Below are 71477 nucleotides of genomic sequence, written 5' to 3'. Positions count from 1 at the left end.
GTCGGGGGGTCAGTACTGAGTGAGTGCCACATTCTCAGAGGGTCGTTACTATGGGAGGGCTACACTGTCAGAGTCTCCTTACTGAGGGAGTGCTGCACTGTCAGAGTATCACTACTGAGGGAGTGCAGCACTGTCAGAGGGGTCACTACTGGGGTAGTGCCACACTGTCAGAGGATCATTACTGCGGTAGTGCCACACTGTCAGATTGTCAGAGCTGAGGGAGGTCTACACTGCCAAAGAGTTGGTGCTGAGGGAGTGCTACACTCCCAAAGTGTCAGTACTGAGGGAGTACCACATTGTCAGAGGGACAGTATTGAGGGAATGTTGCAATGTCAGAGGGCCAGTACTGAGGGCTTGCCACACTGTCAGAGGGTCAGTACTGAGGGAGTGGTGCACTGTCTGTCGGTCAGTACTGAGGGAGTGCTGCACTGTCGGAGGGTCAGTACTGAGGGAGTGCCACACTGTCAGAGGGTCAGTACTGAGGTAGTGCCACACTGTCAGAGAATGAGTGCTGAGGGAGATCTTTACTGCCAAAGAGTCAGTGCTGAGGGAGCTCTACACTGCCAAAGGTTCAGTACTGAGGCTGTACTGCACTGTCAGGAGGTCAGGACATAGGGAGTGCTGCAATGTCAGAGGGACAATAACGACGAACTGCAGCACTGTCAGAGGGTCAGTACTGAGGGAGTGCAGCACTGTCAGAGGGTCAGGACTGAGGGAGTACCACATTGTCAGAGGGACAGTATTGAGGGAGTGCTGCAATGTCAGAGGTTCAGTACTGAGGGAGTGGTGCACTGTCGGAGGGTCAGTACTGAGGGAGTGCCACACTGTCGGAGGGTCAGTACTGAGGGAGTGCCACACTGTCAGAGGGTCAGTACTGAGGTAGTGCCACACTGTCAGAGGATAAGTGCTGAGGGAGATCTTTACTGCCAGAGTCAGTGCTGAGGGAGATCTACACTGCCAAAGTTTCAGTACTGCGGCTGTGCTGCACTGTCAGGAGGTCAGGACATAGGGAGTGCTGCAATATCAGAGGGACAATAGCGACGAACTGCAGCACTGTCAGAGGGTCAGTACTGAGGGAGTGCAGCACTGTCAGAGGGTCAGGACTGAGGGAGTGCAGTATTGTCAGAGGATCAGTACTGAGCAGTGTCAAACTATCGGAGGGTCAGCACTGAGGGATTGCTGCAATGTCATAGGGTCAGTACTGAAGGAGTGCCACACTGTCAGAGGGGTCAGTATTGAGGGTGTGTTGCAATGTCAGAGTGTCAGTACTAAGGGAGTTCTGCACTGTCAGAGGGGTCAGTACTGAGGGAGTGCCACATTGTCAGAAGATCAGAACTGAGGGAGTGCCATACAGTCAAAGGATCAGAGCTGAGGGATGTCTACATCCTGTGTGTCAGGATGTCCAAGACTGTAGGGAGGCTGTGGAGAAGGTAGCACTGACAGGGACTACTTACAGACACAGAGATGGGCTCAAGTGCGTATACTTCAATGCAAGGAGTATCAGAAATAAGGTGGGTGAACTTAAGGCATGGATCGGTACCTGGGACTACGATGTTGTAGCCATCACGGAAACATGGATAGATGAGGGACAGGAATGGCTGTTGGAGGTTCCTGGGTACAGATGTTTCAGTAAGATTAGGGAGGGTGGTAAAAAAGGAGGGGGGGTGGCATTGCTAATTAGAAATGGTATAACGGCTGCAGAAAGGAAGTTTGAGGGGGATCTGCCTCTGGAGGTAGTATGGGCTGAAGTCAGAAATAGGAAAGGTGCAGTCACCTTGTTGGGTGTTTATTATAGGCCCCCCAATAGCAGCAGAGATGTGGAGAAACAGATTGGGAAACAGATTTTGGAAAGGTGCAGAAGCCACAGGGTCGTAGTCATGGGCGACTTCAACTTCCCAAATATTGATTGGAAGCTCTTTAGATCAAGTAGATTGGATGGGGCGGTGTTTGTGCAGTGTGTCCAGGAAGCTTTTCTAACGCAGTATGTAGATTGTCCAACCAGAGGGGAGGCCATATTGGATTTGGTACTCGGTAACGAACCGGGACAAGTGGTGGGCTTGTTAGTGGGTGAACATTTTGGTGATGGCGACCACAATTCTGTGACTTTCACCTTGGTTATGGAGAGAGATAGGTGCGCACAACAAGGAAGTTTCTACAATTGGGGGAAGGGAAATTACGATGCTGTAAGACAGGATTTGAGGAGCATACGTTGGGAGCATAGGCTGTCAGGGAAGGATGTGGTGGAAATGTGGGACTTTTTCAAGGAGCAGATACGACGTGTCCTTGATATGTATGTACCGATCAGGCAGGAAAGAAATGGTCGTGTGAGGGAGCCTTGGTTGACGAGGGAGGTTGAATGTCTAGTAAAGAGGAAGAAGGAGGCTTACATAAGGTTGAGGAAACAAGGTTCAGACAGAGCAGTGGAGGGATACAGGATAGCCAGAAGGGACCTGAAGAAAGGGATTAGGAGAGCTAAGAGAGGGCATGAAAAATCCCTGGCGGATAGGATCAAGGATAACCCCAAGGCATTCTATGCGTATGTGAGAAACCTGAGAATGACGAGAACGAGGGTAGGTCCGATCAAGGACAGTGGTGGGAGACTGTGTATTGAGTCGGAAGAGATAGGAGAGGTCTTGAACAAGTACTTCTCTTCAGTATTTACGAACGAGAGGGACTGTATTGTTGAAGAGGAGAGTGTGAAACGGACTGATAAGCTAGAAGAGATATCTGTTAGGAAGGAAGATGTGTTGGACATTTTGAACAACTTGAGGATAGACAAGTCCCCCGGGCCTGACGGGATATATCCTAGGATTATGTGGGAAGCAAGAGAGGAAATTGCAGTACCGTTGGCAATGATCTTCTCGTCTTCACTGGCAACGGGGGTGGTACCAGGGGACTGGAGAGTAGCGAATGTTGTGCCCCTGTTCAAAAAAGGGAATAGGGATAACCCCGGGAATTACAGGCCAGTTAGTCTTACTTCTGTGGTAGGCAAAGTAATGGAAAGGGTACTGAGGGATAGGATTTACGAGTATCTGGAACGGCACTGCTTGATTAGGGACAGCCAGCACTGATTTGTGAAGGGTAGGTCTTGCCTTACAAGTCTTATTGAATTCTTCGAGGAGGTGACCAAGCATGTGGATGAGGGTAGAGCAGTGGATGTAGTGTACATGGATTTTAGTAAGGCATTATATAAGGTTCCCCATGGTAGGATTATGCGGAAAGTCAGGAGGCATGGGATAGAGGGAAATTTGGCCAATTGGATAGAAAACTGGCTAACCGGTCGAAGTCAGAGAGTGGTAGTAGATGGTAAATATTCAGCATGGAGTCCAGTTACAAGTGGAGTTCCGCAGGGATCAGTTCTGGGTCCTCTGCTGTTTGTAATTTTTATTAATGACTTAGATGAGGGAGTCGAAGGGTGGGTCAGTAAATTTGCAGATGATACAAAGATAGGTGGAGTTGTGGACAGTGAGGAGGGCTGTTGTCGGCTGCAGAGGGACTTAGATATGATGCAAGCTGGGCTGAGGAGTGGCAGATGGAGTTCAACCCTGCCAAGTGTGAAGTTGTCCATTTTGGAAGAACAAATAAGAATGCGGAATACATGGTTAATGGTAGGGTTCTTGGTCAGGTGGAGGAACAGAGGGATCTTGGGGTCTATGTACATAGATCTTTGAAGGTTGCCACTCAGGTGGATAGAGTTTGTAAGAAGGCCTCTGGAGTATTATCGTTCATTAGCAGAGGGATTGAATTCAAGAGTCGTGAGGTGATGTTGCAGCTGTACAGGACTTTGGTTAGGCCACATTTGGAGTACTGTGTGCAGTTCTGGTCGCCTCACTTTAGGAAAGATGTGGAAGCTTTGGAGAGGGTGCAGAGAAGATTTACCAGGATGTTGCCTGGAATGGAGAGTAGGTCGTACGAGGATAGGTTGAGAGTTCTCGGCCTTTTCTCGTTGGAACGGCGAAGGATGAGGGGTGACTTGATAGAGGTTTATAAGATGATCAGAGGAATAGATAGAGTAGACAGTCAGAAACTTTTTCCCCGGGTACAACAGAGTGTTAGAAGGGGACATAAATTTAAGGTGAAGGGTGGAAGGTATAGGGGAGATGTCAGGGGTGGGTTCTTCACCCAGAGAGTGGTGGGGGCATGGAATGCGCTGCCCGTGGGAGTGGTAGAGTCAGATTCATTGGCGACCTTTAAGCGGCATTTGGATAGGTACATGGATGGGTGCTTAATCTAGGATAGAAGTTCGGCACAACATCGTGGGCCGAAGGGCCTGTTCTGTGCTGTATTGTTCTATGTTCTATGTTCTACACTGCCAACGATTCGGTGCTGAGGGAGTGCTTCACTCTCAGAGTTTCATTACTGAGGGAGTGCTGCACTGTCAGATTGTCAGTACTGAGGGAGTGCTGCACTGTCAGATTGTCAATACTGAGGGAGTGCCACACTGTCAGAGGGTTACGACAGATGGAGTGCTACACTGTCAGAGGGTCAGTACTGAGGGAGTGCGGCACTGTCAGAGGGTCAGTGCTGGGGTATCACCTCACTGTTGGTCAGTCAGTATTGAGGGTCTGTTGCATTGCCAGAATATCTGTACTGAGGAGCGCTACACGGTCAGAGGGTCAGTACTGAGGGAGTGCTGCACTGTCAAGCGTCAGTGCTGAGGGAGTGCTGCACTGTCAGAGGGTCATTACTGAGGGAGTGCTGCACTGTCAGAGGGTCATTACTGAGGGAATGCTGCAATGTCAGACGGTCAGTACTGAGGGAGTGTTGTAATGTCAGAGGGTCATTACTGAGGGAGTGTTGTAATGTCAGATACTGTGGACTGAGGTGGAGCCACACTGTCAGAGCGGTCAGTACTGAGGGAGTGTTGTAATTTCAGACGGTCAGTACTGAGGGAGTACCACACTGTCAGAGGGGTCAGTACTGAGGGAGTGCTGGACTGTCAGAGTGTCATTACTGAGGGAGTGCCACACTGTCAGAGGGGTCAGTACTGAGGGAATGCTGGTCTGTCAGTGGGTCAGTACTGAGTGAGTGCCACACTATCAGATGGGCTGAATGGCCTAGTTTCTGCTCTCATGTCTTGTGGCCTAAGAGGAATATCTGAAATTGTTCAGTACATTTCTGCTTCTGTGTCCTTCATACCCTGCTCAGTAATGATTCCCACGTCCAGGTTCCAGAGACTGTGTACAAACAGTCTGTCTTCATTTGGTTATTGAACCTGAAGAAGTACCACCCTCTTTTACCAGGGATCAAGCTTTTGTTTTATTCCTCAGCTTCCATGTGCTCATCCCAAATGAATCCCACTGCCCCACACTCAGCACAGTCGTGTTTTCATTAATTCCGAGCTTCCCAATGCTAATCCACATCCAGAATGACATCCCATACTCCTCCAAATCGTATCGCAGGCTCGTTGCCTGGGAGACAGGAGTGCTAAGAGAGGAAATAAAAATCTGAAAGGACTTTACAGTGATATTAACGGTGAATTGATAATAAGCGAAACACAGTGAGAATTTGTGCATGGACCCAGAGGCTATAGTGAATGATGTCAGTGCTCACTGGGACAGTGTTGATATGAAATCGTGGAAATGCTCTGTGATACAATTAAATGAATGAGCATATATATCGAGAGAGATGGTTCTGAGTGGTCTGGCCTTCTTCCAACCCAATAAATCTCCAAAGACGGTGGAAATGTATCTCAGTTTACCGAATGAGGTGATGGAGGAAGTAGCAGGTACACTTGCAAACATTTTCAAATCCCCTCTGGCCACAGGAGAGGTGTCGTCGGACTGACCATGTGGTACTGTTATTCAAGAAGGAGCATGGGATATACCAGGCAGCTACAGGCCAGTCAGGCTAATACCGTGGGTGGGACGTCTGTTGGAAGCAATTTTGGGAGATAGAATTAATCAGCATTTAAAGAGACTGGAATTCATGAAGGACAGTCAGAATGGTTGTGTTAAGGAGGGGTCAGGTCTGACCAATGGGATTGCACTTTTTAAGGAGGTGACCAGGTGTGGAAATAAGGGCAATACTTTGCTGTCGCCTGCTTGGAGGTCAGTAAGGCTTTTATCAGGATCCATACTGGAAACTGATAGTGAACATAAAAACTCAAGATCCAAGGAATTTGGCGCAGAATGCTGAGTGGCAGGAAGCAGACAGTGATGGCCCAGTTAGAAATCTCTGTCTGTTCATGTCTCACTGTTGGGGTCTTACTGATGTGGTTGAAAAAAAGATTTAGATTTGAATGGTGGAGGGTTAATCATTGGGTTGATGAATGATATGAAGATTGGTTGGGTGATAAATACTGAGGATGATAGTCTTAGGTTACAGAAGGATGGAGATGGCCTTGTCAGATGGACCGATCAGTGGCAACGGGTGAGGTGCCTGAAGACTGGAGGGTGATTAATGATGGGCCATTATTGAAGTAAGGCTGCAAGGAACAGCCATTGAACTATGGAGCTGTGAGCCTGATGGCAGTGGTGGGTAAGCTGTTGGAGGGCATTCTGTGAGACAATTTACATGCATTTGGAAAAGCAAGGATTGATTAGGGATGGTCAGCTTGGGTTTGTTTGGAAATGATGTGTCCAAGTTGATAGAGCTTTTGAGGGGATGACCAAGGAGACAGATGAGAAGGTTTCACATAGGAAACACTTAGTAAAAGGTTAGATGACATGGCATGCAAGGAGAGAGGACAGCACAGTGTCTCAGTGGTTTGATTCTAACTCCCGGTGACTGTCTGTGTGGAGTTTACACATTCTCTCTGTATCTGTGCGGGTTCCCTCCAGGTGATCCAGTTTCCTCCCACCGCCCAAAGATGCCATGGGAAATGCAGCATTACAGGGATAGAGTAGAGGATGTGAGTCTGGGTGGGATGCTGTTCAGTCAGTGTGGAGCCAATGGACGGAATGGCTTGCTTCGACACTGTAGGAATTCTAAAATTAATCCAGAGAGACAAGGAATGTTCTGGGGACCTGGGCTCCAATCTTGGACAGGGGTGGATGTGGGTCCTTCCAGTCTGAAGGGGTTTGAACACAATCTGAGGGGGGAGCTGGGCTGAGCCCTGAAGTGTTGATGATGTGAATGTTTTGTGGAGCTATTGTCTGAGGGGCTTTGGGGGTTAAACACAACAACGTGATGCTTTCTTCGGTATTGAGAGAGCACTTTCTGAAGTATTGAGGAAGCACTTTCTGAGGTATTGAGGGAGCACTTTCTGAGGTATTGAGAGACCACTTTCTGAGGAATTGAGGGAGCATTATCTGAGGTACTGACGGAGCACTTTCTGAGGTACTGAGGGAGCACTTTCTGAGGGACTGAGGGAACACATTCTGAGGTATTGAGGGAGCACCTTCTGAGGGATTGAGGGAGAACTATCTGAGGTATTGAGGGAGCACTTTCTGGGTTACTGGGGAGCACTATCTGAGGTATTGAGGGAGCACTTTCTGATGTACTGAGGGAGAAATATCTGAGGTTCTGAGGGAGCAATTTCTGAGGTATTGAGGGAGCACTATCTGAGATATTGAGGGTGAACTATCTGAGGTATTCAGGGAGCACTACCTGAGGTACTGAGGGTGAACTATCTGAGGTACTGAGAGAGCACTTTCTGAGGTATTGAGGGAGAACTACCTGAGGTAGTGAGGGTGCACTTTCTGACCTATTGAGGGAGCACTCTCTGAGGTATTGAGCGAGATCTATCTGAGGTACTGAGGGAGAACTATCTGAGGTACTGAGGGAGCACTATCTGAGGTATTGAGGGAGCACTTTCTGAGGTATTTAGGGAGCACACTCTGAGGTATTGAGGGAGAACTATCTGAGGTATTGAGGGAGAACTATCTGGGGTATTCAGGGAGAACTATCTGAGGTTCTGAGGGAGCACTTTCTGAGGTATTGAGGGAGCACTGTCTGAGGTACTGTGGGAGCAGTTTCTTAGATATTGAAGGGCGCACTTTCTGAGCTATTGAGGGAGCACTATCTGAGGTATTGAAGGAGCACTTTCTGAGGTATTGAGGGAGCACTTTCTGAGGCACTGAGGGAGCACTTTCTGAGGTATTGAGAGACCACTTTCTGAGGAATTGAGGGAGCATTATCTGAGGTACCGAGGGAGCACTTTCTGAGGTATTGAGGGAGCATATTCGGAGGTATTGAGGGAGCAAATTACTGAGATATTGAGGGAGCACTTTCTGAGGTACTGAGGGAGAACTATCTGAGGTATTGAGGGAGCACTTTCTGAGGTATTGGGGGAGCACTTTCTGAGCTTTTGAGGGAGCACTGTCTGAGGTACTGTTGGAGCAATTTCTTAGATATTGAAGGGAGCACTCTCTGAGGTATTGCGGGAGCACTATCTAAGGTATTGAGGGAGCACTTTCTGAGGTACTGAGGGAGCATTTTCTGAGGTACAGGGGGAGCACTATCTGAGGTACTGAGGGAGCAAATTTCTGAGATATTGAGGGAGCACTTTCTGAGGTACTAAGGGAGAACTTCTGAGGTATTGAGGGATCACTTTCTGAGGCACTGAGGGAGCACCTTCTGAGGTATTGAGAGACCACATTCTGAGGAATTGAGGGAGCATTATCTGAGGTACTGCGGGAAAACTATCTGAGGTATTGAACGAGGACTTTCTGAGGAATTGAGGGAGCATTATCTGAGGTACCGAGGGAGCACTTTCTGAGGTACTGAGGGAGAACTTCTGTGGTATTGAGGGAGCACTTTCTGAGGGATTGAGGGAACACATTCTGAGGTACTGAGGGAGCACTTTCTGAGGTATTGAGGGTCCACCTTCTGAGGGATTGAGGGAGAACTATCTGAGGTATTGAGGGAGCACTTTCTGATGTACTGAGGGAGAAATATCTGAGGTTCTGAGGGAGCACATTCTGAGGTATTGAGGGAGCACTATCTGAGATATTGAGGGTGAACTATCTGAGGTATTCAGGGAGCACTACCTGAGGTACTGAGGGTGAACTATCTGAGGTACTGAGAGAGCACTTTCTGAGGTATTGAGGGAGAACTACCTGAGGTATTGAGGGAGAACGATCTGAGGTACTGAGAGAGCACTTTCTGAGGTATTGAGGGAGAACTACCTGAGGTAGTGAGGGTGCACTTTCTGAGCTATTGAGGGAGCACTCTCTGAGGTATTGAGCGAGATCTATCTGAGGTACTGAGGGAGAACTATCTGAGGTACTGAGGGAGCACTATCTGAGGTATTGAGGGAGCACTTTCTGATGTATTTAGGGAGCACACTCTGAGGTATTGAGGGAGAACTATCTGAGGTATTGAGGGAGAACTATCTGGGGTATTCAGGGAGAACTATCTGAGGTTCTGAGGGAGCACTTTCTGAGGTATTGAGGGAGAACTATCTGAGGTACTGTGGGGGCACTATCTGAGGTACTGAGGGAAACATATCTGTGGTATTGAGGGAGTACTTCCTGAGGTACTGAGGGAGAGCTATCTGAGGTATTGAGGGAGCACTATCTGAGATATTGAGGGAGAACTACCTGAGGTACTGAGGGAGAACTATGTGAGGTATTGAGGGAGCACTTCCTGAGGTACTGTGGGAGATCTATCTGAGGTACTGAGGGAGCTCTTTCTGAGGTATTGAGGGAGCACCATCTGAGGTACTGAGGGAGAACTATCTGAGGTATTGAGGGAGCACTTTCTGATGTACTGAGGGAGAAATATCTGAGGTTCTGAGGGAGCACTTTCTGAGGTATTGAGGGAGCACTATCTGAGATATTGAGGGTGAACTATCTGAGGTATTCAGGGAGCACTACCTGAGGTATTGAGGGAGAACGATCTGAGGTACTGAGGGTGAACTATCTGAGGTACTGAGAGAGCACTTTCTGAGGTATTGAGGGAGAACTACCTGAGGTAGTGAGGGTGCACTTTCTGAGCTATTGAGGGAGCACTCTCTGAGGTATTGAGCGAGATCTATCTGAGGTACTGAGGGAGAACTATCTGAGGTACTGAGGGAGCACTATCTGAGGTATTGAGGGAGCACTTTCTGATGTATTTAGGGAGCACACTCTGAGGTATTGAGGGAGAACTATCTGAGGTATTGAGGGAGAACTATCTGGGGTATTCAGGGAGAACTATCTGAGGTTCTGAGGGAGCACTTTCTGAGGTATTGAGGGAGAACTATCTGAGGTACTGTGGGGGCACTATCTGAGGTACTGAGGGAAACATATCTGTGGTATTGAGGGAGTACTTCCTGAGGTACTGAGGGAGAGCTATCTGAGGTATTGAGGGAGCACTATCTGAGATATTGAGGGAGAACTACCTGAGGTACTGAGGGAGAACTATGTGAGGTATTGAGGGAGCACTTCCTGAGGTACTGTGGGAGATCTATCTGAGGTACTGAGGGAGCTCTTTCTGAGGTATTGAGGGAGCACCATCTGAGGTACTGAGGGAGAACTATCTGATGTATTGAGGGAGTACCATCTGAGGTATTGAGGGAGAACTATCTGAGGTATTGAGATAGAATTATCTGAGGTATTGACCGAGCACAATCTGAGGTATTGAGGGAGCACTTTGTGAGGTACTGAGGGACCGCTTTCTGAGGTACTGAGAGAGAACTATCTCAGGTACTGAGGGAGCACTATCTGACATATTGAGGGAGAACTATCTGGGGTATTCAGGGAGCACTATCTGAGGTACTGAGGGAGCACTATCTCGTGGTACAGAGTGCAGAGGATAGAAAGGAATAGATGCAATTCCCTGATCATTTCCTCAGGGTCCCCGAGGCACTCTGGTGTCGTAATTTGAAATGGAAGCCACTCCCCATTTCAGAAGATTCAGATCATTTTAAACAATCAGTGAAAAATAACATCAGGATGTGTCTGAAACATGGTTTGGGGGAAAACTTTCCTCAATCTATTGTCACTTGTTGCTTGGAGACGTTTTAGGAAAGCAGGCACCCAAACAGACTAATGCTGTCGATGCAAGCGGTGGGGCACAGGAAGATCCAACAAGTCCATCTGTAGCTGCTGTCTGTCTCCATGGAGCAGTCATCATGTGAGATCAGGGTTCCGTCCTCGGAGAAATCATTTCTCCAGCAATACCTCAACCATGCCAGCTCTGTGTGTGTGTGTGTGTGTGTGTGAGACAGAGAGAGAGAGAAACAGAGAGAGAGAGAGACTGCCCGTGTTTGTGTGTGTGAAAGAGTGGATGCATGTGTATCTCTGTGTGTCTGTATATGTGTGCGTGAGAGAGAAGTGCATGTTCATGTGAGAGTGTGTGGCTGTGTGTGTGTTTTAGGGTGTGTGTGTCTCTGTGTGCATGTGTGTGTGTGAGAGAGTGTGTATGTGTGTGAGAGAGAGTGTGTATGTGTGTTTGAGAGTGTGTGTGTGAGAGAGAACGTGTGTGTGTGTCTATATGTGTATGTGTCTGTGTCGAAGTGTGTATGTGTCTGTGTGTGTGTATGACAGTGTGTCTTATGTGAGAAATAGTGTGTGTGTGAGAGAGTGTGTCTGTGTGCATGTGTGTGTGAGAGTGAGTGGGTCTGTGTGTGAGAGAGAGTGCGTGTGAGAGAGAATGTGGGTGTCCGTGTGTGTGTGAGAGAGTGTGTCTATGCATATTTGAGGGAGCGTGTGTCTGCGTGTGTATGTGTGTGAGAGAGAGTGTAACTGTGTTTATGTGTGTGTGAGAGAGAGCATCTGTGTGTGTGAGAGAGTGTGTGTCCATGTGTGTGTGTGAGAGAGAGTGTGTCTATGTGTGTTTGAAGGAGCGTGTGTCTGCGTGTGTATGTGTGTGAGAGAGAGTGTAACTGTGTTTATGTGTGTGTGAGAGAGAGCATCTGTGTGTGTGAGAGAGTGTGTGTCCATGTGTGTGTGTGAGAGAGAGTGTGTCTATGTGTGTTTGAAGGAGCGTGTGTCTGCGTGTCTGTGTGTATGCATGTGAGAGAGAATGTCTGTGTGTGAGAGAGACAGAGTGTGTGTGTGAGAGAGAGTGTGAGTGTGTCAGAGACAGAGAGTGTTTGTGTGTGTGAGAGAGAGTGTCTGTGTGCGTGAGAGTGAGTGGGTGTGTGAGAGAATAAGCGTGTGTGTGTGAGTGTGTGTGTAAATGAGAGAGACTGTGTGTATGTGTGTGTGAGAGAGAGTGTGTCTGTGTGTGTTTGAGGGATCGTGTGTCTGTATGTCTGTATGTCTGTCTGTGTGTATGTGTGTGAGAGAGAATGTCTGTGTGTGTGAGAGACAGAGAGTGTGTGTGAGAGAGAGTGTTTGTGTGCGTGAGAGTGAGTGGGTGTGTGAGAGAATGAGAGTGTGTGTGAGAGTGTGTGTGTAAATGAGAGAGAGAGTGTGTCTGTGTGAGAGAGAGTGTGTCTGCGTGTATGTGTGAGAGAGTGTGCCCGTGTGTGTATTTGAGGGAGTGTATATCTGTGCATGTATGTGTGTGAGAGAGATAGTGTGTGCTTGTGTGTGTTTGTGTGTGAGAGAGTTGTGCCTGTGTGTGTGTGTGTGTGTGTGTGTGTGTGTGTGTGTGTGAGTGTGTCTGTGTTTTTGTTTGAAGGAGTGTGTGTTTGTGTGTGTGAGAGAGCCTGTGTGTGGCAGGGGCTTTGTGTGTGTGTGTGTGTAAACTAGCCAATCTTTTTGGGTGCTCATGAATATAAAATCCAGCTGCTGTTTCAGGTGAGGTGGTCCTCGTGTCTACAATGACACAAAGGCTGCAAGAGTGAATTAACTGGGTGAAAGAGAGTGCTGTTCATTCCAGTGGGGATTCATGCAGTAAACCTTCTCCACACACTAACATCCCTCTGGCAATGTAGTGACTAGTCCTGCACACAGAGCTCCATGTACAAACCAATGTAATGTCACCATAGTCTTGCCAGAGCATGGGACAGGTCCTCATTACAGAGCGGGGTCTGGTGGGGATTTAATCAGAGGGTCACTATGACCCAGCTGAGGGGAGAGGTTGGGAAGGAGAGTCCTTCAGGGTAACCCCAGCTGGTGTGGGAATTGGACACACGCTATTGGTTTTACTCTGCATTATAAACCAACTGTCCAGCCAACTGAGCTAAGTGACTTCTCTCCAGGGGCATGCCCTGTATAACCCAATCATAGCCAGCCTGCACCTCAATAGGAGCAAGGAGCAAGGCCATTCGGCCCCCACCCTAACCCAGAAGGCAGAGCACGGGAAGCTGATGAAGGAAACAAGCCCCTCCCTTGTGGCCTTCTGAAATGGAGCTGGAGGACAGGGCAGACCTGGCCTGTTGTTTGCTTCCCCGAGTCTGGCCTGCTCCACCTTACAGTGAGAGACTGAGGGGAATCTCGAGGAGATTTCACTTCTCACTGAGAGGCTGCAACTCTAATCCAAATGAGGCTGATTCCTTCCGATACTCACGGAAGGGCGCAGCACTCTACAGATCAGGGCCTTGTGGAGTCATAACCTCCAGGGTGGGGGCCAAGAGCTGGGCGGTAGTGTTAAGAACATAAGACCATCTGAAATAGGAACATGAGGAGACCATCCTGCCCTTTGAACCTGTTCTGTTATTCAATAGGATCGTGAATGATTTAGCATTTGATTTGGGAGCTGAAACCCGGACAGTACAGAGACAGAGAATCAAATTATTCTGCTATACGGAATCATCAGACAGGAGCTGGAACCAAAGAGAGTGAACACACACAGACACAGACACACAGACACACACACACACACACACACACACACACTGTGGGATTCAGGCTGTCTGTGGGAATTTTACCACAAGATGCGAGCTCTTCACTGAGGAGAGACAACGGCGCAAGATGCTAGAGAGGGGGAGGCTGCACAGTCTGATCCCACCGATCAGAGAAACGGCTTGCACCTTAATAGAACAGGGATCGGCATTCTGGCAGGCAGGTTTTCTGCTGCAACACCGCTACATTTAAACTAAGTAGCGGGGGGGAGGGGACAAGCTGGATGTTTAAAAAGGAAATTGAAGGGGTAGTTAGAACAAGAGAAGTCAAGAAAGACAACTGTATCAAGGAGGCAGAAAACTGGAAAAGGCATCATGCTGTAAAGTTGAGTGAAATAAGGGTTGAGGGGAAGGGTGAGAGCAGTAACAAATTAAAAATTCTATATATGAATGCACGAAGCATTAGACACAAGGTGGATGAGCTTGAGGCTCTTTTGGAAATTGGCAGATACGATATTGTGGGGATAACTGAGACGTGGCTTCATGGGGACAGGGCCTGGGAAATGAATATTCAAGGCTACACGTGCTATCGTAAGGATAGACTGACGGGCAGAGGGGGTGGGGTGGCCTTGTTGGTAAGGGAGGATATTCAGTCCCTTGCGCGGGCGGACCTAGAGTCAGGGGATGTAGAGTCAGTGTGGATAGAGCTTCGAAACACTAAGGGTAAAAAGACCCTCATGGGAGTCATCTACAGTCCCCCAAACAGTAGTCTGGATGTTGGAGGTAAGTTGAATCAGGAGCTGAATTTGGCTTGTCGCAAAGATGTTACTACAGTTGTTATGGGGGATTTTAACATGCAGGTAGACTGGGAGAATCAGGATGGTTTCGGGCCTCAAGAAAGAGACTTTGTGGAGTGCCTCAGAGATGGATTTTTAGAGCAGCTGGTGCTGGAGCCGACCAGGGATAAGGCGATTCTGGATCTGGTATTGTGTAACGAACCAGAATTGGTCAGTGACCTCGAAGTGAAGGAGCCATTGGGAAGTAGTGACCATAATACAATAAGCTTCAATCTGCAATTTGAGAGGGAGTGGGTACAATCTGAAGTGACAATATTTCAGTTGAATAAAGGGAAATATGGAGCTCTGAGGGAGCAACTGGCCAAAGTTCAATGGTTCAATACCTTAACAGGGAAGACCGTGGAGGAACAATGGCGGATATTTCTGTGTATGATGCAGAAGATGCAGGATCAGTTCATTCCTAAAAGCAAGAAAGATCCCAGGAGGAGACATGGGCGGCCGTGGCTGACGAGGGAAGTAAAGAAACATATAAGGTTAAAAGAGAAAAAGTATAACTTAGCGAAGATAAGCGGGAAAACGGAGGACTGGGAAGCTTTTAAAGAACAACAGAGGATTAGTAAGAAGGAAATACGCAGAGAAAAAATGAGGTACGAAGGTAAACTGGCCAAGAATATAAAGGAGGATAGTAAAAGCTTTTTTAGGTATGTCCAAGGCAAAAAAATGGTTAGAACAAAAATTGGGCCCTTGAAGACAGAAGCAGGGGAATATATTACAGGGAACGAAGAAATGGCAGAGGAATTAAATGGGTACTTCAGATCTGTGTTCACTGGGGAAGACACAAGCAATCTCCCTGAGGTAACAGTGGCTGAAGGACCTGAACTTAAGGGAATTTATATTTGCCAGGATTTGGTGTTGGAGAGACTGTTAGGTCTGAAGGTTGATAAGTCTCCGGGACCTGATGGCCTGCATCCCAGGGTACTGAAGGAGGTGGCTCGGGAAATCGTGGATGCGCTGGTGATTATTTTCCAGAGATCAATAGAATCGGGGTCGGTTCCTGAGGATTGGAGGGCGGCTAATGTTGTGCCACTTTTTAAGAAGGGTGGGCGGGAGAAAGCAGGAAATTATAGACCAGTTAGTCTGACCTCAGTGGTGGGAAAGATGCTGGAGTCTATTATAAAGGATGAAATTACGGCACATCTGGATAATAGTAACAGGATAGGACAGAGTCAGCATGGATTTATGAAGGGGAAATCATGCTTGACTAATCTTCTTGAATTTTTTAAGGATGTAACTCGGAAGATGGACGAGGGAGATCCAGTGGATGTAGTGTACCTGGACTTTCAGAAAGCTTTTGATAAAGTCCCACACAAGAGGTTAGTGAGTAAAATTAGGGCGCACGGGATTGGGGGCAAAGTACTAGATTGGATAGAGAATTGGTTGGCTAATAGGAAACAAATGGTAGTGATTAACGGCTCCATTTCGGAATGGCAGGCAGTGACCAGTGGGGTACCGCAGGGATCCGTGCTGGGACCGCAGCTTTTTACAATATATGTAAATGATATAGAAGATGGTATCAGCAATAACATTAGCAAATTTGCTGATGACACAAAGCTAGGTGGTAGGGAGAAATGTGATGAGGATGTTAGGGGATTACAGGGTGACCTGGACAAGTTAGGTGAGTGGTCAGATGCATGGCAGATGCAGTTTAATGTGGATAAATGTCTGGTTATCCACTTTGGTGGCAAGAACAGGAAGGCAGATTACTACCTCAATGGTATCAAATTAGGTAAAGGGGCTGTTCAGAGAGATCTGGGTGTTCTTGTCCACCAGTCAATGAAGGCAAGCATGCAGGTACAGCAGGTCGTGAAGAAGGCTAATAGCATGCTGGCCTTCATAACAAGAGGGATTGAGTATAGAAGCAAAGAGGTGCTTCTGCAGCTGTACAGGGCCCTGGTGAGACCACACCTGGAGTACTGTGTACAGTTCTGGTCTCCAAATTTGAGGAAAGACATTCTGGCTATTGAGGGAGTGCAGCGTAGGTTCACGAGGTCAATTCCTGGAATGGCAGGATTGCCTTACACGGAAAGACTGAAGCGACTGGGCTTGTATACCCTTGAGTTAAGAAGACTGAGAGGGGATCTGATTGAAACGTATAGGATTATGAAAGGACTGGACACTCTGGCAGGAGGGAACATACTTCCGTTGATGGGGGAGTGCCGAACCAGAGGACACAACTTAAAAATACGGGGTAGACCATTTAGGACAGAGATGAGGAGAAACTACTTCACCCAGAGAGTGGTGGCTGTGTGGAATGCTCTGCCCCAGAGGGCAGTGGAGGCCCAGTCTCTGGATTCATTTAAGAAAGAATTGGATAGAGCTCTTAAAGATAGTGGAGTCAAGGGTTATGGAGATAAGGCTGGAACAGGATACTGATTAGGAATGATCAGCCATGATCATATTGAATGGCGGTGCAGGCTCGAAGGGCAGAATGGCCTACTCCTGCATCTATTGTCTATTGTCTATTATCTCACTGCTTCCCACTCCCATGAGAGCTCTTATGTATATTTCTGTGTTCCCAGCTGTCTCTCCCACATTTTCACTTCAATCCCTATCTCACAACATCCTTCATATCTCTGCCCTGTTGACATTTCCCTGCAGATTCCCTCCCTCCAACACTCTGCCCCTTTGTCACCCCATCATGTTTTTCAGGAATGTTTAATCATTCAATCTTCCCCAAAACCAACACCTTGCTCATCTCTCTCTGCATCTTTCTCTCAGCTCTGTGGGATCTTGACGTTCTTGTCTGTAAATCATTCTCGTTGCATTACAGCCGCCCCCTCCCCCCCTCCCCCCCCCCCCACTCCACTCTCTCAGCTCTACGCTGCTGCTGCAACTCCTCTCTCTTTCTCTACCCTATATCTCTCCCTGGGATTTCTCTCTTGCTGTCTATCTGACCTTCTCTCCCTGTCTTTGCCTCCCCTTTTTCCCCTTGTATCTGTCTGACATTGTATTTCTTTTCCAGGGGTTTTACTCTCTCTCTCTCGCCTTTTCTCTCTCTGCCTCTCTCCTACTCTTTTTCAGTTCTTCTCACTTTCTCTCCCACCCTCTGCCTGCCCATCTTCCTCTTATTCTCTCCCTCCCTCTCACTGTCTGTCTACCCATCTCTCTTTCTCTCTTGTAGTTTCTCTCCCTCTGTCTCCCTAGACCCCTGTCCCAGTGACTGGGGAAGGGACATGGGAAGAGTTTGTCTCTGTGTCGCTGGATGCTGTACAGTTAATGCGGGGGATCAACCTTTTCCTGGTCTCCCCCGAATGTTACCCCGACTGTGGGGAGGGGATTAGTGTAAGGGACATAAAAGTACTTTTCTCATTGAGTCTGAAATGAAGAAAAAGAGAAAGGGAGGGTGACAAAAAGAGAAAGAGAGAGATGGAGAGAGTGGGGATGGAGAAAGTGGGGAAAGAGAGAGAGATGGGCAGTGAGAAACAGGGAGAGGAAGAAGGACACATATGGAGGGAGAAGGACAGTGTGTGTGGATGGGGAATGGTTGCAGAGTGGGATCTTTCTGTGCATGACAGCAGCCAGTCAAAAGCCAGTCTCTGCACCATGTCCTCCAGCCCAGGAGCTGTGGGTCTACATGGGAAGGGGGAGATTGGGAGACAGGGAGGGAGTGGGACAGCCAGAGATGGGGGACTGTTTGATGGGGTTTTAGGGTTGGTGGAGAAAGGAGGGGCTGCTGTGAGAGACAGAGAGATTGAGGGAGGGACAGCATGAGACGCAAAGTCTGAGACAGGATGGAGAAGAGGTATTCAAAGTTTCTGAGAAGATTTGTAGCTCAGGTGCTCATTGTTGTTGTTGTGTTCGCCGAGCTGGAAATTTGTGTTGCAGACGTTTCGTCCCCTGTCTAGGTGACATCCTCAGCGCTTGGGAGCCTCCTGTGAAGCGCTTCTGTGTTGGTCCCTCCGGCATTTACAGTGGCCTGTCTCTGCCGCTTCTGGTTGTCAGTTCCAGCTGTCCGTTGCAATGGCCGGTATATTGGGTCCGGGTTGGTGTGTTTAACAAACACATCGACCTGGATCCAATATACCGGCCACTGCAGTGGACAGCTGGAACTGACAACCAGAAGCGGCAGATACAAATCACTATAAATGCCGGAGGGACCAACACAGAAGCGCTTCACAGGAGCCCCCCAAGCACCGAGGATGTCACCGAGACAGGGGACGAAACGTCTGCAACACAAATTCCCAGCTCGGCGAACAGAACCACAACATGGAGAAGAGGTCTCCACAGAAAGGATAGTCAGTGAGGCCATTCAGGGGACAATGGAATATAAAAGCAGAGATGTACTACTAAGACTTTATAAAGCTCTGGTTAGGCCCCATTTGGAGTACTGTGTCCAGTTTTGGTCCCCACACCTCAGGAAGGACATACTGGCACTGGAACGTGTCCAGCGGAGATTCACACGGATGATCCCTGGAATGACAGGTCTAGCATATGAGGAACGGCTGAGGATACTGGGATTGTATTCGTTGGAGTTTAGAAGATTAAGGAGAGATCTAATAGAGACATATAAAATAATACATGGCTTTGAAAAGGTGGATGCTAGGAAATTGTTTCTGTTAGGCGAGGAGACGAGGACCCGTGGACACAGCCTTAGAATTAGAGGGGGTCATTTCAGAACAGAAATGTGGAGACATTTCTTCAGCCAGAGAGTGGTGGGCCTGTGGAATTCATTGCCACGGAGTGCAGTGGAAGCCAGGACGCTAAATGTCTTCAAGGCCGAGATTGATAGGTTATTGTTGTCTAGAGGAATTAAGGGCTATGGGGAGAATGCTGGTAAGTGGAGCTGAAATGCTCATCAGCCATGACTGAATGGCGGAGTGGACTCGATGGGCCGAATGGCCTTACTTCCACTCCTATGTCTTATGGTCTTATGGTCCTATGGTCTTAATCCTGAGGATCCTGAACAGGACCAGGATCATTTAATGGGGGAGGGGGTGGGGGGGGGGAGAATGGGCAGGAAGGACTCCATCTGTGATACAAGCCTTCTATAATTCTGGGACTGGGATCTTGCTGTGCATTAAAACAACCACAGGCCAGTCAGTCAACCCAGAATCATTTACCTGCGTGAGAAAGGAAGGGCTGCAAATGCTGGAGAGTCAGAGTTACAAAGTGTGGAGCTGGGGAAGCACAGCGGGTCAGCCAGGAGAGTCGATGGTTCAGGCCTGACCTGCTGGGCTTTTCCAGCTCCACACTTTTCCACTCATTTCCCTCTGCCCCAGGGAGTGCGGCTCACAGCAATGTTGGGGGCAGTGAAATATTTGAGGTGGGCACATCTGGTGTGGCAATTATTTGGGAGGGAAGATATTTGGGGAAGGGGATAAATTTGGGAGGACAGTGAAAATGAGGGGCACAGCATTTTTGAGGGGGTACAAAATTGGGTGAGATCTTTCAGGTCTGAAATAGCGAAAAACAGAAAGGGAGGGTGAGAAAAAGAGACAGAGATGGAGAGAATGCGGATGGGGAAGGGGAATGGGAGAAAGATGGGCAGAGAGAGACAGGGAGAGGGAGAGAGTGAGAGAAAGAGTGTGTGTATGAGAGAGAAAGACAGAAGGACAGAGAGAGGGAGAGAAGGGGAAGTCAGACTAAGACTGAGGAGTTAAAACATGGACAGACTGAAGAGGTGACACTTGTTATTCTAGTTGGTTCCAACTCTCTCTCTCAATGGATTTTCACATTCCCTCTCTCCCATGCCCCTGGGTTTTGCTTCAGCCTCTCTCTGTCTCTGGTTCTGCTTCTGGGTCTGCGAAAATGTTTTCTCTCGCCCTCGCTGTCTCTGGATGGTCAGATGGTCTCTGTCTCTTGCCATGCTGGTCTCCTCAGAAGGCCTCCAGAGATTCAGGCAATCAATCTGCAGATATACCCTGTTTTTGTTCATTTCTGGATTGTTTTCAGGAACTTTCTGTCGTTCTGGCCAATTAGGAGAATCAGTTAATAGTTTTAAGCATTGCCAATCATTTGGATGGCTTGTTGCTGTTCATTTCTTTGTGTAGCAGGAGCTGGTGCCTTCCTGTCTGGGCCCTCATTTGTTTGGTAGATACGTCTGTCCAGAATAACTGTTGCCTTTTACATCATGCCGTGTTTGCACTGTGCCTGGTGTGCGGGTTTTGTGATTTGGGAGATTTCCTTGGCCAATACACCTTGGCTGTCTTTCTGTGTTTTAGCCAGGAGATTGTGACATCTCCCCCAACTCATCCACTTGAATGGAAAGAAAGAAGCTTATGCAATAAATTACAAACCTAATTTTAAAAGCTGGTTATGCTTGTTGTCAGAGTAGCCAGCCGTCTGTGCAAAAGCCATTGTGTACGCTTTCCAAACCGATGGTCTTATAGCTTCACTTGGAGGTCCCCACTGATGATGCTACCCAGCCAGGTAACGAAACGTCTGGATATCAAACCTATCACCGAGCAAACCTACTCCCTAAGTCTTATTGCTGATAAGTGATATCATAAAATCTTGACAGAACAGAATCAGACCGTTCGGCCCATTGAGTCCATAATGACCCTCTTAAGAGAATCCAACTCAGACCCACTCCCCCAATGATATCCCTGAAACCTTGCATTTCCGATGGCTACTCCAGCTAGCCCGAATATCCCTTGACACAATTGGAAAGTTAATATGGCCAATCTGTTGTAATGGCAACTATGAGCAGGAAATCAACACTGGCCCAGCCAGGAACACTCAAACACTGGAAATGAATGAAAATAAGTTGATCACCCGGGGCGTTCCATCTACCTTCCAGCCCCTGAGTGTGTGTCCAGGCATTATTCACCATGATCGTACCCATCTGTTACAGCCTGCAATCCTAACCACCGGTATCCCGAGATATATCAAGGTGAGTGCGGTTAGGACCACAACCGATGTGAGAGGAGCCAAATTCTTGGATAACAGGCTTTAGGAATGTCATGGTATGACCTGTTCCTTCCCATTTAGGTAAGTATGGTCCCTGGCAATGTTCCCTCTATCTCCACAGGAAGTGGGAGGTAATCATGGTAGCCCTTCCAAATACCTTTTTTATACAACTCCGATAATTTGGACTTCATCCTAACTTTGGTCACTTGGGTTAAGTGGAATCCCTCATACCAAGCCCAGGTGTCCCACCGAGAGTGTCCTTACAGCTGTTATTAACCCAGCCCTTGGCGAGCTGCTGTCACTGACAGTGAGAGACCTTGGTGTGGGTGTTCTCCTGGAACAAATATTTATGCTGTTTGTCACTAACCCGGGATGGGACATTCCCTTGGCTGGCCTGTCTGAGCTCCTCTCTCAGCTGTTTCATCATCCCGTTACCATAGATTCTGCACAGGGTGTGGTTTTACTGCTCACCATAATTTCTGATTGGGACGTGGATGATCTGGTTAATCGTGTTGGCGTGACCCTCCAGTTTGGTCAAGAAGTGATGGTTCGCCTGATTCTCCACGAGTTGTCCCATGGTCTCCTCTGGGCTTTCTGTATTCAGTCTTTTTCAGGCTCATGAGAGAGTTGTTGGGTCAGGATCCTGAGTTTATTCTCCAAATTAGCCAAGTCAACGTACTGACCGGTAACACTCCCGCCCTGGGGATGGACTCGTATACTGTGGCTCAATCATTAAGGAGTTCCCTTTTCATTTGTCTGTTAATTACTTTTCTGGGTTCTGTGTTTTCCCTCAAATTTCCCTGTCCATTGTCCCATTATCCTGTGGGTCAGTTGGGACCGTGATTATTTTAATGGGGAAGGACACCAGTCTGATTACTGTATCCCTGATACATTCATTATGATTAGTGCCAGTTTGTGATAAACGTTCATGAACAAGGAATTCCCTGTGAGTTTAATCACTAGTATATTGTGAGAGCCTGGTATGTGTGGGACCAGCTGGGGGAGGAGCCTTCCCTCCTGGTCACAGCCCGTTTTTAATGTTGTTTCTGCGGAATTCTCCCTGGTGGGCTTCCTGGGATATTGCTGTCCGAAAATGACCCCTAGTCCAGGCAGGGTGCTTGGTATCCTACTACCATGCACCCATTCTCATGAAACCCTACCAATCACTTCTGATCCCTGAGCTCCTTTAACACAATGTGGAAATCCCTAAAGTCTATTTCGTATTCAGCAAGTAATTAGCAGAGAGCCCAAGCCTCATTACGGGCGCGATTGAGAGGTCGAATCCCAGTAGTCCCTCCACCTTTCTGAGAGATGGGAGACAAAGGGTCGGGCCCAGTTTCTCATCGCTAAGAGAGGTGCAGCTCATATCCCCCAAAATCCAGACAAATTGGGCACAGAGTCTCCGGGTGAAGCTGACAGTGGGAGGGGAGGAGCATTCCCCTGGTTGTTGTTCTGCAGTTATGTAGCGCCTCTGCAGGATATGCCTTATCCTGTCCTCGAGCAGTGAGGATCGCTGCCTTCATCTCATCATGGATGCCCCTCCCTAGCTGTTGTCCCTCAGGGAGGGCTGAATGGCATGCTGGACTAAGGCAGATGGCGATTCATTTGGTTTGCTCCTCAGCGTCCACTCTGTGTATGACAGACTGTCAGTCAGTATCTGTGCCAGAGACGGGATATTGTTGGTGCTGCCCACCAGCTGGGTGCCTGGAATGGCTGTTGTGTACGGAGTGAGACCATAAGCTGCTTTACACTGGGTAACCACAGGATTCATGGAGTCTGAGTTCGGCTGTGGCTCAGGGCTGGGGGCAAAAGGTGCAGTTACCTGGGAGACAGGCAGTGGGAGTCCTCATCTGTGAGCGGGTGTGGATGTGTCAGTGTGGAGCCTGTCATTATCTCCCTGGGGAGGTAGAACCCCAAAGGCACACATTATCCCATTCTGGGAGGAGTCCTGGTTCCCTAGGGATTGTATGTGCTCCTGACACCTCCTCCTAGGGCCTGATGTGTGTTGCTCCGTGTTGCAGGTGTACAGGACCCATACAGTTGCTTGGAGCTCATACACTGTCCTTCCAGATTGTCAATGTAACCTGAGGCTGCTTCCCCATCCTCAGAGACCCTCCTTTCACTGGATTGGGCTCTTCCCAATTGGAACTGGAGTAGTCCCATGTGGGTGAGATTTTCCTGCAACCTTCTGTCCTGCTCATTGTGTCGGAGACCTAGCTCGGTCACAGCCTGTAGGTTTCCCTGGGGTGACCGGATCCCAGCTGCCTTATCCCAGCCCGGGGTCCTCCAGGCTATCGGCAGTGGAGAGAGCTTTCCAGCTTCCTTCCCCAGTTCTCTATGGGCATCTCACTGCAGCTCCTGTGCCAGGAGTCCTTCAATGCAAGGCCAGGCTGGCTTCCTGTGAAATTCTGCAGGACTGTTTCAGATTTGTACCAGCTCGTATTCCTATTGCTTTGGCTGCTTCGGTATTATGGGACACCTGGGTATTTTCATAGAGTCATAGATTTCTACAACATGGAGACAGGCTCTTTGGCCCAAACTGGCCCATCCACACTAACCCCATTTCCCTGCACTTGGCCCATATCCTTCCACTACGTTCCTCTCCATGTATTTGTCCAAGTGCCTTTTAAATGTTCTTAAAAGTATCCTCCTCGACCACTTGCACTGGTAGTTCATTCCGTATGTGGACCACCCTCTGGGGAAAAGCATTGTCCCTCAGGTTCCCTTTTAATCGTTCCCCTTTCACCTTAAACTGATGCCCTTTCATCCTTGATTCCCTAAGCCTTGGATAAAGACTGAGTGCATGCACCCTATTCATGCCTCCCATGATCTTATACACCACTATAAGGACACCCCCTCAGTCTCTTACGCACGAAAGAAAATGTCCTTGCTTGTCCAACCTCTGTCTATAACCGTCTAGTTGAGTTCTGGCAACATCCTTGTAAGTTTCTTCTGCACTCTTTCCAGTTTAATAACATCCTTCCTATAGCAAGGTGGGTAAAACTGAACACAATATTCCAAGTGTGGCCTCACCAACATCCTGCACAACTACAACAGAACTTCCCAACTTCGATATTCCATGCCCTGACTGATGAATGGCCCAGTGTGCCAAAAGCCTTCTTCACTGCCCTGTCTCCCTGAGTTCAGAGAGCCGTGCTCCTAGAATCCAAGCTCCCTCTGTCCCACTACACTCCTTCAGGCCCTACCATTCCCCATGAAACCCCAGTCTTGATGTGACTTTCCAAAATGCGAGATCTCGCCCTTGTCTGTATTAAACTCTATTTGTCATTTCTCAGCCCAATTCCCCAGCTGATCAAGGCCCTGTTGCAATTGCTGAGAACCTTCCTCACTTATTTTAGTGTAATCTGAAAACTTTCTAATCATGCCTTAAACATCCCCATCCAAATTATTGATATAGATGACAAACAGTAATGGGCCTAGCACTGACCAGCTCAGTGGCACAATGGCACAGTGGTTAGCACTCAGGCCTCACAACACTGTCAATCTGGGTTCAATTCCAACCTCACAGGATGGTCTGTGTGGGTTAGATCCTGTTAGGGTTAGAATTCCTACAGTATGGAAACAGGCCATTTGGCCCAACAAGTCCACACCGACCTGCTGAAGAGTAACTCACCCAGATCATTCTCCTTACCCAATCTTTACCCTGGACGAATGCACCGAGCACTATGGACAACTTAGCCTGGCCAATTCATCTGACCTGTACATTTTTGGATTGTGGGAGGAAACCGGAGCACCCAGAGGAAACCCACGTAGACACAGGGAGAATGTGCAAACTCCACACAGACAGTCACTTGAGGCTGGTGTCGAACCCGGGTCCCTGGCGCTGTGAGGCAGCAGTGCCAACCACTGAGACACCATGCCAACCCAAGTGAGTTTGTATGTTCTTCCCATGTCTGCGTGGGTTTTCTCTGGGTGCTCCGGTTTACTCCCACAATCCAAAGATGTGCAGGTCAGGTAAACTGGCAATGCTCAGTTGCCTATAGTGTTCATGGATGTGTAAGTAAGTTGCATTAGTCAGGGGTTAATGTAGAGTAACAGGGTATGGGAATAGGTTTGGGTGGAATAATCTTCAGAGGGCCAGTGGTCTTGTTGGGCCGAAGGGCCTGTTTCCACAGAGGAGGGAATCTATGATTCTATGACCGCTGAGGCACACCACTAGTCACAGGCCTCCAGTCTGACTGTTACCCTCTGCTTCCTACCATCAAGCCAATTGAGTACTCAGTTTGCCAACGCCCCCTGGATTCCATGCGATCTAACCTTCCAGAGCAAGGTACCATGTGGAATCTTATCAAAGGCCATCCTGAAGTCTGTAGAGTCTACATGTACTGGCCTGCCCTCGCCAAACTTCCTGATTACTTCATCAAAGAACGCTGACAAATTTGTGAGGCCTAGTCTCCCACACACAAGGCTATGCTGACTACTCCCAATTAAATGTTGTATTTCCAAATGCAGAGCATCTTCTCAAGTAATTTACTTACCATGGATGTTGGGTTTACTGTTCTATAGTTCCCAGGTTTTCCTTTGCAGCCCTTCTCGAATAAAGGCACAACAGTTGCTGCCCTCCAAAATGTGGGACCTCACCCTTAGGGAATGTCGATGCAAAAAGATCAGCCAGGGAACCCCACAATTTTTTCTCTCGCCTCTTGCTGTGTTGTTGGATATATTTGGTCAGGAGATTTGTCCACGTTCATACATTCTAATACATATAAATACACAAAGGACAGGATTAATTATTAATACCTGCATCCCTCTGACCTGACCTGCGAGAGATGGGTCAGGAGGGGGAGATTACTTTGTCGGGTGGGGGTAAGTCAGGGAGGGGGAGATTGCCGTGTTGAGTAGGGATCAGTCAGGAAGGGAGAGATTGCAGTGTTGGGTAGTGATCAGTCAGGGAGGGGGAGATTGCAGTGTTGGGTAGGGATCAGTCAGGGAGGGGGAGATTACAGTGTTGGGGAGGGAACAGTCAGGGAGGGGCATATTGCAGTGTTGAGTAGGGATCAGTCAGAGAGCGGGAGATTGCAGTGTTGGGTAGGGATCAGTCAGAGAGCGGTTGAGTGCAGTGTTGGGTAGGGATCAATCAGGGAGGGGGAGATTACAGTTTTGGGTAGGGATCAGTCAGGGAGGGGGCGATTGGAGTGTTGGGTAGGGATTAGTCAGGGAGGGGGAGGTTGCAGTGTTGGGTAGGGATCAGTCAGGGAGGGGGAGATTACTTTGTTGGGTGGAGATCAGTCAGGGAGGGGGAGATTGCAGTGTTGGGTGGGGATCAGTCAGGGAGGGGGAGATTGCAGTGTTGGGTAGGGATCAGTCAGGGAGGGGGAGATTGCAGTGTTGGGTAGGGATCAGTCAGGGAGGGGGAGATTACAGTGTTGGGTAGGGATCAGTCAGCGAGGGGCATATTGCAGTGTTGGGTTGGGGTCAGTCAGGGAGGGGGAGATTACAGTGTTGGGGAGGGAACAGTCAGGGAGGGGGAGATTGCAGTGTTGAGTAGGGATCAGTCAGGGAGGGGGAGATTGCAGTGTTGGGTAGGGATCAGTCAGGGAGGGGGAGATTACAGTGTTGGGTGGGGATCAGTCAGGGAGGGGGAGATTGCAGTGTTGGGTAGGGATCAGTCAGGGAAGGGGAGATTGCAGTGTTGGGTGGGGATCAGTCAGGGAGGGGGAGATTGCAGTGTTGGGTAGGGATCAGTCAGGGAGGGGGAGATTGCAGTGTTGGGTGGGGATCAGTCAGGGAGGGGGAGATTGCAGTGTTGGGTAGGGATCAGTCAGGGAGGGGGAGATTGCAGTGTTGGGTAGGGATCAGTCAGGGAGGGGGAGATTACAGTGTTGGGTAGGGATCAGTCAGCGAGGGGCATATTGCAGTGTTGGGTTGGGGTCAGTCAGGGAGGGGGAGATTACAGTGTTGGGGAGGGAACAGTCAGGGAGGGGGAGATTGCAGTGTTGAGTAGGGATCAGTCAGGGAGCGGGAGATTGCAGTGTTGGGTAGGGATCAGTCAGGGAGGGGTTGAGTGCAGTGTTGTGTAGGGATCAGTCAGGGAGGGGTAGGTTGTAGTGTTGGGTAGGGATCAATCAAGGAGGGGGAGATTACAGAGTTGGGTAGGGATCAGTCAGGGAGGGGGCGATTGGAGTGTTGGGTAGGGAATAGTCAGGGAGGGGGAGGTTGCAGTGTTGTGTACGGATCACTCAGGGAGGGGGAGATTACAGTGTTGTGTACGGTTAGAGGGAAATCAGCAGGGCAAAAAGGGGACATGAGATTGCTTTAACAATTAGGGTTAAGGAGAATCCAAAGATCTTTTACAAATGCATAAAGGCCAAAGGGTCACTGGGGAGACAATAGGGCCCTCAAAGATCAAGACAGCCTGCACGTGGAGCTGCAGGAGATTGAGAAAATACCTAACAAGTATTTCCTGTCGAGAAGGAAATGGAAGATATAGAATAGAATGATGGTTTGAGAAATAGCATTGGAGAGTAGATGATGTCATCTTGCAAAATGTTCATATTACAGAGGAAGAGGTGTTGGATCTCTTGAAATGGTTAAAGATGGATAAATCACCAGGACCTTGTCAGGTATAATCTCGATCTCTGTGGGAAGCTAGAGAAGTGATTGCTGGGCCCAGTGCTGAAATATTTGTATCATCGATAGACACAGGTGAGGTGCCAGGAGACTGCAGGTTAAGCTAACTTGGTGCCACTGTTTAAGAAGGGTGGTAAGGACAAGCCAGGGAACTACAGACTGGTTCGCCTGACGTCAGTCGTGGGCACGTGGAAAGACGGATACATGAGGGACAGGAATTACATGTGTTTAGAAAGGCAGTGTCTAATTGGGGATAGTCAGCATTGCATTGTGCGTGGGAAATCATGTCTCAAGATATTGAGTTTTTTGAAGAACTAACAAAAGGATTGATGAGGGCAGCGCGGTGGATGTGAGTGATATGGACTTCAGTAAGGTGTTCGAAATGTTTCCACATGGTAGATTGGAGAGCAAGGATAGATCTCATGGAATACAGGGAAAACCAGCCATTTGGATTCAGAACTGGCACGAAGGTAGAAGACAGAGGGTGGTTGTGGAGGGTGTTTTTTTCAGCCTGGAGACCTGTGACCAGTGGAGTGCCACAAGGATCGGTGCTGTGTCCACTACTTTCCATTAATGATATAAATGATTTGAATGTGAACACAGCAGGTATAGTTAGTAAGTTTGCAGATGACACCAAAATTGCAGGTTTAGTGGGCAGCGAAGAATGTTACTTCACATTACAACGGGATGGTGAACTGATGGGCCAATGGGCTGAGGGGTGGGAGATGGAGCTTCATTTAGATAAATGGGAGGTGCTGCATTTTGGAAAAGCAACTCTTGCAGGACTGATACACTTAATGTAAATGTCCCAGGGAGTGTTTCTGAACAAAGAGACCTTGGAGTGCAGGTTCATTGTTCCTTGAAAGGAGAATTGTAGGTCGATAGGATAGTGAAGAAGGTGTTTGGTATGGTTGTGTTTACTGATCAGTGCATTGAGTAGAGGAGTTGGGAGGTCATGTTGTAGCTATACAGGACATTGGATAAGTCACTTTTGGAATATTGTGTGCAATTCTTGTCTCCTCCATATCGGAAGGATGTTGTATAAATTGAAAGGGTTCAGAAAGATTTACAAAGATGCTGATAGGATTGGAGGATGTGAGCTACAGGGAGAGGTGAAATGGGCTGGGCCTGTTTTCGCGAGAATGTCTGAGGCTGAGGGGCACCCATATGGAGGTTTATAAAACCATGAGACGAATCGATAGGTATAACAGACATGTTCTTTTCCCTGGGGTGGGGTAGTCCAGAACTGGAGGGCCCAGGTTGAGGGTGAGACGGGAAAGATATAAAAGGAACGTAAGGGACAACGTTTTGATGTGGAGGGTGTTGTGTGTATGGAATGACCTGCCAGATGAAGTGGTGGAGGCTGGTACAATTACTGCATTTAAAAGGCATTTGGATGGGTATATGAACAGGAAGGGTTGAGAGAGATTTGGGCCAAGTGCTGGCAAATGTGATGAGATTATGTTAGGATATGTGGGTGGTGTAGATGAGTTGGACCAAAGGCCCTGTTTCTGTGCTGTCCATCTCTCTGACTGTAAATGTTTTGTACTGTCCATTACCAGCCATACACTTCACTGTTTCCCCTGTTTACCTTGGTCAGTTCTCCTCTCAAACACATGTCAATGACTTTGGTTGTGATTGTTGGCTGTGCTTTATGGTCACTTTAAAAATCCATCATCTCGCTGAATTCCACTACACTACAATTTCCCAGAGGATATCTCAGTGGGACATTACTCCTTCCCTCAGCGTCATCACCCAACGGTCGATCTGAGATGTTTTTTTTATTTCAAAAATATACTTTATTCATAAAAAGATTTGATGGTCTGTACATTTGATCATGCCATACATATGTCCACATTTCCGAACACAGATTCGTATTTATCAATGTCATGAACAATCCTGTGCATTTTTCAATCTTGTACATATATTTGGCTGAGCCATCAGCAGAGCCCAAAAAAAAAACAAAACGTCCGCATGGGCCCCCTGTTCTTCTTTAGGCAGGCCGATCTTACATGGTGGTCTTTCCCCACCGCGCCTTGGCGGCAGCTGCCCCAAGCTTCAGCGCGTCCCTCAACACGTAGTCTTGGACCTTGGAATGTGCCAGTCTGCAACACTCGGTCGGGGTCAACTCCTTCAGCTGGAAGATCAACAGGTTTCGGACCGCCCAGAGAGCGTCCTTCACCGAGTTGATGATCTTCCAGGCGCAGTTAATGTTCGTCTTGGTGTGAGTCCCGGGGAACAGGCCGTAGAGCACGGAGTCCCGCGTCATGGCGCTGCTCGGGACAAACCTCGAAAAGCACCACTGCATTCCTCTCCAGACTTCCTCTGCATAGGCACATTCCAGAAGGAGGTGTGTGACAGTCTCGTCCCCCCCGCAGCCACTTCGAGGGCAGCGTGCGGTGCGGCAGAGAGTCCGGGCGTGCATAAAGGATCTCACAGGCAGAGCCCTTCTCACCACCAGCCAAGCCACGTCTTGGTGCTTGTTGGAAAGTTCTGGCGATGAGGCATTCTGCCAAATGGCTTTGACAGTCTGCTCAGGGAACCGCTCGACAGGATCCGCCCTCTCCTTTTCCCGAAGGGTCTCAAGGACGCTATGTGCTGACCACTTCCTGATGGACTTGTGGTCAAAGGTGTTTTTCCTCATAAATTTCTCCACGAAGGACAGGTGATACGGAACGGTTCAACTACTCGGAGCGTACCGTGGCAGCGAGGCCAGGCCCATCCTTCGCAACACCGGGGACAGGTAGAACCTCAGTACGTAGTGACACTTGGTGTTTGCGTACCGGGGATCCACGCACAGCTTGATGCAGCCACACACAAAGGTGGCCATCAGGGTGAGGGTGGCATTGGGTGTGTTTTTTCCCCCATTGCACCGGTCTTTGTACATAGAGTCTCTTCGGACCCGGTCCATCTTTGATCTCCAAATGAATTGGAAGATGGCCCGGGTGACTGCGGCGGCACAGGTCCTGGGGATAGGCCAGACCTGTGCCACATATAGCAATACTGAGAGTACCTCACACCTGATGACCAGGTTTTTTCCCACAATGGAGAGCGACCGTTGCCCCCATCTGCCTAGTTTCTGTCTCATCTTCCTGATCCGCTCCTCCCAGGTCTTGGTGCACGCCCCAGCCCCCCCGAACCAAATACCCAGCACCTTCAGGTGGTCAGTCCTGACGGTGAAGGGGATAGAGGATTGGTCGGCCCAGTTCCCGAAGTGCATGGCCTCGCTCTTGCCTCGGTTTACCTTGGCCCCCGAGGCCCGTTCGAACTGGTCACAGATGCACACGAGTCTGTGCACGGACAGCGGATCCGAGCAGAAAACAGCGACGTCATCCATGTACAGGGAGGCCTTAACCTGCAGGCCCCCGCTGCCAGGAATAGTCACCCCACTCAGGCTCACATCCTTCCTGATGGACTCGGCAAATGGCTCTATGCAACACACAAACAAGGCGGGTGAGAGGGGGCATCCCTGCCTGACTCCAGATCTTACAGGGAAGCTATCTGATTCCCACCCATTGATTGAGACTGCACTGACAATGTTGGTGTAGAGCAGTCTGATCCAATTTCCGATTCCCTCCCCAAAGCCCATTTTGGAGAGGACATCCCTCATATATGTATGCGATATCCTGTCAAAGGCTTTCTCCTGGTCCAGGCTGATGAGGCAGGTGTCCACCCCCCTGTCCTGCACGTAGGCGATCGTATCCCTGAGGAGTGCGAGACTCTCAGAGATCTTCCTGCCCGGTACAGTACAGGTTTGGTCCGGGTGGATCACCGATCCCAGAGCAGACCTGACCCGGTTGGCGATGACCTTTGACAAGATTTTGTAGTCTGCATTTAACAGTGAGATCGGTCTCCAATTTCTAATTTCCTCCCTCTCCCCCTTCCGCTTGTAGACGAGGGTGATGATGTCTTTCCTCATGGATTCACTCATGGTACCTGCCCGGATCATACTGACATACACCTCCAGCAGGTCCTGGCCGATCAAGTCCCAAAGAGCGGAATAAACCTCGACCGGTAAGCCGTCGCTTCCGGGAGTTTTATTCTTTTCGAAGGACTCGAGGGCCTTGGTCAGTTCATCCAGAGATAGCGGCTGGTCCAGCCTCTCTCGTGTTCCGTCGTCTAGGACCTCCGTGATAGAGGACAGGAACGACTGGGAGGCCGCGCTGTCGGTTGGCTTCGAGTCATACAGGCTGGCGTAGAAGGATTTGCTGATCCTCATGACGTCAGCCTGAGATGACGTTACCGAGCCATCTTCTTTCTTCAGGCTGCTGAGCACGGAGCTCTCTTTGTGCACCTTCTGGAAGAAGAAACGTGAGCACGTCTCGTCCTGCTCCACCGAGCGGACCCTGGACCGGAAGATTATCCTGGAGGCCTCCGAGGCAAAGAGCGAGGCTTGCTGGCCCTTCACCTCCTTGAGGTCCTCCGTGACATCAACCCCCATCGTCTGCAGCAGGAGCAGGTTCTGCATACTTTCCTGGAGCTGGGACAGTTTTCCCCGCCTCTCTCTCGCCTCCTGGACATCTTTGAGGATAAAGAACCTCTTGATGTTCCCTTTTACCGTTTCCCACCAGTCCGCTGGAGATTCAAAGAGGGGCTTCACGGTTCTCCAACCTGCGTAATCCCTCTTGAGCTCTTCGATGTTTCCCGGGGTCAACAACTTAGTGTTCAGTTTCCACGTTCCCTTGCCCGCCCGCTGTTCGTCCTGTAGGTGACAGTCGGCCAGCAGGAGGCAGTGGTCAGAGAAGAACACCGGCTTGACGTCGGTGGATCTGACCGAGAACGGTCGATCTGAGATAGTCACCTCCCTGGCCGTTTGCACGACGTGTTATTCAAAGAAACACTGATAGAAACATCCAAAGAGGAGTTCGGAGAACATCCCTTTTGCCGATGTGACTGTCCCAGATTATATAAAGACTGAAGTCTCCCAAAATGGTCACAGTGCCTTTGTATTACACAGGAATACATTGGAATGTGGAACAGGGCTGAGCAATGAAATGCTGTTGGGCAGCCTCTAAACTGTTCTCCTGCTTGTGTTTTTGCCACGTGTTACCCAGAATCTGCATTCAGTCTGATTCAGCTGCATCATCTGAGGCCAAAGGCTTTCTCTGTAATGCCTTTGTTACCCATTACTGTCAGGGTTACCCATCCTGCACTCCCTGTCACCCCTCAAGGAGGTGGACAATAGAATATTCATGTTCCACCTTTTGTTCACCCTGTCACCACTAAACCTCATTTATCTCTGTGCCACAGTCCATCCACCTTATTGCAGAGACGTTGTCCATTCCAAAAAAGAACATTACGATTGACTCTTTCCACAATATCTTGTCACAGTCCAATTCACTGATGTACAGTTTCAGTTAAACTCTGTCTCTTTCTGTTCGTCTTCATCTACATTGCCATTTCTGTTTGGATTTGGAAAGCTCCTTTCACCTGAACCCTGGCCCTGCATCCTCTCTGTCAGTTTAAAGTCCTGTCCATAAGCTTACCGACATGATTGACCAGGACACTGATCCCAGCAGTGTTTCTTTTAGATTGGATTAGATTACTTACAGTGTGGAAACAGGCCCTTCGGCCCAACAAGTCCACACCGCCCCGCCGAAGCGTAACCCACCCATACATCTACATCTACATCTACACCTACACCTACATCTACACCTACACCTACATCTACACCTACACCTACATCTACACCTACACCTACATCTACACCTACACCTACACCTACATCTACATCTACATCTACACCTACATCTACATCTACACCTACACCTACACCTACACCTACACCTACACCTACACCTACATCTACATCTACATCTACATCTACATCTACATCTACATCTACATCTACATCTACATCTACATCTACATCTACATCTACATCTACCCCTTACCTAACACTATGGGCAACTTAGCATGGCCAATTCACCTGGCCTGCGGGAGGAAACCGGAGCACCCGGAGGAAACCCACGCAGACACGGGGAGAACGTGCAAACTCCACACAGTCAGTCGCCTGAGGCGGGAATTGAACCCAGGCCTCAGGCGCTGTGAGGCAGCAGCGCTAACCACTGTGCCACCGTGCCGTGTTGTGTTTAATTCACTCATGGGATGTTGCTGTCTCTGGCTGGCCAGCATCGCATGTCGACCCCGAGCTGCTCTTGAGCTGAGTGCCTTGCTGGATCATTTCAGGGGGCAGTTGAGAGTCAACCCCATTGCTCTGGGTCGGGATTCATATGTCGGCCAGACCCGCTGTCTATAATAGATTTCCTTCCTAAAAGGATATTAAGCAGTCAGATGGGTTATACTGGACACTGGCATTAACATCTGGATGAACAGTCGGGTGAGAATAGCACGAGGCCATCACCTGTCCCACTCGTAGCTCACCTGTCACTGAGTACTGATCCCCGTGCACCATGAATCCCAACCCTTTCATCATGACCATTGTGTGATCCTGATACCTTCCTGCACTCTGGTGATATCACTCAGTATCTCTCCATGTGGTATCCCTCACTGTGTGGGTCGAATTGCTGCATCTGTCAGTGTCTCTCACACTTGCAGCTACTCCAGATCCTGAGCCAGTGGAATTCCCCATTCCAGAGAGACACAGCAGCACAGGCCAGGGATGGAGACTGGGATTTTCCAGATCCCGCACTGCATCAGTCTAACTTCCCATTCTGTCTGTTTCCCTGTCTCCTGTAGGTCATCAGGCTGTTCCTGTCTCAGCCGAATTCCTAACTCCTGTCTCGTCCATAACCACATCAAAGACGGTTGGTCAGCCAGACAGAGATGGAGAGGGAGGTCTGGAGCCTTCAGTGAATCCTGCAGTCAGTAAGATCACTCACAGGTAAACAGCTCAGGGAGGAGTTCGTGACCTTCTGTATTCAGACCCGGAAGACAGGACATGGACACATAGCTGGGTAAGGAACAGCTATATTCTAGGCTTCATTCACATCATCTTGTGAGGGACCTGCTTTCACCTCTGCTGGACTGGTCCTCACTGAGACATCTCTCTCTGACTCTCTGTCGCTTTTTCTCGATCCCCTCTCTCATTCCCTCACTCTCTATCTCTCACCCTCTCACTCTCATTCTCTCTCTCAGCCCCTCTCTCAACTTCTCTTTCTATCTCTCTTCCCCTCACTCACTCTCTCTCACCCACTCACTCATTCTCCACCTCATCCCTCTCTCTCACCTGACTCTCTCTCTCCCCCCCTCGCGTGCCTCTCACTCACGTCCCTCTCTCTCGAGCTCACCTTGTATCTCTCCCTATCTCGCTCTCCCCCTCTTTCTATCTTTCTCTCTCTCTCTTGTCCCCTTATCGCCTTCTCTCTCTCGATCTCAGACTCTCTCTCATTTCCGTCCCCTCACTCACTCACTCACACTTGCACCTCTCTCTGTCTCTCGCTCACCCACTCTCTTGCCCATCTCTCTTGCTCGCACCTCGCTCTCCCCATCTCTCACCCTTCACTCTCTCTCTCCACTCTCTCTCATTTCCTCCCCATCTCTACCCCCTCTTTGCCCCCTTTCTCCCCCCCACTCTCTCTCCCCAATCACTCTCCCCCACGCTCTCACCCCTCTCTCTCCCCCTCCCCTCACTCTCCCCTATTGACCCACTCTCTCGAACCCCCTCTCTCAGCCCCCTTCTCTCGACCCCCTCACTGTCCCCCCTCTCTCGACACACCTCTCACAACCGCTCCCTTCGAAAGCCCTCAGTCGACTACCCCCTCTCGACCCCCTCTCTCGACACCTGCATTCGACCCCTTTCTGTCCCGTTCTCTCTCTCTAATCCATCTCTCTCTAACCCCTCACTCTCCCCTATTTTTCCCCTTCTCTTTCCCCTCCTTTTCCCCCTTCTCTTTCCCCTTCTCTCTCCCCTATCTCTCCCCTATCTCTCCCGGTACCTCTCCCCTATCTCTCCCGGTACCTCTCCCCGATCTCTCCCCAATCTCTCCCCCAATCTCTCCCCCCTTATCTCGCCCCTTATATTTCCCTCTCTCTCTGCCCCTCTCTCTTCCCTCGCTCTTTCTTCCCCCTCTCTTTCTTTCCCCCACCTCTCTCTCCCCCACCTCTCTCTCACTTACCTCTCTATCTCCCTCACCTCTCTCTCTCACCACCTCTCTCTCCCCTCTCTCTCCCCTCTCTCTCCCACTCCCTCTTTCCCATCACTCTCTCTCCCTCACTCTCTCCCACTCCCCCTGTCCCCCTCTCTTGCCCCCCCTCTCTCGCCCCCTTCTCTCTCCACCCTCTCTCTTTATCCTTCTCAATACTCCCCTCTCTCTACCCCTGTCTCTCTACCCCCCGTCTCTCTCTCCTCTCTCTCTCCACTCTCTCCCCTCTCCATCTTCCCTCTCACCTCTCTCCGTCTCTTCTATCTCCATCTCCCCCCTCTCTTCCCCACTCTCTCCCCCGCTCTCTGTCTTCCCCCTCTGTCTTCCTCCCCTTTCTGCCACCCCTCTCTCCCCACGCTTTGTCTCTCGCTCCCCCCTCGCTCTCTCCCTCTCTCTTTTCCCATCTCTTGCCTCCTCTCTTGCCTCACTCGCACCTTTCTCTTTCTCCCTCTCTCTCTCCCCCTCTCTCTCCCCCACTCTCTCCCCACTCCTTGTCTCTCCCCCTCCCTCTCTCCCCCTCCCTCTCTCCCCTTCCTGTCCCCCCTCGCTCGCCCCCTCTTTTGACCCCCTCACTCTGTAACCTCACTCCCCCTCCCCCTCCCCCACTCACTCCTTCCCTCTCTCTCTCCCCCACTCTTTACCCCCCTCTCCCCCTCTCCCCACACTCCCCCCACTCAATCCCCCCACTCACTCCCCCACTCTATCTCCCCCCTCTCTCCCCCCTCACCTCTCTTTCTCCCCCTCTCCATCCCCTCTCTCTGTCACACCCTCTCTGTCTCCCCTCTCGCTCGTCACCCTCTCTTGCCCCTCGCTTTCTCGCTCGCTCTCCCCCTCTCCCTTCCCCTCTCTTTCTCCCTCTCTCTCTGCCCGTTTCACTCACCTCTCTCTCTCCCTCTACCTTGCCTCCTCTCTCTCTCCTGTCTCTCTTCCCGCTCTCTCTCCCCCCCTCTGTCTCCCCATCTCTCTCTCCCCCTCTCCCCCTCTCTCTCCATCCCTCTCTCCCCCTCCTCTCTCCCCTCTCTCCCCCTCTCTCTCCCCCTCCTCTCTCCGCCCTCTCCCTTGACCCCTCTCCGTTGGCCCTACTCCCCTCTTTCGCCCTCCTTCTCTCTGCCCTTCCCTCTCTTCCCCTCTGTCTCTTTCCTCCTCTCTCTTCCCCTGTCTCTTTTCCCCCACCTCTCTCACCCTCACCTCTCTCTCTCGCCTACATCTCTCTCTCCCCACCATTGTCTCTCCCCCCACTTCTCTCTCTCTCCTACCTCTCTCTCTTCCCGCTCTCGCCCACCTCCCTCGTCCCCTCTCTCTCCCCTCTCTCTCTCCCCTCTCTCTCACCTTTCTCTCACCTCACTCCCCCCTCCTCCTCTCTCTCTCCCCCTTTCTCTCTCCGTCTGTCTCTCTCTCTACCCACTCACTGTCCCTTACTCGCTCTCCCCCATTCTCTCTGCCCTCCTGTCTCCCCCTCCCTCTCTCCCCTTCTCTCTCTCCCACTCCCTCTGTCCCCCTCTCTCGCCCTCTCTCTCACCCCACTTCTCTCCGCCTCTCTTTTTATCCTTTTCACTACTCAACTTCTCTACCCTCTCTCTCAACCCTTTCTCTCTCTCTGTCTATATCCCCTCTATCTCTCCCCTCTCCATCTTCTCTCTCCCATTCTTTGTCCCCCCTCTCTCCATCTCCCCCTCTCTCTCTCCACTCTCCCAAGCTCTCTGACTTTCCCCTCTCTACAAGCTCTCTCATCCCTCTCTCGCCACCTCTTCCCCCTTTCTCCCCTCTCGCCCCTCTCTCCCCCTCACTCTTTCCCCTCCCTCTCCCCCTCTCTCTTTCCCCCTCTCTCGCCCCAATCTCTCGCCCCACTCTCTCTACCTCTCGCTCTGCACCCTCTCTCTCTCCCCCTCTTTGTCTCCCCCCTCTCAGTCCCCTCTCTCTCCCCTCTGTCTCCTGTCTCTCTCTCTCCCCCTCTCTCTCTCACCCCCTCTCCCTCCCCACTCCCTTTCTCTCCCTCTCTTTCTCCTCTCTCTCTCTCCCCCTCACTTCCCCTTGTTATCTCCCCTCCCTTCTCTCCCCTCCCTCTCTCCCTCTCTCACACCCATCTCTCGAGCCCCTCTCTTACTGCCCTTCCCTCTCTCCCCTCACTCGGTCAGCTCACTCTCCCTCCCACTCTCATTCCCTCTCACTCCCTCGCTCTCCCCGCGCTTCACCCTCTCTCTACCCCCTCTCTCTATACCCCCTCACTCTGTCTCCCCCTTTCACTTCACTAACTCTATCCCCACTCTGCCACCGAACCTTCTCCCCTCTCTCTGCCTCTCTCATCCCCTCCTTTTCTCACCCTCTCACTCTGCCCCACTCTATCCCCCACTTTCTCCCTCATTCTCTACCCTTTCTCCCACACTCTCTCCCCACACTCTCTCCCTCCACTCACTCCCCCATTCTCTCCTCCAGTCTCTTCCCCACTGTCTCCCCCATCTCGTCCCTTCTCTCTCCCCCACTCTGTCGCGCCATCCTCTCTCACCCACAAATCTAGCCCCCACGCTCTCACCCACACTCTCTCGTCCTGTCTCATTCTCCCCCTCTCTCTCACCCCCTCCCCCCTCTTTCCCCCCCACCACACACTCTCTCTCTATCTCTCCCCCTCTCTCTCTCCCCGCTCACTCTCCCGCTCTATCTTCCCCCTTTCTCTCCACATACTCTCTCTTTCTGCCCCCTCTCCCCTCTCTCTCCCCACTCTCTCTCCCCCTCGTTATCAACCTCTCTCTCCCCCCTCTCTCTCCCCCCTCTCGCCCGCTTTCTCATCCCCATCTCGCCCCCTCACTCGCCACCCTCTCTACCCTTCTCTCTCTCCCCGCTCTCTCTACCCCTCTCTCTCGCATTGTCTCTCTCACCCCTCGCCCCTCTCTCTCTCCCCCTCTCTCACCACCTCTCGCCCGCCTCTCATTTGGCACTCTCACTCTCCCCATCTCTCTCCCCATCTCTCTCCCCTCTCTCTCCCCGCACTCACTCGCACTTTCTGCCCCCTCTCTAACCCGGTCCCTCGCTCCCTTTATCTCCCTCCCCCTCTCTCTCCCTCCGTCTCTCCCCACTCCCCTTCGCTCTCCCCCCTCTCTCCCCCTCTCTCCCCCCCCGACTCGCCCCTCTCTGTCCCCCACTCTCACCCCTCTAACCCCTCTCTCCTCTCCCTATCTCTCCCCCTCCCTCTCCCCTCTCTCTACCCCACTCTCTCATCCCCTGTCTCTATGAGATCTCTCTCTACCCCGCTCACCCTCTCTCTACCCCTCAAACTCTCTCTCCCCCCTCGCTCTTCACTAACTCTGTCACCTAAATCTCTCGCCTCTCTCTCTCTCTCCGTCTATCACTCCCTACCTCTCTCACCCTTTCACTCTCCCCTCTCTCTCCCCTCTCTCTCCCACACTCTCACCCCTTTCTTTCCCCCTCTCTCCACCTCCCTCGCCCCCTTTGTCTCCTTCCAACTCTCTCTCCCCGTCTCTCCCCCCTCTCCCCGTCGCTCTCCCCGTCGCTCTACCCGTCTCTCTCCCCCCTCTCTCTAACACCCCGCTCTCTTACCACTGCTCCCTCAGTCCGTCTCTCTCACCTCCCTCTCTCCCCTCTCTCACCCTTTCTTTCTCTCTCTCGCCCTGTCTCTCCCACACTATCGCTCCCCCTCTCTCTCGCTCTCACTCTCCCACACTCTCTTCCTCCTTTCTCTCCACGCAGTCTCTCTCTCTCTCTCTGCCCCCTATCTCTCCTGTCTCTCTCCCCTCTCTCCCTGCTCTCTCTTCCCCACTTTTTCTCCACACTCTCTCTCACTGCCCCTTCTCACCCTCTGTCTCGCCCCCTCTTTCGCCCCCTCTCTCTCCCCTCTCTCTACCCCTCTCTCTTGCATCCTCTCACTCCCCCTCTCTCTCCCCTCTCTCTCCCCTCTCTCTCACCCGCTCTCATCCCCCTCGCCCGCCTCTCTCAATCCCTCTCGTGCTCCCTCTCTCCCCTTTCTCTCCCTCTCACTCTCGCCATCTCTTTCCCCATCACTCTCCCCATCTCTCTCCCCCCTCTCTCCCCACGCTCTCTTGCCACTCTCTCACCCCCTTTCTGTCCCACCTCAACCTCCCTCGCCCCCTTCGTCTCCCTCTCCAGTCTCTCCCCCTCTCTCTCCCCTCTCTTTCCCTCTCTCTCTCCACCTCTCTCTCCCCCTCTCCCCCTCTCTGCCCCCTCTCTCTCCCCCTCTCTCTCCCCCACTCTCTGCCCGCCTCTCTCTCATTCCCCGCTCTCTCACCTCCGCTCTCTCACCCCCGCTCTCACGCCCCCTCTCCCCTGTCTCACCCTTACCCTCTCTCCCCCCCTTTATCCCTGCCCTCTCTCTCCCTCTCACTCTCCCGCTCACTCTTCCCCCTTTCTCTCCACACTCTCTCTCTCTCAGCCACCTCTCTCTCCACCTCTCTCTCCCCCTCTCCCCCTCTCTCGCCCCCGCTCTCTCATTCCCCTCTCTCGCCCCCTCTCTCACCCCCCTGTCTTGCCCCACTCTCTCGCCACCCACTCTCGCCCTCTCTCTTGTCCCTTCTCTCGACACCTCTCGCTCTCCCCCTGTCTCTCCACAATCTCTCCCTGTCTCTCTCCCCGTCTCTCGCCCTCTCTCTATTCCTTCCCTCTCCCCCTCTCTCTACTCCTCTCTCTCGCACCCTCACTCTCTCCCTCTCTCTCTCCGCTCTTTCTCCCCTCTCTCTCACCCCATCTCGCCCCTTTGCCCGTTTTTCACGACCCCTCTCGTGCGCCCTTTCTCCCCTCTCTCTCCCTCTCACTCTCCCCATCTCTTTCCCCATCTCTCTCCCCATCTCTCTCTCCTCTCTCCGCCTGCTCTGTCCCCCCTCTCTCACCCCCTTTCTATCCCCCTCTCTCCACCTCCCTCGCCCCTTCCTCTTCCTCCCCTCTCTCTCCCCGTCTCTCCCCCTCTCCCCCCTCTCTCCCCTTCTCTCTCCCCCACCCTCTCTCCCACCCACACTCTCCCGTCTCTCTGTCCCTCTCTCTCTCACCCCCCTCACACACCCCCACACTCTCCCCATCTCTCTTCCCCACTTTCTCCTCCCGCTCACTGCCCCCTCTCTCCCTCCCTCCCCCCACACTCACCCCCACACTCTCCCCATCTCTCTTCCCCCACTTTCTCCCCCCCTCCCCATCTCTCCCCGTCACTCTCCCCGTCTCTCCCCCTCTCCCCATCTCTCTCCCATTCTCTCTCCCCCTCTCTCTCCCACCCACTCTCTCCCCTGTCTCTCTCCCTCTCTCTCTCACCCCCTCACACACGCCAACACTCTCCCCATCTCTCTTCCCCCACTTTCTCCCCCCCTTTCTGCCCCCTCTCTCCCGTCTTCTCTCACTCCCTCCTCCTCCCCCTCTCTCCCGCTCCCTGTCTCTCTTCTCTCTCTCTGTCTCTCTTCCCCCTCTCTGTCTCTCTCTGCCGCCTCTCTCTCTTCCCCCTCTCTCTCCCCCTCCCCTCCTCTCTCCCCTTCTCTCTACGGTCTCTCTCAACCCCTCTCTCGGCACCTCTCACTCGCACCCCCTCTCTCTACCCCTCACTCTCTCTCTCCCCTCTCTCTTCACTAACTCTCTCCCCCACTCTGTCACCTAACTCTCTCCCCTCTCTCTCACTCCCTCCCTCCCTAACCCTCTCCCTCCACCACTCTCTCCACCACTCTCTCCCCCCACTGTCTCTCCCCACTCTCTCTCCAAACTCTCTCCCTCTCTCCCTCCACTCTCTGACCCCCTCCCTCTTCCCCGTCCCTCTGTCCGCCTCTCTCTCCTCTCTCTCCCCCACTCTTCCCTCTCTCTCCCCCACTCTCCCCACTCTCCCTCTTCCACTCCCTCTCCCCTCTCTCTACCCCACTCTCTCACCTTCTCTCTCTATCCCATCTCTCTCTACCCCGCTCACCCTCTCTCGCCCCTCTCTATCTCCCCCTCTTTCTCTCTCTCGATTCTCTGTCCCTCTCACTCTGTCCCCCTCTCTCTGGCCACCTCCCTCTGTTACCCTCTCTCTCCTTTTCTCTCCCCCGACTCTCCCCTCTCTCTCCCGCACTCTCCCCCCTCTAACACCTCTCTCCCCTCCCCCTCACTCCACCCTCCCTCTCCTCCTCTCTTCCTCCCCCACTCTCACCCCCACTCTCTCCCCACACTGTTTCTCCCCACTCTCTCTCCCCAATATCTCCCTCACTCTCTCCCCACAATCTGTCTCCCCTCCTTCTCTCCCCATCTCTCTCTCCCCTTCTCTCTCCCTCCACTCTCTGTCCCCATCCCTCTTCCCCTCTCTCTGTCCGCCTCTCTCTCCTCTCTTTCCCCCAACTCTCCCCTCTCTCTCCCCCACTCTCACCCTCTCTCCCTCTCCCCTCCCTCTCCCCTCTTTCTACCCCACTCTCTCACCTCCTCTCTCTGTCCCATCTCTCTCTACCCCGCTCACCCTGTTTCTCTACCCCTCAAACTCTCTCCCCCTCTCGCTCTTCACTAACTCTGTCGCCTAAATCTCTCCCTTCTCACTCCCTCTCTCACTCCCTCCCTCTCACTCTCCCCTCTCTCTCCCTGCGCTCTCTTCCCCTCTCTCACCCCCCTTTCTGTCCCCCTCTCTCCACCTCCCTCGCCCCCTTCCTCTCCGCCCCCCTCTCTCTCCCCGTCTCTCACCCGTCCCCGTCGCTCTCCCAGTCGCTCTCCCCGTCACTCTCGCCCTCTCTCTCCCCCTCTGTCTCCCCCCTCTCCCCCACTCTCTTCCCACAACTCTCCCCTGTCTCTTCCCTCGCTCTCACCCCCTTTCTGTCCCCTCCTCCCCCTTCCTCGCACCTTCCTCTCCCTCCCCCTCTCTTGCCCCATCTCTACCCCCTCTCTCCCCATCGCTCTCCCCGTCTCGCTCCCCCTCTCTCTTCCCACTGTCTCTTCCCCCACTCTCTCCCCCTCTTTCTCCCCTCTCTCACCCCCCACTCTGAACCTCTTTCTGTACCCCCTCTCTCACCCTCCCTCGCACCTTCCTCTTCCTCCCCGTCTCTCGCCACGTCAGTCTCCCCCTCTCACTCTCCTCTCTCTCTCCCCCACTCTCTCCCCATCTCTCTCCCCTCTCTCTCCTCCCGCTCTCAACCTCTTTCTGTCCCCCCTCTCTCACCCTCCCTCGCACCTTCCTCTCCCTCCCACTCTCTCCCCCCTCTCTCCCCCCTCTCCCCCTCTCTCCCCCTCTCTCCCCCCTCTCTTCCCCCGCTATCTCCGCCTCTCTCTTGCCCTCCCCGTATCTCTTCCCCCTCTCTATCTCTCTCTCTCTGCCTCCTCTCTTTCTTCCCCCGCTCTCCACACTCCTCTCACCCCTCTAACCCCTCTCTCCCCCTCTCCCCTCCTCTCTCGCCTTCTCTCTACCGTCGCTCTCACCCCCTCTCTCTACTCCTCTCTCTTTCACCCACTCTCTCTGTCTACACCTCACTCTCTCTCTCTCTCCCTCTCTCTTCACTAACTCTCCCCCAATCTGTCACCTAAATCTCTCCCCTCTCTCTCACTCCCTCCCTCCCTAAACATCACCCTCCCCCACTCTCACCCTCACTCTCTCTCTCTGCACTCTCTCTCTGCACTCTCTCTCCCCACTCTCTCCCCCACTCTGTCCCCACACTCTCTCTACCCCTCCCTCTCTCCCCCCTCTCTCCCCCTCTCTCTCCCTCCACTCTCTGTCCCCCTCCCTCTGTCACCCTCCCTCTGTCCACCACTCTCTTCTCTCTGTCCCCCACTCTCCCCCTCTCTCCGCCTCCCCTTCTCTCTCCCTCCCTCTCCCCTCTCTCTCTACCCTGCTCACCCCCTCTCTCGACCCCCAATCTCTCTCTCCCTTTCTCTCTTCACTAACTCTCTCTCCCACTCTGTCGCCTAAATCTCTCCTCTCTCTCCCTCTCTCAATCCCTGCCTCTCATGCTCACTCTTTCTCCTCTCCCTCCCCACTCTCTTTCCCCACTGTCTCCCGCACTCTCTTCACCCACTCTCACACCATCTCTCTCCCCTCTCTCACTCCCCCCTCTCTCCACCCCTCTTCCCCCTCCCTCTCTCACCATCTCACTCTCCCCCTCTCTCTTTCCCACTCTTTCCCCACTGTCTCCCCCAATCTCACTCCCCCTCTTTCTCTCCCCCTTTCTCTGCCCCCTTCTTTCTCCGCCCCCTTCTTTCTCCACACCCCCCTGTCTTTCCCCTTTTCACAACCCCCACTCTCCCCCTCTCTCTCTCCCCCTCTCTCACACCCTCTCTCTCACACCCTCTCTCTCCCCCTCTCCCCCTCTCTCGCCTCTCCTTCTCACCTCTCTCTATCACCCTTTCTCTCTCCTCCCATTCTCTCTCCTTCTCTCTTCCCTCCTCTCTTGCCCCTCTCTCTCCTCTCTCTCACCCCCTCTCTCTCCTCCACTCTCTCCCCCACTCTCTCCTCCACACTCTCTCCCCCTCTCTCTAGCCTCTCTCTCCCTTCTCTCTCCCCCCTCCGCCTCTTTCCCCAACTCTCTCTCTACCCCCTCTCTCCCCCTCTCTCTCGCCCCCACTCTCGCTCCCTCTCTTGCCCCCCACTCTTGCTCCCACTCTCGCCCCCTCCCTAGCCCCTTCTCACGCCCTCTCTCGCCCCCAATCTCGCCCCCACTCGTCTCCACTCTCTCCCCTCTCTCTCACCCCCTCTCTCTGCCATCTCTCACCCCCTCTCTCACCCCCTCTCTCATCCCCTCTCTCACCCCCTCTCTCACACCATCTCTCTCCCCCCTCTCTCACCCCCCTCCCCCTCCCACTCTCCGACCTCTCTCGCCCCCCTCTCTCTCTCTACCCTCTCTCTCCCCTCTCTCTCTCTTCCACTCTCTCTACCCCCTCTGTCTCTCTCTCTCCCTCGCTCTATACCCTTGTTTCTCTACCCTTTCTCTCTCTCCCCTCGCTTTCCACCCCTCTCTTTCTCCCCTCTCTCCACCTCCCCTCTCTCCATCTCCCCACTTTTTCACCCCACTCTCTCTCGTCTCTCTCCTTCCCCTCTCTTTCTCCCTCCCCTCTCTCCCTCCCCTCTCTCGCTCCCCGGTCACTTACGCTGCTCTCTTACCCCAATCACTTACCCCAGTGTCTCCCCCTTCCCTCTCTCAATCCCTCCCTCACTCACCCCCTCACTCTCCCCATCTCTCTCCCTGCCCATCTCCCCCGCTCTCAGCCCACTCTCTCCCCTCCTCTCTCACCCCCCTCTCTCCCCCTCTCTCCCCTCTCTCTCCCCTCCTCTCTCCCCTCCTCTCTCCCCTCCTCTCTCTACCCTCCTCTCTGTTGGCCCTCTCTCCCCCCTCTGTCTTCCCCTCTCTCTCTCCCCACTCTCTCCCCTCCTCTCTCTCCCCTCGTCGCTACCCCCCCACCGTCTGTCTCCCCCCTCTCTCAACCACTGTCTCCCCCGTCTCTCTCCTCTCTCTTGCCCCCCTCTCTGTGTCCCCCTCTCTCTCTCTGTGCCTCTCTCTCTGTCCCACCCTCTCTCTGTCCCACCCTTTCTCGGTTCGTCCCCTCTGTCCCCCTCTCTCTTTCCTCCTCTTTGTTTACCCGCTCTCTCTGCCCCCCTCTTTTTATCCCCCTCTCTCTTTGCCCCCATCTCTCTGTCCCCCCCTCTCAATAGCCCCCCTCTCTCTGTACCCCCCGCTCTGTCACCCTCCTCCCTGTCCCCACTCTCTCTGTCACCCTCTCACTCTGTCCCTCCCTTCCCTCTGTTCCCATCTCTCTGTCCAACCCTCTCTCTCTGTTCCCCTCTCTCTGTCCCCCCACTCTGTGCACCCCTCTCTCTGTCCCCCTCTCTTCCCCCTCTCTCTACCCCTCTCTCTCCCCAGTCACTCCACCCTCTTTCTCCCCCCACTCTCTTGTCCCACTTTCTCTCTCTCCCCCTCTCTCTCTGATCCCCCATCTCTCTCTGACCGCCCCCTCTCTGACCCCCTTCCCTCTCTCCCCTCTTTCTTTGCCCCTCCCTCTCTCTGTCCCCCTCTCTCTCTCTCCTTCCCCCCTCACTCTCATTCTCCCCTCTCTCTGGCACCCCCTCTCTCTGTCCCCCTCTCTCTGTCTCCCTCTCTTTGTTTCTCTGTCTCTGTCCCCACTCTCTCTGTCCCCGTCTCTCTTTGTCCCCCCTCTCTCTGTCCCCCCTCCCTATCTGTCCCCCCTCTCTCTGTACACCCCTGTTCCCCTCTCTCTGCCCCCTCTGCCTCCCTCTCTCTGTGACCCCCACTCTCTCTGTACCCCGACCTCTCTCTGTCTCTCCCGCTCTCTGTCCCCCTCTCTCGGTTCACTCTCTCTCTGCCCCTCCTTCTCTCTGTCCCCCCACTCTCAGTCTGCCCCCTCTGTCCCCTTCTCTCTTTCCCCCTCTCTCTGTCCCTCCCTCTCTGTCCCCCTGTCCGTCCCTCTACTGCATCCCCGTCTCTCTGTCTCCCATCTCTTACTGTCCCCACTCTCTCTGCCCCCTCTCCCTGTCCCACCTTCACCCTGTACACCCCATCTTCCCCCCTCTCTGTCCCCCCTCTCTCTGTACCACCACTCTCTGTCCTCCCTCCCTCTCTGTCTCCCTCTCTCTCTGTCCCCCTCTCTCTTCCCCACCCCTCTCTCTGTCCCCCTCTCTCAGTCCCCCTCTCTGTCCCCCGCTTCTCGGTCCCAGCCCTCTCTCTGTCCCCCTCCCTCTGTCCCTCTCTCGGTCCCTCTCACTCTGTCCCCCTGACTCTGACCACACTCTCTCTGTCCCCCCTCTCTTTCTGTCCCCCCTCTCTGTCCCTCCCTCTCTCTGTCCCCCCTCTCTTTACCCCTCTCTCTGCCCCCCATCTGTCCCCCCCGTCCCACGTCTCTGTCCCCTTCACTCTCTGTCACCCTTCTCTCTGTCCCCACTCTCTCTGTTCCCCCCTCTCTCTGCCCCCATTTCTGTCCCCCTTCTCCGTCCCTCCCCTCTCTGTCACCCTCTCTCTGTCCCCCCTCTCTGTCACTCCCCTTCTCGCCTTCTCGGTCTCAGCCATCTCTATGTACCCCCTCTCTCTGTCTCCTCACTCTCTCTGTCCCCCCCTCTCTCCATCCCTCTCTCTCTGTCCCCCTCTCTCTCTGTCCCCCTCTCTGTCCCCATCTCACTCCGTCCTCTCTCTATTACCTCCCTCTCTGTTCCCCCGTCCCGCCCTCTGTCCCCCACTTTCTCCATTCCCCACTCTCTGTCCCCCTCTCTTTGTCCTCCACTCTCTCCAGCCCCCACTCTCTGTCCCCCACTCTCTGTCCCCCACTCTCTCTCCCCCCCTCTCTGTCCCCCTCTCTCTCACGTTCTCTCTGTCCCCCTCTCTCTCTGTCCCCCTCTCTCTCTGTCCCCCTCTCTCTCTGACCCCCCTCTCTGCCCCCCCTTCCCGCTTTCTCAGTCCCAGCCCTCTCTATGTACCCCCTCTCTCTGTCCCCTCAGTCTCTCTGGCACCCCCTCTCTCTATCCCGCTGTCTCTGTCCCCCTCTCTCTGTCCCCCTCTCTGTCCCCCTCTCTCTGTACCCCTCTCTCTGTGTCCCCCTCTCACTCCGTCCTCTCTCTATTACCACCCTCTCTGACCCCCGTCCCCCCTCTGTCCCCCACTCTCTCCATCCCCCACTCTCTGTCCCCCTCTCTCTGTCCCCCACTTTCTCCATCCCCCACTCTCTGTCCCCGACTCTTTGTCCCCCACTCTCTGTCCCCCGCTTTCTGTCCCCCTCTCTCTGTTCCCCACTCTCTGTCTCCCTCTCTCCGTCCCCCTCTCTTTGTCCCCCTCTCTCTGTACCCCCTCTCTCTCTGTCCCTCTATCTCTGTCCCCCTCTCTGTCCCCCTCTCTCTGTCACCCTCTCTCTCCTGTTCTCTCTGTCCTCATCTCTCTGTCACCCTCTCTCTGTCCGCCTCTCTCGCTATCCCCCTCTCTGTCCCCACGCGCTCTCTGCCCCTCCGTCTCTGTGTTCCCCTCTCACTCCCTCCTCTCTCTGTCACCTCCCTCTCTGTCTACCCGTTACCCCCTCTGTCCCCCACTCTCTCCCTCGTCCCCCCCTCTGTCCCCCGCTCTCTCGCTCCCCCACTCTCTGTCCCCCCTCTCTCTGTCCTCCTCTCTCTGTCCCCCTCTGTCTGTCCCCCACTCTCTGTCCCCCTCTGTCTGTCCCCCACTCTCTACCCTACTCTCTCTGTTCCCCCTCTCTTTGTCCCCCTCTCTCTGACCCCCTCTCTCTGTCCCCCCTCTCTCTGTCCTCCACTCTCTGTCCCCCACCGTCTGTCCCCCTCTCTCTGTTCCCCCTCTCTTTATACCCCTCTCTCTGTCCCCCTCTCTCTGTCCCCCTCTCTCTGTCCCCCACTCTCTGACCCCTCTCTATACACCCCTCTCTCTCCCCATCTGTCCCCTACCTCACTCCCCCCACTCTCTTGTCCCCCTCTCTCTGTTCCCTCCCTCTCTGTCCCCCCTCTCTCTGTCCCACCCCCTCTGTACCCACTCTCTCTGTCCGTCCCCTCTGTCCCCGTCTCTCTTTCCTCCTCTTTCTTTCCACCGCTCTCACTGCCGCCTTTTTCTGTCCCCCTCTCTCTTCGCCCCCATCTCCCTGTCCCCCTCTCTCAATATCCCCTCTCTCTCTGTCCCCACTCTCTCTCTGTCCTCCTCTCTCTGTCCCCCCAGCTCTGTCACCCTTCACTCTGTCCCCAATCTCTCTGTCACACTCTCACTCTGTCCCTCCCTCTCCCTCTGTCCCCATCTCTCTGTCCACCCTCTCTCTCTGTTCCCCTCTCTGTCCCCTCTCTCTCTTCCCCCTCTCACTACCCCCTCTCTCTCCCCTATCACTCAACCCTCTCTCTCCCCCCACTCTCTTGTCCCCACTCTCTTGTCCCCCTCTCTCTCTCTGTCCCCTTCTCTCTCTGACCCCCTCTCTCACTCTGACCGCCCCCTCTCTGTCCCCCTTCTCTCTGTCCCCCTCTCTCTCTCTCCATCCCCCCTCTCTCTCTTTCTCCCCTCTCTCTGGAATCCCCTCTGTCTGTCCCCAATCTCTCTCTGTCCCCACGCTCTTTCTGTCACCCCTCTCTCTTCCCCCTCTGCCCCCCTCTCTCTGACCCCCTCTCCCTCTGTTCCCTCCTCTCTCTGTCCCCCTTTCTCTTCCCCCCCAGTCACCCCGCTCTCTGCCCCCCTCTCTCTGTCCTCCTCTCTCTGTCCCCACTCTCTCTGTCCCCCCAACTCTCTCTTGTCTCTCCCGCTCTCTGTCCCCCTCTCTCGGTCCCCTCTCTCTCTGCCCCTCCTTCTCTCTGTTCCACCGCTCTCAGTCCACCCCCTCTGTCCCCTTCTCTCTTTCCCCCACTCTCTGTCCCACCTCTCTCCATTCCCCTGTCCCCCCTCTACTGCGCCCCCGTCTCTCTGTCTCCCCTCTCTTACTGTCCCCACTCTCTCTGCTCCTTCTCTCTGTCTCCCCTTCTCCCTGTACCACCTCTCTCTGTCCTCCCTCTCTCTCTGTCCTCCTCTCTCTCTGTCCCCCTCTCTCTATCCCTCCTTCTTTCTGTCCCCCTCTCTCATTCCCCCTCTCTATCCCTGTCCTCCCCCCTCTCTGTATCTCCCGCGCTCTGTCCCCCTCTCTCGGTCCCCCTCTCTCTCTGTCCCCCTTCTCTCTGTCCCCCTTCTCTCTGTCCCCCTGCTCTCAGTCCGCCCCCTCTGTCCCCGTCTCTCTTTACCCCTCTCTCTGCCCCCCCTCTATCTGCCCCCCTCTCTCTGTCCCCCGATTTCTCTGTCCCCCGGTTTCTCTGTCCCCTTCACTCTCTGTCCCCCTTCTCCCTGTCCCCACTCTCTCTGTTCCCCCTCTCTCTGCCCCCATCTCTGTCCCTCCCAGCTTCGTCCCTCCCCTCTCCGCCCATCCCATCTCTCTCCCCCCTCTCTCTGACCTCCCTCTCTGTTCCCCACCCCCGTCCCGCCTTCTCGTTCTCAGCCCCCTCTATGTACCCCCCTCTTTCTGTCTCCCCACTCTCTCTGACCCCCCTCTCTTTCCCTCTCTCTCTGTTCCCCTCTCTCTGTCCCCCACTCCCTGTCATCCCTCTCTGTCCCCCTCTCTGTCCCCCTCTTTCTATCTGCCTCTCTCTGTCCCCCTCCCTCTGTTGCCCTCTCTCTGTCCCGTTCTCTTTGTCCCCCCTTTCTCTCTGTCCCCCTCTCTTTGTCCCCTTCACTCTGTCCCCCTCTCTCTGTCCTCATCTCACTTTCCCCCTCTCTCTGTGTCCCCCATTCACTCCCTCCTCTCTTTGTCAACTCCCTCTCTGTCCCCCCGTCCGCCCCCCGTCCCCACTCTCTCCATCCCCCACTCTCTGACCCCCCTCTGTCCCCCAGTCTCTCCATCCCCCACTCACTGTCCCCCACTATCTCCGTCCCCCAGTCTCTGTCCCCCTCTCTCTGTCCCCCACTCTCAGTCCCCCCCTCTCTGTTCCCCATCTCTTTGTCCCCCTCTCTCTGTTCCCCCTCTCTCTGTGTCCCCCTCTCTCTGTTCTCCCTCTCTTTGTCCCAATCTCTCTGTTCCCCCTCTCTCTCTGTCTCCCTCTCTCTGTCCCCCACTCTCAGCCCCCACTCTCTGTTCCCCGGCTCTTTGTCCCCCTCTCTCTCTGTCCCCCTCTCTCTCTGTCCTCCTCTCTCTGTCCCCCACTCTCTGACCCTTCTCTCATTATGTCCTCCCCTATTTCTCTCTCTCTCTTCCTCACCTTAGCTCTCCCTTGCCTCTCGCTCTCTCTGTCTCTCCCTGCTCCTTCACTCTCTCTCCACTTCTCTCACTCTCGATCCCCCTACCTCAGTCTCTCTTTCTCCCCACCTCCCTCTGTTTCTCTCTGACTAAATCTCTTTCCCTCCGGCACCCCCTCCCTCTCTGATGTAATCTCTCTCCCTGACGCGTCCCTCTCCCTCAGATCCAGAGATTGGGGAGGGGGGTAGTCCCCATTAAACAACTGAAATCCTGTCCCACTCATGACAGGAAATGTGGAGGTCAGGTTGGAGTGGGGGGGATCAGAGGGAGTTAAACCCAGGTCCTGAGCTCAGGGCGCGGTGCCCTCCCCTTCCCTGAGGACCAGGACTTGGGGCTGGGTCTGTCTCTCTCCAGCTCAGCTTCTCCAACACAAAGACACACAACAACATCGGTCACTCTGCTGCTCGGCACGATTTAATCAACATTTTTATTGGTTACAAATGGAAGTGATGGATCCAGTCAGTGGGATGGTGCCTTTTCTCACTGGCCCCAGAGTTGTGAGAAACATTGAAATGTTTCCCTGTAACCCTCTTGTGGGATAAGGATGGACAAACCAGCGCTACCCTCAGTCTGTTACCATAGCGACAGGCTGCTCCATCGCTGAAACACTGAACTGAAATGAGAAAATCCCGGATGGATTGATTAATGAGGGAATTTGATGGATGGATGGATTTGTGTGAAGGGATATTTCAGCACATTCTTCAGCTGCTGCCTGAACTTAGTCTGGGTCACGGCATAAATCGCGGTGTTTGTGCAGCAACTGAGGAGCTGCAGCATGAAGCCCAATTCCTGCACAAAGAGATCGAGATACACAGACCGATACCCAATCCACCACATCCGGGTCCATATAGAAAACAGCATTATCATTGACCATAAGAGGATGAAATTGGCCGAGATCACAAACAGTAAAATGATGGATTTTTTTCGGTTTCTCATTTCAGTGTCAGACTGAGCGTCCCCATTGGTGTGAGCGCGGAGTCTCCTGCGGGCTCTGCTGGTCACTAAAATGTGTCTGACGGTGAGAACATTGAGCAGCAGAATCAGGAGAAATGGGACACACGGAGTTAGAATGTGGTGGAGGGACTCGATTGTGACCCAGACAATGGAGGATAGAACAGCGACTGTTACATCACAAAACCAGGGGGCGTTCATCAGCCAATACCGAGCCGTGAGCATAAAATACCAGGGAATGTTCTTTAAACAGCTCAGCACAGTCACTGCTCCCAGAACCACAGCCGCCGTTTTCTCACTGCAATATTTACTTTTCAGCTTCTGGCAACAAATGGCCACAAACCGATCAAAGGTGAAAGTGACGGTGAACCAGACAGAGCAGTCAGTGGCTGCATAAAGCAGGACGGCGTGGATATTACACACGGGGACGGAGTCCATCAGGAAATAAAACTGTTCCTCATAAACAATGGGAATGTGTCTCAGGATCAGGTCGAGGATAATGACCAGGAGATCCGCCGCTGCCATGGCCCCCAGGTAACGTCTGACACATGGAGACAATCCACAATCTTTATAAAGCAGGACGTAGATGGTCACTACGTTAACTGTGAGGAAGGAAAACAAACCCATTATCCATCAGCCTGGAGGCAAAGGGACCCGTTTGATCGGGGACACAGTGAGATTTTCAAATGTGTCCCTGTATTCAGGGATTTATTAAAATAATTGGAGCTGAAATAACAAATGGGAAGGTCGGAATTACTGACCAAAAATGTGACATAAACCACAAGAAACCCTCCCTCCCCAAACACACAGAGACACATCCATAAAGACAGATGGTTTCTAGAACATTCCCACACACTCGATCACTCGAGAGCAGATACAGGTCACTCCTTCCCAGTTCCTAATACGGAGGGTGGAAACGTTGCTGTCCTGAAGGATTCTCTCCCAGTTTCCTGAAGACAAACGGAGTTTGGGAATTTCTGTATTTTGGTCTAAATTGTGGTCGATCCTGTGTCGGGGAGAAATGTAAACGCAGGGAAAACGTATTCACCCCTTTAACTGCCTGAGGGGCCTTCGGAACAGTGTCTCCTTCTCCCTGGAACGGGATCTCTTCCCTCGGGATCTTATCGTTTGTTCAATTCACTGACGTCCGGCCGTTCACAAACAATGTCAGGGACAGAACGTTCCGGGGAATGTCAGGAATAGAATGTCGGGGTCAGAACGTTCCGGGGAATGTCAGTTATAGAATGTCAGGGTCAGAACGTTCCGGGGAATGTCAGTTATAGAATGTCGGGTACAGAACGTTCCGGGGAATGTCAGTTATAGAATGTCGGGTACAGAACGTTCCGGGGAATGTCAGTTATAGAATGTCAGGGACAGAACGTTCCGGGGAATGTCAGTTATAGAATGTCGGGTACAGAACGTTCCGGGGAATGTCAGTTATAGAATGTCAGGGACAGAACGTTCCGGGGAATGTCAGTTATAGAATGTCAGGGACAGAACGTTCCGGGGAATGTCAGTTATAGAATGTCGGGTACAGAACGTTCCGGGGAATGTCAGTTATAGAATGTCAGGGACAGAACGTTCCGGGGAATGTCAGTTATAGAATGTCGGGTACAGAACGTTCCGGGGAATGACAGTTATAGAATGTCAGGGACAGAACGTTCCGGGAAATGTCAGTTATAGAATGTCGGGTACAGAACGTTCCGGGGAATGTCAGTTATAGAATGTCAGGGACAGAACGTTCCGGGGAATGTCAGTTATAGAATGTCGGGTACAGAACGTTCCGGGGAATGTCAGTTATAGAATGTCAGGGACAGAACGTTCCGGGGAATGTCAGTTATAGAATGTCAGGGACAGAACGTTCCAGGAAATGGCAGTTATAGAATGTCAGGGACAGAACGTTCCGGGGAATGTCAGTTATAGAATGTCAGGGACAGAACGTTCCAGGTAACCCCTTGACCTGTCCATGACCTTTCCCCCCTCCCCACCCCACCAACATGATGTACTGTGCCTGGACACACTGTAACATTAATGGGGTGAGTGACGGAGGGTCCAATCACAGGAATGGGAACTAAAGGCATTCCCAGACCAGCTGAAATGGTTAGATATACCACATTCTCAATCCACCTCACAGAACCAGCCCAGACACCATACACCCAGAGGGAGATATCTGTTCACCGTGGAACACTGTACAGAACAAGCCAGTGTACTGCTCAGTACAACCCAGCAATCTGTCCAGATTCATCCATTTCACTGGTCAATACAATCCAGCAATCTGTCCAGAGGGGAACACTGCACACAGATCATGTCAGGGCACTTATCTTCAAACGCAGGCTCGACATCTGTCCAGTTTTGGAAGCTGTGATAGAGAGAGAAAAGCTGCAGATGCTGCAGTCCAAAGTAGACAGGCAGGAAGCTGTGAGAACACAGCAATTCTGACACCATCAGGAGGTGTAACCATTCTGTAAGGATCCTGAAGGAGGGCTACACCTGAAACATCAAATTCTATACCTCCTGATGCTGCCTGGATTGCGGTGTTCCTTCAGCGAGTATTCAGCATGGGAAGCAACGCAGACCACAGCAGTGCATTGATCTATAAACCCGGACTAGATATCTGTCCAGGACGGGGAGCTGTGCAGACCACAGCAGTGCATTGATATATAAACCCAGACTAGATATCTGTCCAGGACGGGGAGCTGTGCAGACCCCAGCAGTGCATTGATCTATAAACCCGGACTAGATATCTGTCCAGGACGGGGAGCTGTGCAGACCCCAGCAGTGCATTGATCTATAAACCCGGACTAGATATCTGTCCAGGACGGGGAGCTGTGCAGACCACAGCAGTGCATTGATCTATAAACCCGGACTAGATATCTGTCCAGAGCTGAATATGTGTTGCTGGAAAAGCACAGCAGGTCAGGCAGCAGCCAAGGAACAGGAGAATCGACGTTTCAGGCATAAGCCCTTCTTCAGCAACCGGCTATCTGTCCAGTACAGGGAGCTGTGTAAACCACAGCAGTGCATTGATATATAAACTCGGACTAGATATCTGTCCAGTACGGGGAGCTGTGTAAACCACAGCAGTGCATTGATATATAAACTCGGACTAGATATCTGTCCAGGACAGGGAGCTGTGCAGACCACAGCAGTGCATTGATCTATAACCCCGGACAAGATATCTGTCCAGGACGGGGAGCTGTGCAGACCACAGCAGTGCATTGATCTATAAACCCGGACTAGATATCTGTCCAGTACGGGGAGCTGTGTAAACCACAGCAGTGCATTGATATATAAATTCGGACTAGATATCTGTCCAGTACGGGGAGCTGTGTAAACCACAGCAGTGCATTGATATATAAACTCGGACTAGATATCTGTCCAGGACAGGGAGCTGTGCAGACCACAGCAGTGCATTGATCTATAACCCCGGACAAGATATCTGTCCAGCACTGAGAGCTGTGCAGAACACAACAGGGCACTAATGTCTAAATCTGAAACAAATATCCATCCAACATTGGGAGCTGCACAAACCACATCATTGTATTATCTGTAAACCTCAACTAGATAGTCTGACCAGCACAGCGACCTGTGCAGTGATCACCCATGCATTCATCTGTAAACCAGGAGCAGCTACCCTCCCAGAATGTAGGATTATGCACACCTCCGCATTGCATAAATCTGTAACCCAGGAGCAGTTACCCTCCCAGCGTGTAGAGCTGTGTACCCCACCCCAGTGCATTAATCTGTAACCCAGGAGCAGTTACCCTCCCAGCATGTAGGACTGTGTGTACCACCCCAGTGCATTGATCTGTAACCCAGGAGCAGTTACCCTCCCAGCATGTAGGACTGTGTATACCACCCCAGTGCATTCCTCAGTAACACTGAGATTCCTGCCCAGTGTGGGGAAACTTGCAGCCCGGGCTGGAAGTGTCAGGATGTGCAGCTCCCACCCATTTACAGCTCGAACTCTCCATTGTGCCCTGACAAGGGGGTGCTGTGTGTGTGAACATCACTGCCACAGAGACACGGCGGGGGAATCAGTTCAAATATCATCACATGGGACGGGTTTGGTGTATAGACAAAGATGGGGAGACTGAGACACAGTGTCATGGAAGGATGTGTTCCCAGGTTGCAGAATGCTGAAATATAGACACTTCGATAGCATCCTGTAACATGAGCCTGTCTTCCCAGGAAAGATGGGAAAAAAGGATTTTGGTGTGAGGTCAGATGAAACAACAGCTGCTGTGTGGTTTTGAAATTACGTTTATGTAATTGCTGTAGAGTTGGAATGGGGGAATAAGCAGTTTAGAGAAATGGGGTCTCAGAGTTGTGAATAGTTGATTAAATTTGTTCACTTTCAGAGTTAAAAAATAAATTGATATTTTTGTTTAAACAGTGGAATTTGGGAGTTTTCTGTCACTCATATTTTAACAGTTTACAAAGCCAATTGACCATTTCTTTATGTTTAGTTTATATTACCAGATGAACTCACTGTTGTGTCCTAACAATTGCTGTGTGTATCTGTGTGTCTCTGTGTGGGGCAGGTCTGCCAGTCTCTGTGGTGCCTAAAGTGATGCAATGCCACCCTCTGCTGGCCTCCCCACGCCACTGCACAGGCATTTGCAGAGGGTGAAAACCAACAGGGATACATTCAGAGAGGGGGAGGGAAAGGGCAGCTGCTCACACACCATCCAAACTGATGTATTATCCATGGACTGATCTAAATGTCCTTTAAACGTTGTAACTGTTCCTGCTTTCACCACTTCATCTGGAAGTTCATTCCACACACAAGCCAGATTCTGTCTTACATAATTACCTCTCCTGACTTTTGTAAATCTTTTTCCTCGCACCTTAAAATATCCCTCAGTTTTGAATCCCCAACTCTAGGGAAAAGACATCAGCCCTTCGGATTATCTGTACCCCTCAATATTTTATAAACCTCCGTAAAGTTACCGCTTAATTTCATATTCTTCAGTGAAAAAATCCCAGCCTACACAGCCTCTCCTTATAGCTCAATCCCTCCTTTCCCAGCAACATCCAGGTTAAACTCTTCTGAACCCTCTCCAGTTTAATAATATCAAGGTCAGTAATATTAAAGTGAAGAGTCAAGGTATTTTCTTAGGGCACAGGGAGTCCAAAACTAGAGGACATAGACTTAAGGTGAGAGGGGAAACATTTAAAAGTGATCTTAGGGGCAGCTTTTTCACCCAGAGGGAGGTGTGCCTATGGAATGGGCGGGCAGGATGACCAGACTGGACACAGTATTCCAGAAGAGGTCTCACTAATGTCCTGTACAACCACAAGATTTGACGTCCCAATTCCGATACTGAAAGGTCTGACCAATGAAGACAAGTGTGTTAAACACCTCCTTAATCGCACTATCTATATGCGATGAAAATTTTAAAGAATTATACCTGACGGCCTAGGTCTCTGTTCTACAACATTGCCAAAGACCCTACTTTTAATTGTATAGGTCCTGTTCTTGTTTGATTTACCAAATCCAATGCCTCGCATTAATCCAAACTCAACTCCATCTGCCACCCCTCAGCCCAGTGAGTGATATTACTGCCACCTCCCCCTCCCCCTTCAATTTTAAAGTGCCCATCCCTCTCCAGGAGGCCTGCACACTCCAGCCTTGATTGTCACAAAGACCCTGAGCTTGGGTTGTCTTGTGTGGTTAGGGGGAGGAGGGACAGATTGCAGACACAGTCAGTGGGGAGGAGAGGCTGGACAGTAATCAGCGGCCTGGTGTCGCTTCATGGTTTTAGGAAGAGGGCAGTCGCACGTTAGAGGTGGGTAAGAGTGATCGGTGTTTTGGGACCAGAAATTAAACTCTACCTTCGTCTCTGGTGTTCAGTAATAAATATCTATTTGAGACCCTTCATTGGGCAGAGTGTGTCTGCAGGATTTCTTTCCTTAATATTGCAGACTACAGATAATAGTGATTAAAGATGTTTATAGCAATGGTAACCTGATTATAATAAATCCACACTGAACTGAAAGTGGGCACTAAAATATGACCCAAAATCTGGGTATGATAGTGTGGTGGGTAGTGTCCCTGTCTCTGAGCCAGAGCTCTGGATTTGATTTCAATTCCTGAACTTGTGTGGGAGTGTTCCTAGCTCTGGACTAGAAGGCCCGGATTCAATTCCTACCTGTTGCAGAGGTATGTCCCAGCATGACAGAACAGTCTGATGAACAAACACACAGGAGAATACTGTTCCAGCTTTATGGGTATTGTCGAGTGATGCTAGTGTCCCTTTCTCTGGGCACAAAGGTCTCGGTTTAAAGCCCACAGAAGTGTCTCATGATACATCTGAACAAACTGATTAAAATGGATTTAGAATTGTGACTTGATGGAGAAGGAAGAGGTGTCAGTATTGAATTTCAGAATTTAGGCCCAGGATGACGGAAAGTACAGCTATTCGTGTTGATTGGAGTCACATTTCGCAGCAGTAAAGGTTAATAAAATCAAAATGGCCATGGATAGGGTGAGTAGTCAGGGGTTTTTCCCCAGGTTTGGGGCGTCCAAAACTAGAGGGCATTGGTGGAAATTGAGAGGGAAAAGGTTTTGATGCGGCCGAAAGGGCACCATTTCACACAGAGGGTGGTGTGCTTATGGAATGAGCTGCCAGAGGAAGTGGTGGAGGCTGGTACAACTACAGCATGTAAAAGGCATCTGGATGCTGACAGACCTGCCGAGCTTTTCCAGCAATTTCTGTATTTCTCTTAAAAATGCATTCAGTTTAACACAAGTATTCTGAATAACTTAAACAATTTTAATTTTTAATGACGCAGCGTTATATAAACATATCTTCAAATCGACCAAGATCATTTTCTGCTACGGGTCTGTCTCTGTGTATGACAGCAGCAATGATGCACCTACATGGAACAGGGAATGTGATGGAGACATCGTTTGGACAATGTACAAGGAGACCTCACATGGTCCAGTTTGGGAGAGGATGACATTACTGTGTGATTCAACTCAGAGAGGGAGAAAATGTAATCTGCCTGAGAAGGAATGGCCGATTGCACTCTCTCTCCTTCAATGTTCCTCATCACAGCAATGTGTGCGAGCTAAAAAAATACTCTAAACTCATCGTTACCATTCTTATTTTTATGGATTCCCTGCAGTGTTGAAACAGGTCCTTCGGCCCAACAAGTCCATACTAACCTTCCCAAAAAATTCCCCTACATTTACCCCTGACTAATGCACCGAACCTAGAAATCCTTGATCACTACAACAATTTAGCATGACCAATCAACCTAACCTACACACTTTGAGCTGTGGTAGGAAACTGGAGCACCTACTAGAAGCTCACACAGACACGGGGAGAACGTACAAACTCCACACACCCAGGCTAGAGTCGAACCAAAGTCCCTGGTGTTGTGAGGCAGCAGTGCTAACCATCGTGCAACCCTTTGGGTGCTCCCTGACCAGAATTCATTGGAATCTACTCACTGCCTAAAGCAAAGGGAATTCAGCCAAATTCAATTCTCCCAGGATGAAATCCCATTGCTAGCAGCTGTGTGAGTACAATATCTTCAGAAGCAGAATACTGTTTTGAACAATCTTGCAATTTTTCCTTTGTCGTGAGTTCCATGAATATCTGGACAACGTTCTTTCAAGTTAAAATTGGAGTGTGTGTGTGTGTAATATTGATTATATTATGGCAATACACAAACGGTTTACCATTCATCTGTTAAAATTGCCCATGGTATTCAGGGATGTGTATGTTAGGTGCATTAGTCAGGGGTAAATGTGGGGAAATGGGTCTGGATGGGTTATTCTTCTGTGGGTCAGTGTGGTCTTGTTGGGCTAAAGGGCTTGTTTCCCCACTGTCGGGATTATATGAATCACCCGGAACCCTCTCGATTCGATTCCAACGTGTAACTCACTTCCATGTATGTGTGACTGGCATGTTTCAAAAACACCCCAAAACCTTCACTTCTATTCCACTTGATGGAGTTCAATTTAGATAAATATGAGGTGCTGCATTTTGGGAAAGCAAATTTGAGCAGGACTTATACACTTAATGGTCAGGTCTGAGGGAGTGTTGCTGAACAAAGATACTTTGAAGTGCAGGTTCGTAGCTCCGTGAGAGTAGAGTGGCAGGTGGATAAGATAATGAAGGCAGCGTTTGGTATGCTTTCCTTTATTGGTCAGAGTTTTGAGTATAGACATTGAGAGGTCATGTTGTGTCTGGACTGGACATGGGTTAGGCCACTGTTGGAATATGGCATGCAATTCTGGTCTCGTTCCTATCGGAAGGATGTTGTGAAATTTGGAAGGGTTCAGAAAAGATTTACAAGGAGGTTGCCAGGGTTAGAGGATTTGAGCCACAGGGAGAGGCTGAATAGGCTGGGGCTGTTTTCCCTGGAGCATCAGAGGCTGAGGGGTGACTTTATCAAGGTTTATAAAATCATGACGGGCATGGATAGGATAAATAGACAAAGTGTTTTCCTTGGGTAGGGAGTCCAGAACTAGAGGGCAGAGGTTTAGTGTGAGAGGGGAAAGATATGGAAGAGACCTAAGGGGCAACTTGTTCACTCAGAGGGTGATACATGAATGGAATGAACTGTCAGAGGAAGTGGTGGAGGGTAGTACAATTGCAACATTTAAAATTCAGCTCGATGGGTATATGAATGGGAAGGTTTGGAGGGAGATGGGCCAAGTGCTTGAAAAAGAGACTAGAGTAGGTTCGGATATCTGGTCTGCATAGACGGGTTGGACCAAAGGGTCTGTTTCCATGATGTACATCTCTATGACTGTATAACTCTGCGATTTTGTGACTCACGACTTGTTATCTGTTATTCTGTATGTAAACCACCCTGAACCCCTCGATTCGATTCCAGTCGGTCCCTCACTCCTGGGTATCTCATATGCTGTATGTAAACCCTAAACCCCTCAATTAGATTCCAGTCTGGAACTCACTCCTGGGGATCTGTTATTGATCTGTGTAGTGATCCTTGTTGGATGTTTGACCGAAGACAAGATAAACTAAATGGTCAAATGTTACATTGGGAGCAGGAACACAGAAAGCTGCTGTACATTTGTGTCCTGTTGCATATCTCCAAGTTTCAGATTGGGGCTGAATTCCTGTCACAATGGGGAAAGTCTCAAAAGCTGTTTCTTGTCCTGCATGAATGCATCATTATAACATGAATTCCATTGTAAGGTAGGAAATGGAGACAGCTTCTGGAAGGAGTCTGTATCTCTCTGTGTGTGATTCTGTGTGTCTGTGTATGCATGTTTATGTGTGATTTTGTGTGCGTGTTCAATGTTTTATGTTGTTGTGGTTCTGGTCGCTGAGCTGGGAATTTGTCTTACAAACGTTTTGTCCCCTGTCTAGGTGACATCCTCAGTGCTTGGGAGCCTTCTGTGAAGCGCTTCTGTGCTGTTTCCTCCGGCATTTATAGTGGCCTGTCTCTGCTGCTTCCGGTTGTCAGTTCCAGCTGTCCACTGCAGTGGCCGGTATATTGGGTCCAGGTCGATGTGTTTGTTGATAGAGTCTGTGGATGAGTGCCATGCCTCTAGGAATTCCCTGGCTGTTCTCTGTTTGGCTTGCCCTGTAATGTTAGTGTTGTCCCAGTCGAATTCATGTTGCTTGTCGTCTGTGTGTGTGGCTACTAAGGATAGCTGGTCGTGTTGTTTCGTGGCTAGTTGGTGTTCGTGTATACGGATCGTTAACTGTCTTCCTGTTTGTCCGATGTAGTGTTTTGTGCAGTCCTTGCATGGGATTTTGTACACTACAGTAGTTTTGCTCATGTTGGGTATCGGGTCCTTCGGTCTGGTGAGTTGTTGTCTGAGAGTGGCTGTTGGTTTGTGTGCTGTTATGAGTCCTAGTGTTCGCAGTAGTCTGGCTGTCAGTTCAGAAATGCTCTTCATGTATGGTAGTGTGGCTAGTCCTTTGGGTTGCGGCATGTCCTCGTTCCGTTGTCTCTCCCTTAGGCATCTGTTGATGAAATTGCGAGGGTGTCCGTTTTTGGTGAATACTTTGTATAGGTGTTCCTCTTCCTCTTTTTGTCGTTCTGGTGTGCTGCAGTGTGTTGTGGTCCTTTTGAATAGTGTCCTGATGCAACTTCGTTTGTGTGTGTTTGGGTGGTTGCTTTCATAGTTTAGGACTTGGTGAATTCTCCGTTCGGTGTTCTCTGTACCATCACGTCTAGGAATCGGAGTTGGTTGTCCTTTTCTTCCTCTCTAGTGAATCGTTTTATGTATTTTCGAACTGTATTGATGTTGCCAGTCTCTCTTGCTTTTCCTTATTTATAAACTCAATGTCATCGTTTTGCTGATATAAAATGGTGGCTGTGGACAAATCTAAAATGACTGCCTGACTGATTTGTGTCCAGAATACTTTCAGCAAGGGAGAGGGGGCAATGTGTCAAAAGTCATTTCCATTCATTGATGCCAGCAGAGATAGGAAATGGAGACAGCTCTTTGAAGGTGGTTAAAATGTAAATCCCAGAACCTGTTTACAGTGAATGCGGAGAGACAATGTGACATTCCAGTAAGGTCTGCCTTACTTTCCAAGCTCCTAATGTATGAAGAAACATAATATACAAAACCTGATAGAGCTTAGTCACTGAATTGTAGATTTGCAGATTTGGATCAGAAGCCTGCCTGGCTAGGCCTCATCCCAAAGTGAAGAGTTTCTCAAATCCCACACTGACCTTCTATGGGTTCAAATTGTGTGTTGTCTACAAATCAAAGAAAGTAATGCACCTGCAATTGAACAAAACTCTTTCTGGAACTTTGTGTTTTTATTTGGTTTACGTATCTTTCAACAGGATTGAAGATAAATGAGACAGTGAGAGATAGGTAGCACTGTAACCAGAATGGCAGTGCAGTATAAAAGGTATATTAATACTTTCAGTGAAAGGGGAAAACAGAGGAGGATAGTCCTCAAACAAGTAAAGTTGGGAGTCAGTAAAGTTGTGTAGTTTGTGACTGCATTCTGTTTATGTGAGTCAAGATTTGAAACCACTTGGCCAATAGTGCACTTTGTGAGTCACTCCCAGTTACAAGTTATTTCATATAAAAAGGTGAACATATCCCTCGATTAGATTCCAGGCTGTAACTCACTCCGGGCTCTCTGTTATTCTGTATATAAACGACCCTGAACTCCTCGATTAGATTCCAGTCTGTAACTCACTCCGGGCTATCTGTTATTCTGTATCTAAAACTCCCTGAACCCCTCGATTAGATTCCAGGCTGGAACTCACTGTGGGCTCTCTGTTATTCTGTATATAAACGACCCTGAACTCCTCGATTAGATTCCAGTCTGTAATTCACTCCATGGCATCTGTTATTCTGTACATAAACCATGCTAAACCCCTCGACTAGGTTCCAACCTGTAACACATTCCAGGCTATCTGTTATTCTGCAAATAAACCACCCTGAATCCCTCGATTAGATTCCAGGCTGTAACTCACTCTGGACTATCTGTTATTCTGTATATAAACCACCCTGAACCCTGCAATTAGATTCCAGGCTGTAACTCACTGCGGGCTACCTGTTATTCCGCATATAAACCACTCTGAAACCCGAGATTAGATTCTATGCTGTAACTCACTCTGAAATATCTGTTATTCGTACATAAACCACCCTGAACCCCTAGATTAGATTCCAGATTGTAACTCGCTCCGGGGTATCTGGTATTCTGTATATTAATCACCCGAACCCCTCCATTAGATTCCAGTCTGTAAATCACTCCGGGCTATCTGTTATTTTGTGTATTAACTACCCTGAAACCATTGATTTGATTTCACTTCCTGACATGTTAAGCTCATGTTCCCAACACAATCTAATCTCAATAATGATTAATGTATCACTGGTCCTCCTATCTGCTGGCACTACCATCATGTTAACTTTCTGATGTTTACGTACATGATTACCTCTAGCAGTGAGTCGCAGGTGGACGGAGTGGTGCTGAACACATTTGGCACATTTGCCTTAATCAGTCAGAGTATTGAGTATAGGAGTTGTGGTGATATGTTACATCTGTACAGGACGTTGGTGAGGCCACTTTCAGAATACTGCGTACAACTCGGTTTTCTGCAGAAATGACTTACACGAATGTTCCAGGACTGGAGGCTTGAGCTTTAGGGAGAGGTTGATTAGGTTGAGGTGTTTCCCCCTGGAGTGTGAGAGGTTGAGAGGCAACATTATAGAGGTTTATAAAATCATCAGGGGCATGGATATTCTGAACAGCCATGTTCTGCTCCCAATGATAGGGGAGTCCAGAACAAGACAGCATAGGTTGGAGGGGAGAGGGCGAATGATTTAGAAGGGACCTGAAGGTAAATATTTCACACAGAGAGTGGTGTGTGTACAGAAAGTGCAGTCAGAGGAAGTGGTGAAGGCGGGTACAATCACAGGAGGAATATTGGCCAAATGCTGGCAAATGGGTCTAAATCAGATTTGATATCTGATCGGAGTGAACAGATTGGACTAACGGGTCTGTTTCCATTCTGCATGACTCTCTGATTCTATAAGAGGGATGATGAATAATTCTGAAAGGACCTTTCAAGTCGGAATTCTCTTCAGTGGAAGTTTATCGTGCCTCTATGTTCACATTGATTGAAAGCTGCATTAGTTAAATATTTGACAGAGAAGTGAGTCACAGATAATGGGACACAGACAGGAAAGTGGGGCTGAGACCACAACCTGATCAGCTACAATTATAGTGCCTGGTGGAGAAGGCTCAAAGTATCTAATGACCCACTCCTGCTCCTCACTCCCATGTTCCTGTGTTCCATTCAGCCCCTCAAACCTGCTAGACAGGAACAGTTGGAGGTTACTTACTCCTATAATATGTTGCACAGAAACACAGGAGACCATTCAGCCCCTCAGTACTGTCCCACGCGGTTTGAAGTGAGTTGGGAAATGTAATTGGAAAACCCAGGCTGGGTAGGAAAGAGGCCCCTCATCTCTCTTCACAGAGCTTCCCTTCTCTGTAACTTGTGCTTCATTTGTTAGTTATGTTGTACACTCAGGTTCAGTGTGAATACAGCCCCCATACCTCACTCAGTGATGGCTCACAAAATCCTCTGGTCTCTCTGTCTGCAACATTCAAAAACAGAACATTCATGAAAATAACACCCACTAACTTTCCAATAACAGAATGGGAGAACATCAGAAACAGGGGCAGGTTGTTCACTCCCCAAGCCTGCCTTGCCCTTCTTTAAGATCGTGACTGATCTGCTCTTCGTCTCAAATTTTCTTTCACATCCAATTCTTCATAGCCCTCAACTCTCTGACAGGTTAATGTCCATACACCTCCTCTTCAAATACGTTCAGTCATCTATCTCCCCGAACACCCTTGAGGAGAGAAATCCTGACATTCAATCCCACCTGTTTGAAGAAAACACTTGCTGCTCCTATATCATGGCCTATTGATGTGAACAAAAGAGATTGAGACAAGGGTTCAGGTAATAATGACTGGCCCCGATATGAAGGCAGTGGTTGACTTCTGTTGACATCAAGGAGCTTAACAAATCTGAACTTAATGTGAATCAGAGTAACCTCTCCAGTGTTTGGGGTCAAACATGGCACAAAGGAAGATGGTCATCATCTCAGTCCTGGGTCACCTCTGTGTGAGATCCTCAGGGGAGCTTCCTCTTCACAAACACCTTCAGCTGCTTCATCAATGTCTCCCCACCCTGAACCTCCCCACCATAAGATCAGAACTGGGGATGGTCGCTGAAGATTCCACAATGTTCAGAACATTTTGTCCCCCGTCAACTCCTGAACTGGTCTTTTTCCATGTGTAGCAGGATCCAGACTCCATTGAGACTTGTGTTGTTAAATGGTCCGTAACATTCATGTAACAGCACTGGCGGGCACTGCACATTGCCACAGTAAAATAAGAGTTCATTCAATACCTCACGCTGGTTTCACAGTAATATGAGGAAGTCATTCAGCCATAGACACTATTGGAGATGAACAGGGACAGCCCATTCAGTGCCTCCAACCTATTACTCAGGAAGAGAAGGAGTCTAGTGTGAAGGGCCACACCAGAGCTCCTCGAAAGTATTTGACGGCAATAGCCTAGAGTCTAATGTTTTCACATTTTAAAGGAAATGCAAAGTGTCTGTTCCAGATGCAATGTGAATGGTCAAACTACTCGGTGAAGCAAAACACTATCTACTTAAACACGAAAGAGAAAATGAAACCAAAGAAAGAGGAATTTAGCATAACGTAATTCTATTGGACAGTTTAACAGAATAATAGATCTAGGAACTATTACTAATGAACTGTTCCAATATAGGGAAATCCCATAAACACAGCCCTTGGCAAAAAGGAATATTCAGACACAGAATGTCACAAATATTTCTCCAATCCAGGAATTAAAAACAGCATCAAGAGAAATTTCAGAGAGGGTAGCAACCAGGAGACCTTCACTGAAGCTTCCAACTCTGTGGAGACCCCAATAGTTTCTGATGTCACTGAGAAACCAAAACCCAGAGATCCTAATCTGTGAGAGCTGGCCACACCCATTCAGGCTGCATTAAAATAAACACAAGGCCTCCCTAGCTGTTACTCAAGTGGTCTTTACTACCCAGCTTGGTAACGATCGTTCAATCTCTCTCTTAAAAGAAACACGGACAAAATAACCTCTTAAAGATGCAACATTGTCATACTAGTCAGTACAATGAGCTGTCAAACAGGAACCAGGGGTAACCCAGTCAGGCCCTTGGCCCTGTCCAATCGGACGAGGTTGAAGCCAATCTCTCCCTCGAGCCCCTTATACAGGAACAGTAGGAGGCCATTCCCACCTCAATGCACTTACACAGGGGCAGAATGACGTAAGTTTTGCTGATTCCTGATGCTGCCTGACCCGCTGTGCTTTTCCAGCAATTGATGCTCTACTCTGATCTCCAGCATCGGCAGTCTTATGTGTCTCCTAATTGATGCTCTAACATGATGAACAAGTGGGGCAGAGGCTGCAGAGACAGACTGCTCCACATTGTTCCTCTTGGCTCTGTTGCTCATGATACACATGTGGGACTTTAATGTGGTTTTCTAGTGGTGAAGAGGGAAGCCATATATCTTGTGTGAAGTCTCAAGAAGGCATCTTCGATCTCCGAGAAGCCAGCCTGGTGTTCTCGATGTAGGGCGGAAGTTATTGGGAATGGATACCTGTTTTAGACGGAGGTATTCTGGCTGCTGTTGGGGATTGTAATTAACCTGACGTTCAGTACAGGGTTCACTCACCGACTGCACAGTGACGTGGGGAGAGTTAATTAAGACATATAAACTATTAGGAAAGTCACGTTAGACTGATGAATGGACTCTCTAAGTTCAAATAATGCTGATGTTGTTCATGTTGACATTGTCTAGGGCACGTCCTGTTCAGTGTAACCTGTATGCCTTACTCTGTCCAAGTCTATTTCCACCCTATGATCTGTCTGGCCATGCTTACTATGATCTGCCTCCACTGCTCATAAATAAAGTGTTTCCCTGTACTGGGGTACACGTGACAATAAATCAAACCAATCAATCCTGGGTAAAGTATGGAATTTCTCTCCCTGTCAATGTCTATTTTGGAAATAAGTGATCGCTGCCACTCCTCGTGTCTCAGCGTCACCATTTCTTCATCTCTCACAGCTCTACAGATTAAACACTCAGCTTCTTCACTCTATCCTCATGTTACCATCACCCGTGTCTGTGGGAAGGAGATCATTCCTTACAAAGGAGATCAAATCTGTAGAGAGTGCACCAAATGTTGTCTCAGCAAGGTTCTACAACAGCAGGAAGATGGATTTACTTATGTACTTGAATCATCTTACAATGAAGGACAGCATACCATTGACTGCACCCATTACGTACACAGGATTTGATTCGAAGCAGTCAGCATAGACTTGCGAGTGGCAGATCATGCTTCCCAAATTTCTTAAAGTCCTTTGATGAAGTTACCAGGATGTTTGATGAGGGCAGAATGGTAGATGTAGTCTCTGTGGATTTCAGTAAGGCCTTTGATAAGGTTCCACACGGCAGCTGCTCAGGAAGGTAACATCTCGTAGAATGCGGGGGGGAACTGGCCAATTGGATACACAGTTGGCTTGATGGTAGGAAGCAGAGGGTTGAGTGGAAGGTTGTTTGTCAGACCGGAGGCTTGGTCCATTGCTGTTTGTTATCTATGATTTGGTTGAGAATGTACAAGTTATGATTAGTAAGTTTGCAGAAGACACTAAAGTAAGTGGGAGCATGGTCAGTGAGGAAGTTTATCAGACATTGCAGCAGGACCTTAATCAGGTGGGAAAGTGGGCCGAGAAATGGCAAATGGAATTTAATATCGATGCGTGATTTCTTACATTTTGGGAACTCAAATCAAGGTAGGAGTCTCATGTTGAATGGGAGGATCTTCAAGGGTGTAATGGGCAGAGAGACCTTGGAGTTCAGGTGCACGGTTCTCTGAGAGTGGAGTCACAGGTAGACAGGGCAGTGAAGAAGGCTTTTGGCACATTGGCCTTCATCAGGCAGGATATTGTGTATAGAAGTTGGGAATTTATGTTGCAGTTACACAGGACTTTGGTAAGTCCGCACTAGGAGTATTGTGTTCAGTTTTGTCACGTTGTTATAGGGAGGATGCTATTAAATTAGAAAGAATGCAGAAGAAATTTACAAAGACGTTCCCAGGACCCAATGGTCTGAGTTATAGGGAGAGGTTGGACAAGCTAGGACCTTTTCTTGAGCATGTAGGAAACTGAGGGAGTCCTTATAGAGCTGAATCAGGTCATGATGGTGGGTTTAATGCTCTCAGTCTTTTTCCAAGGTTTAGAGAATCGAGGACGAGAGAGGATCAGTTTAAGGTTAAAGGGGAAGGAATAACAGGGAACTTGAGGGGCCAGTTCTTTACACAAAGGCTGGTACGTGGATGAGCTGCCCGCAGGTGTGATTGAAGGAGATACATTAACAACATTTCAAAAGCATTTGGATAAATATGTTGATAGGAAAGGACTGGAAGGATATGGGCCAACTGCAGGGAATTGGGGTTAGCGTGGATGGACATTTACAAGGTAGAGTGGAAACCCCTCTGTAAATTAAACCCAAACACCCAGAAAAGCTCGCCCCACCTTGTAATCTGTTAAAATATGAGTGATACAGATCTCCTACATTCCACTATTTAAACAAAAATTAACACGTTAGTGTCTTAACCTTAATAGTGAACACTAAACAACAACTATTCACAATTACAAGCTCCTCTTTTCTTAGCTACTTACTATCTGACTCCAACTCTGTAAAAATATTCTGTTCCAACAGCCCACATATTAAACATTACAATCTCAAGACCACACAGTCTCTATCTTCCCTGCTGTGTTCACTCTTCCAGCTGCTGATCTCCCTGGGTCATGTTTTTTCTATTGCAAGTAGGTTTACATGAACATGTATCTTTGATAGAGAGTGTTTGAGATGGTCAGTTATCACTCCTGCTCTACAGCAGTTACTCTGCTGTTGGATGGCAATGGCTCTCCCTCTAGTGTTCAAATGCTGGGTTTATATAGTCCCCATGATACAACAATTCTCATAACTTGATTGCTTTCCAGATGTCCAAACAATAATATTCAAGTTCCGTTGGCTTCTGGTATCCTGATCATTATTTAAACTCTTTGGTTGTATTTGAATTATTGTGAAAACAGCAACCAAAACTCAGGTCTCCATTTCCCAGCTAATTGTGACATATGGAACAATCTGACATTTAGCTGGCATCGGTGCTGTACTTTGTATTCAACAAAACCCGTTCTATTTTAAAGTGCCCATACATACTTTCGGCTTCATAAGACCTCCCTTCTTCAGAAAAAAAAAATTAACCATCAGAATGAAACGATGGCTTCGTTTCTTTTCCTCTAATTCTTAATCCCATTATGATGAAATACAAAAGTATTAATCTCAGTTATGTCATTGATATTAATTTTGTACACCTATTTAAACTGGAATAAGTCAAATCTTATCTAAACTTTTTCCTTTAAATCCGCGATAACACATCTGCTATCACATTTTAGGGTCCACAGCATGTACATTTTGTAAATTTAAAGTTGGTGTGATACGACCCCAATGAAATCCTCTCATATTCTGGTCTTTAAATATTCCAAAAAACGTGAGAGGTTTGTCGTTGTCCACAACCATCTCCGACAATTTATTTGTCACATAAACATTGAAATATTGTCAGGTCAGTGCAAAACTTATTAATTATTTTTCAATAATGGAGAATGTTGTATTTTTCTTTCTGGTGGATATTGTGTTTTTTCGACAAGTAGCCAATTAGCCATTCAAATCCATCATAACCTTTCTGTATCAATACATCTCCAAGCCCTATATCCCTAGAAGCAAATAGAACTTTCAAAGGGTTTCAAAATATTTGGAGTATCTAAAACTGGTGCGGTGATTAATCCTGCTTTAAAATTCTCAAATGCCTCCTGGCATTGTTCTGTCCACCACAATTCTGTGTTCTCCTTTAATAAATCCATCAGTGGTGCCAATACGCTGCTGAAGTTTGGAACAAACTTCCGATAGAATCCACTCAGTTCCAAAAATCGAAGCATCTCTATCTTCGAGGATGGTTGTGGAAATTCCTCAAAGCCCTTTGTCTTTGTGTTCCATGGGGTCAATCTTCCATTTCCAATATAATGTCCCTAGAACGTCACCTCTGCCTTTGCGAATTCTGTTTTCTTTAAGTTTATTACCAAGTTTGCTTCTTGTAATCGTTCAACATGCTCTGCCAACTGTAACATGTGAGCTTTCAATCACTTGCTAATGATCACTACATCATATAGATAAACTACACAATTTGTTCATCTGACCAGCACTCTGTTCCTGAGTCACTAAACATGGCTGTGAAGGGAATTCCTATCACTGGTGGCAATACTAATATGTCATCCCCACAGGAAATCGTCAAAAGTTCAGAGGTTTTATCTGGCACGTGCTTCATTCTATGCTGTGCCCTTCAGGTGCTGTTCAGCTAACTCACCTCCTCCATCTAATCTCTCCCTCACCTCACATACATAATCCGAGTGTGAGATCTCTGACTTCGGTCCTGTCAATTTATATTCAATTAATTCCAAAGGACCTCTCACTTCAAATATTAACTCAAAGGAAGTAAACTGAGTAGATTTATTTGGGACAAATAATTTTTGTCTAATGGCAAACAATTCAATGAGACACCTTCATTCCAATCATTCCGGTAATCCTGACAGTACACTCTTAATATGGTCTTCAGCGTCTGATGCTAACTTTCCAAGGCTCCCTGGGATTCAGGATGGGATGCCCTTGATTTAAACTGCTGTATGCCTAAGGTATCCCTGACTTCTTTAAACAACTGAGCGGTAAAATGAGACCTTGGTCTGACTGAATCTCTCTGCGGAGCCCACAGTGAGTAAAGAAAGCTACCAACTCCTCCACCTCCCTTTTATCTTCACACTCCATAATAGAATTGCCTTTGGAAATCTGGTAGACACATCCATTATGGCTGGCATTTCCACTTTTATTTTAGATAGGGGAGCTACACAACTCATCATAACCTACGTGAAATGTTCTTCGAATTCAGGAATTGGTAACAAAGGTGCTGGCTTTAGTACTGCCTATGACTTACCTACCATTTAGAATGTTTGACATGTACATCAAAAAATAACCACGTTCGTGTGCATTCCAGGCCACTAGAAATGCCTCTGTACCTTAACCTGATTCTTCTGTACACCAAGGTGACCCCCTGCCGTTAGTTTATGTGCTACCCGTAACACTGTACGCTACCTCTAACACAATCTGGTGCACTTCGGCCCATTTCCCTTCTGCAATAACCTATCGGGGTCGCCATTTTAATTTTAGCATTCTAT

General features: G+C 50.2%; 1 long non-coding RNA gene across 1 annotated transcript; it reads left to right on the top strand.

The window, feature by feature from the left end:
- The first annotated feature begins 15683 nt into the window (after nt 1-15683).
- On the top strand, nt 15684-52016 carry LOC140453857 (uncharacterized). The gene is made up of 3 exons (XR_011952514.1): nt 15684-15770; nt 34597-34814; nt 51960-52016. It is a non-coding gene; the product is annotated as an uncharacterized lncRNA (long non-coding RNA).
- The last annotated feature ends 19461 nt before the right edge of the window (nt 52017-71477 follow it).

The sequence above is a fragment of the Chiloscyllium punctatum genome, chromosome 28, assembly GCF_047496795.1.
Source record: "Chiloscyllium punctatum isolate Juve2018m chromosome 28, sChiPun1.3, whole genome shotgun sequence".
Lineage (NCBI taxonomy): Eukaryota > Metazoa > Chordata > Chondrichthyes > Orectolobiformes > Hemiscylliidae > Chiloscyllium > Chiloscyllium punctatum.
This window is presented reverse-complemented; position numbering and strand designations above follow the sequence as displayed.